A 71,513-nucleotide genomic window follows, 5' to 3' on the forward strand; every position below is an offset into this window, starting at 1 on the left:
TTTGAAAAAAAAGTTGAAAATCACTCCGAGACCATGGGCTATAGTCCATGGTCTCGGGTGATTTTCGTATTTTTTTCAAATCCTCAAAAATGATGAAAAACGGAAACGGCATGTTATAGTATGCCGCCCGAGACCATGGGCTATAGCCCATGGTCAAAAAGGATGAAAAACGAGGATTTGAAAAAAAGTTGAAAATCACTCCGAGACCATGGGCTATAGTCCATGGTCTCGGGGTGATTTTCGTCTTCTTTTTTTCAAATCCTCAAAAATGATGAAAAACGGCATGCTAGAGTATGACATCCAAGGCCATGGGCTATGGGCCTATAACCTATTTAGGTTCATCTTACGGTGGACATGTTTGCCTGAAAAGGAATCTTTGAAATGTTCCATAGTTTTAGAAATATAGTGCTTTCAAATTTGAGAAATTTACAATGGGGCTCAATGGCAGATATTGGCACGTCAAAAAAGCACTTTCACCTAGAAACTCCATTCACACTTTTTATAATTCAGCTTACTGTGGAGACACATGCTGGAACTTTTTACTTTGAAATGTTTTGTAGTTTCTGAGTTATTTAACTTAAACGCCCAATGCATTCTCAATGGCAATAGCACAAACGTTGGCATGCTACTAGTCCTACATACTTACACCTAGAAACCCCATTCAAACCTATTTAGGTTCATCTTACGGTGGACATGTTTGCCTGAAAAGGAATCTTTGAAATGTTTCATAGTTTTAGAAATATAGTGCTTTCAAATTTGAGTAATGTACAATGGGGCTCAATGGCAGATATTGGCAAGTAAAGATTTGAGTGGGGTTTGAACCCACAACCTCCAGATCATGCAGCCAGTGTGCTAAGTCACTGATCTACTTGCTACCTGCCACAATGCAGTCTGCTGTTCCCTTTGATTAACAACATTGATACAAATATAAAATACAAAAAATAAAATAACAGGAGATGTGTCTATTGTTTCTTGCGCTGTTGTTTATCTCTAGAGGTTTGAATGCTTATGAACCACAATGGAAACAAGTCTCTGGCTCTTCTATCATTATCTGTTTTGCTTTTTGTACACAGCAAGCACAGTGGCTCACTGGGTACAGAGCCTGCCTGGGAATCAGGAGGCCACAGGTTCAAGTCCTGGCTCTGACATAGTGCCCCAAAATCATGAAAAAATGACATACTATAGTATGCTGTCTGAAACCATGAACTATAGTATGTTGTTTTTTCGTGATTTTCATCTTTTTTCAAATCCTCAAAAATGATGAAAACCGGAAACGGCGTGCTATAGTATGCCGTCCGAGACCATGGGCTATAGCCCATGGTCAAAAAGGATGAAAAACGAGGATTTGAAAAAAAGATGAAAATTACTCCGAGACCATGGGCTATAGTCCATGGTCTCGGGGTGATTTTCGTCTTTTTTTCAAATCCTCAAAAATGATGAAAAACGGAAACGGCAGTATGCCGTCCGAGACTATAGCCCATGGTCTCAAAAGATGAAAAACGAGTATTTGAAAAAAAGTTGAAAATCACTCCGAGACCATGGGCTATAGTCCATGGTCTCGGGTGATTTTCGTCTTTTTTTCAAATCCTCAAAAATGATGAAAAACGGAAACGGCATGCTATAGTATGCCGCCCGTCAAAAAGGATGAAAAACGAGGATTTGAAAAAAAGTTGAAAATCACTCCGAGACCATGGGCTATAGTCCATGGTCTCGGGGTGATTTTCGTCTTCTTTTTTTCAAATCCTCAAAAATGATGAAAAACGGCATGCTAGAGTATGACATCCAAGGCCATGGGCTATGGGCCTATAACCTATTTAGGTGCATCTTACGGTGGACATTTTTGCCTGAAAAGGAATCTTTGAAATGTTCCATAGTTTTAAAAATATAGTGCTTTCAAATTTCAATGGCAGATATTGGCACGTCAAAAAAGCACTTTCACCTAGAAACTCCATTCACACTTTTTATAATTCAGCTTACTGTGGAGACACGTACTGGAACTTTTTACTTTGAAATGTTTTGTAGTTTCTGAGTAATTTAACTTAAACGCCCAATGCATTCTCAATGGCAATAGCACAAACTTTGGCATGCTACTAGTCCTACATACTTACACCTAGAAACCCCATTCAAACCTATTTAGGTTCATCTTACGGTGGACATGTTTGCCTGAAAAGGAATCTTTGAAATGTTTCATAGTTTTAGAAATATAGTGCTTTCAAATTTGAGAAATTTACAATGGGGCTCAATGGCAGTCAGTTAGTCAGTTTTACAGACTGAGAAGAGTTTGTTCCTCTAATGAGGATTTTATTGATAAATCATCTGAGATGAAAGCCAAGTTTGTCCAAAGAGGTCATTCACTTGAATGTATTGACAAAGCGTACACATTAGCTTTAAATAAGCCTCGTTCTGAGCTTTTGAAAACTACTCAGAAAAAAGAGAAGAAGTTTTCGGTTACATGTGTTACTACATATTCTCCTTATTCAAATAGGATAAAGGCAATCTTTAAACAGTATTGGCATATTTTAACCTCTGACCCTGAATTGGCTACACTATTTAAATACCCACCCCTATTTTCCTTTAAACGGGGTAGGAATCTAAAGGACCAGCTTGTACACTCTGACTTTCAATCTCCCCAGGTCTCACTCAGACAGACCCTGTTAAGTCCTCTCCCACAAGGAAACTATCCATGTGGTCATTGTGCCCAGTGTGGTAATACTCACAAGATCTACTTTTTTAATCATCCTCATACTGGCAAGAAGTTCAAGATCAACAGTATTATTACTTGTGTGTCAACCCATGTAGTGTATATGATCAAATGTCCCTGTGGTTTAGCATACATAGGCAAAACTACCAGACAGTTAAAACAGAGAATGAGTGAACATAAGAGATCAGAAGAAATGACCGTGAATACCCTGTTGCAGTGCATTTCAATGATCTTAAACATGACATCTCCACTTTTCGCTTTGTTGGTATAGAACAAGTCAAACTTCCAAGAAGAGGTGGTAACCACGATACCCTGTTAAAACAACGTGAGGCCTACTGGATCCACACTCTACAAACCTTACACCCTAAAGGGCTTAATGATGAACTCCTATTAAATGTTATGCTATAGAAGCTGTTGATCTGAACTTCTTGACCAGCCGGTATTATAGGCACTTCAGGTGCTATGTTTTTATTTCTTTTTTATTCTTTTCCACTCTTACAGAGTAGGATCTTACATTTGACATTTATTTGCTTATTTAACTATGTCTTCCTTGTATGTTATTTGGCATGACATTTATGTAAAATTCTTTTTTTCCCTGTATTATTGTTTTCTGCTATTTGCAATGGTATATGAGGAATTTTCACAGAAACACTGCACCTTAAGTCACGTGACAAGGTTTTTCACAGCTGTTAACTGTTGAGATAATTACATGCATTTTGATTGGTTGTTTAGACTGTCTGAAATGTATTTAGTGACAATGTCAGCCCATTCTTGAATTAAGCCTGAGGAAGGTCGCAAGACCGAAACGTTGCTTTAATAAAAATCTCTGAACCCAGCAAGTGGCAGTGTGCGGGTGTCCCTCCTTTCACATTGTATATGCCTCGTCATCATCGCACCTGCTCCAAACCTACCGGGTTTGTGGAAGTCATCTCTCTATAAGCTTTCAAATTTGAGAAATGTATAATGGGTGTCAATGGCAGATTTTGGCACGTCAAAAAAACATAGTTTTAGAAATTGCAGATTTTGGCACGTCAAAAAAACATAGTTTTAGAAATATACTGCTTTCAAATTTGAGACATTTATAATGGGGTCAATGGCAGATAAAAAAAAAACACTTTCACCTAGAAACTTGAATCTACTAATCGTTCTACTTATCCTCAGTTGATTTCCTTGTTCTATCAGTCTCTCTGTGGATCATCCAGTAAGTGGTGATGGCATGAGGCTTGTGCTGCAGTGCAAACATCCAAGTATCAGCAAACTATCCACTCCACCATCACTACCTTTCCAGACTGAGTGAGATTTAATATTCTTCTTTCTTCAAAGTAAAGTTTCAGAATAAGGAGCAGTGTAGGATTCAAACCCACAATGTCAGGCTCTGGATCATGTGGACAGACACTTAACACTGTGAGCTATCACACTCTCTGTTCTCTACCATGGTTTCTCCTCTATTTCATCTGACTAACATCCATGATAACACTAAAGACGTGATGGAACAGCAAACACTGTTAAGATGCTCTGTACATGATCCCAAGGCCCCATTTGAAGTGACAACCAGAAGAACAACCTAAAACAGAAGCCAAACTATGAGCAGTCTCAGAGACCTCAGTGGCTCCCAGTGTTAAGGCAATGTCTTTGTGAGCCAGAGGGTGTGAGTTCAAACCCAGCTGAGCTCTGTGCATTCACTCTGGAGCATGATTTGGAGAAGAACACTGGGAAGAGATGGAAAGCTCATACTTCTCAAAGAGTATGGCGGCTCTCTGGGTTAAGACACTCATGTCTATGTGAGCCACAGGTTGTGGGTTCAAGTCCAGTCTTTCAGCTCAACACAACTTTTAAAGTCACGTCCAGAAGAACACCCTAAAACTGTGATAGGTTACAGAGAACATGGTGGTTCCCTGTATTAACTAATAATATATAAGGTTTATCATGAATTGAACATAAAACAAAACATAAATTGAATGATGAATGATCAATTCTGATGAATTGAAAATGGAGGACCCTGATATAAACAAGTCTTTACCTGGTTATCCTCAGTAGCAGTTTTTGTATTGACCTGTACTTTCTTTTGAACTGTTTACTGTACCCAACTGTGAATAATATTTTCAATCAATCAATCAATCAATCAATCAATCAATCAATCAATCAACAGAACACAGAAGGCAGATTTTGTTTGTTTTAATGAAGTTAACACAGCCTTAGTTTTTCTGACCCCAGTTAAAGGTATCTTCAGTGATTTCACTTATTTCAAATATCACTTTTCTTTTTTGTGATAATCCTCCCTACTATAGAGTGTGCTGACCATATAAGGAGTCCCCAATTCACCCCTGGGGTCAAAAAAGCTTAGGTTTCTTTTTTGCCTAGAGGGCCCATCCTTCATCCAATCAGGATTGAGAGGGGCCTTCTTCCAATCATGATCGAGCGGAGGCGGGCATTGGTGCACGTGCTGTTGGCCTGTTGCGCAGAAAATCACACCCGTGTGAGCTGATCGCAGAGCAGGCCTGCTTATTTTGTGTATTGTATATAGTCTTTCTTATTGCTGCATTCCTTGGCCCCTCTTAACGCTGCTTGCAGCTATATATTTTTGGGTCCTGGGGAGACATAACATTTCTCTTTTGGGACACAGACTAAAAAGTTTGGGAACCACTGAGAAAACAATACAACCCTGTGTTTATGCATGAAACAGCAATTCATCAGCTGCATCACAGTCTCACAGAGGCATGGACGAGGTTTGTGAAAGTAAGTTCCAAAAGTTGATTACAAATTACAAATACTGGGTCAAAGAATTTATCACAATAAAAATCCAAAATACTTGAGAAATGTATTTGAGATACAAATACGTCTTTTGTATTTTTAAAATACATTTTATAAAAACTGATGCAATGATTAGTCAATTCATAGGCCTGCATGGCAGTATACTTAGTCAAATTATAGATAGTACTCTATTTGAGAGTATCTATACTTTGACTTTGACTAAGTATGCTGAGAAATGGGTGTTGGAGGAAGTCGAACTGCACACATTACCCTAGTATTTCTCATTCGAGTGAAATAAGGTGTGCCTTGGTTAATTGTTTGCATTGAAATGAATGAATCATGTTTAAACACATGGGTTAACAACACTTCATGTGTTAACTCACATGTACAAATAAATCTACAGAAATGGAGCTAGGCAAATATTACACAACGGTAAACATGACGTCTCTGTTTCTTTATTATTAGCGATTACATTGTGCACTGGCATGCACTATGAACTTATTTATAGCCCCTGGCCCTGCTGGGAAGTAGGCCTAAACAAAATCACACCCGTGTGAAGTGAGTAGTGCAACTCCATGTGGGGGTCCCCGGGAAGTTCCATACCCACATGAACGTGCCCAGGGTACTGGCCCGGTTCAGACGAGCCGCCCCGCGTCCGAAACAGTCGAGAAATGACAGAGTTACCGTTTGGGGGTCCTTGGCGTGTCCCCGGAACATCCAGACCCCCAGGAACGCGCCCAGTGGCCCGGCCCGGTTCCGGGGAGCCGCCCGCGTCCGGAATGGTTGAGAAATGACAGTTACCGTGTGGAGGTCCCCAGGGAGTCCCTCTACTGTACTGTACCACCCGAAATCATCAAATATAGCCTATAATAAACTATTGCACATCTTTGTGGGGTTCTCCTGATTGGATGAAATTGGTGTCCTGAACTGAAAATGTATTTTCTGTTTAATAAAAAGATGGAGAGACAGCTCAACACAGGAATTCTCAACCTTTTCTGAGCACTGAACCCTATCTCTCTGTTACAAAAGGTTGTTTTAAATCGTTTTAATTGCAGTTAAAATGGGTAGGCTACACATGGTCTATAGCATTTAAATATAGTATTTTTTTTTACAAAAACATCAAACCCCATTTAACAGCATGCTGTCTTATGAAGCACAACATCTTGCTCTAACAACATGCATGCCAATCATTGTTGGCACACACAAAGCAAACATGCTATTATGTCCATGTCAATTTGAGCCACAATAAGTCATACAGTGACTCTTTGTTCTTTCAAAGTGTTTACTTGCTCTTATTTCCAGTAAGTAGGCCAGCCCTCCTTGTCACGTGTCACGTTTCAACATCTGGATGTATAAAAACAGCTGCAATCCGCTGAGCTGACACACACACACACACACACACACACACTACTAGGCTACAACAACCCCGTACACAGAGACAGGTTCTATCAGGCTAGAAATCATGACCGTAGACGTAGTTCCCGACGGTAAGATAAACATAGTAGAACTGGAGCATTTCCTTAGAAACCCCCCGTCTGACTTTGTGGTGGAGACGCACACAGGCTGCTCTTATGTCCATAGCAATGATAACTGCTTGGTGCTCATCGATGACTTCCAGTGCTGCAGAGGAAAAGTGGTTTTCAACAACTCACTGGGACGGTAAGGACAGTAAAATACCCAGTGTTAATTTAACTTAATTTAACTAACTTTAAATTTGCATGCAGTGTAAGGTTTATTACAATATAGATCCTAATCTATATTGTACCTAATCTATATTGTACTGTTACTAACTTTCTGACCCGTCTGTCTTTTTTGTTTTCCAATATAGAACAATTAAAATGCATCATTTGTGGGACTACACACGTGTCAGAAAGAGCCTGCTATCAAAGAGGATCTACATGCTAGTGTCTGCGTGTGAACAAACCACTTCTTTAACAAACAAAAGGGCCCACAAAGCACCGAAAGGTAATTTCTTCATTTCTAACTTCGAGCAGCGCACTCAAGCAAATGTGCTGTTGTTCATTTTCTGGATCATAAAGTTTCTGTGGGTCGCTGCATACTGCAGCACACTATGTTTGGGCCGGTTACAGGCAGTAGAAGCCAGTGAAGGCTGACTCACTCAAACATTTTTGCACTGGGTGGAGGAGGAAAAAGCATGAAGGGCAGCACTCAGACTCTCTTCTCTTCAGTTTTGTCAGTGCTGAAGCAGTTTGTGTTGTCCATGGATGGGAGCGACCCCTTCATCAAGTGGGAGCTGGAGAGAGGACTCAACTGGACCATCTCTTCTGTTGCTGGGGAGAGCTACAGGGTCAAGGTAAGCAGATGCACCTACACTGTAAAATCATAGTGTTCAAATGAAACCGAATACTGTCAAAGGTCTCTGTGGCCGGTCCACCAAATGACATCATAACGTCCAAGTCCATCATACATTTACAATGTGACCTACACACACTGATGTCATAGCCTACTCATTAAAAGTGTCCAACCCAACTTATTTTTCTTTTAACCAGATTGATTTCGGGGAGGCATTGCAGACCTGGGCAGGAAGTCTCCATGTGCTAACAGACAGAGGGATTGTCAAACCAGTATGGAGAGACACAAGTTTCACCCTCAAATACTATTCCGACGCTCTTTTTGACTTCTCACACTGGTTCGGCTTTAGTAAACGGCAATTTAAGGTAAACATATCTAGCCTATATCCCAATTATTATAGCCTACTGATTCCAAATGTTTGTCTTATTATTAACAGTGGCGTGCGCCTAATCATATGTTTCTATACCCCCTGAAAGATGAGGCTGACCTGAACTCTCATCATTGACTTCAGAGCAAGATATGAAGCTATTTTCTGCTTCCATAAGATTCCACCAGGGATTGTGTATGCTTCCATAAGATTCCACCAGGGATTGTGTATGCTTCCATAAGATTCCACCAGGGATTGTGTATGCTTCCATAAGATTCCACCATTGAGGGGATCATCTTGATGAACAGAATAAGGACCTGGGGTCTGGTACCCTACAGAACAATGCATCACCTGACCTCATTTATACTTGTTTGGTGCATGGAGGAGTTACTTAAGAAGACTTTCCTATTCATATTCAGAATTTGATTCTGATATAAGAATGTTGAAAAGTACTGGGAGAACTTCCATGTCTGTATTCAAATCCTGAAATCAAATGTAAAATGTGTCATTTACAGCCAGGAGATATAAAATCTTCATTATTAATGTTACACTGAGTGATTTAGTACATCTTCACATTTACAACTGTTAACTTGTATGATGATATTGATTGACATGTATGAATGTGTGGGACAGGACACTCAATTAACAAACTTAATTTGATGTGTATATAGAATATTTTTTTGTCTTTTTATTTCTGTTTTTGTTAATATATAATTGTTGCATATCCTATGTCTCCCAGAAAGAATTGTTATGTTCTGTTGGTTTGATATGTAAAATAGCCAATAAAAATGTAATTCATACATCTTGGGAATAGATTAGATAGATAGATTTGTTTTGTTTAAGAATTGTGAAACTTATTTGTTTTTCCAAATAATTAAAAAAATGTATTAGCGTGTTCTCTCCTCCGCGTCATCAGTGCCCATACCCGGTTGACGAAAGGGCCTATCTGTGTGGAGTTTGCATGTTCTCCCCGTGTCCCCTAGGGTAGGTACCCTCACAAAAAACGCAGTAATCCTGGTCTCTAAACTACCTCCCCATGCCAGCCGGAGCGCTTGATGGAAGGGAAAGGAACTGATCGGAATAACGTGTTCCTTCCACGCTCTACGTCCGGCCGGCGAAACTCCCCTGTCAAGTGAAAAGAAGCAGCTTGGACTCCTCATGCATGTAAGGAAGCATGAGGTCAGTCCGCTGCCCCCCCACGTTGGCAGAGGAAGTGTAGCACCCAGGATTACATTAGAATCAGATAATTGGCACTGGGTGAAAAAATGGGTTGCAAAATCGTGGGATAAAAATGATAGAAAAATAAATTAGATTAATTAGAATAAATAATAAGATGAATAAATAAGCACTTATAATGGTGTTTATTGTATCAAACTAAAGTCAATGTTTTTATATAAAATGTATTGCCTTTTAGCTTAATATTTCCAATGGAGGTATCCACAGTTTCACACGTCCACCTAACTCAGATGCAGGTGTGTTGAGAAAGGAAGATCCTGCACTACTCTTTGTTACAGTAGCATCACACTTTATTGACATTAACGTTTCAATCCCTCTGGAATTTACTCTAAAGTATTTTAAACAATTCTTACTAACATGATCATCAATAGATTGCTAGATATAAGTTAGAATGCTCTGTGCACATGTGTGGGACAGGACAGTTATCATGTAGGAGTGTCTATCAGTAATTGACAATTTATTAAAAACAGGAACACATGGGCTACTTTGCTTATAGACTTAATGTAGAGCTTAAAGGAATAATGTAAATAGGCTATTAATACTATTAATGGTGGTTCTTTCAAATACCGTTACATTTCTGGGTCTGATCATAATATCTGCCAATGGCTTTAATGATAGAGCTTGATAGTTTATTGAAAGGAACATAGTAATCTCAGAGATGACATGCTTATGTAAAATCAGTGAATACAGGGCTTGCTACATCTCAAAAGGTGATCCTTTCAATAAATACAGACAAAGTTCTGATAAATGTCCTTTTAGTTTGACTATGTTGATAAGAAATCTAATTTGTTAACAGAATTGATAGTTTGGTGTAGTAAATGCTAATTAATGCACAAGCTGCTTAAATAAGGAGAAGCAATAGAGATCACCCAATTGTAGTTGACATATCATTCAGGTTCGTGGGCATTGAATAACATGTCATAATAATAGAAGAGAAGTGTAATATTGATATTCAATTTGAAAACTTTTATCTCTAAAGGATTGAACTATGATATTGAATGGTATGTCATGCTCTAAAATCAAATTTAGGGTTCACTTAAAAAATACAAGTATTTCATTCAACTATTAACGACTTATGATAGCTACATTGCGCATGTATTCATTCATTAGATATTAGTATTCTTGTGAAGAGACATAGCGATAAGTAGGCTATGTGTCACGGTGTCTCACGTGTTCCTGTTTTTCGTTTCACTATCTTATGTTTGGACAATAATGTGACAGACTGTACATATCCTGGTAAATGATTGAGAACCACTCCCACCGTAGAATAACTGTGTCCCACACCTCTGCATACAGAAGGCCGACCATTGTCTACTAATGCTAAGATCCTGGTAATCATGTAAGTGATTAAAATAAAGTTGTTTATTGAAAAGTAGCTCTACTCAGTCTAATGCAGTAATCATTGTTGTTTAGAGTGTTCAGTAACAGGACTCTCCCATCTCCTTAGTACCGTAGGCCTAAACAGAAAACTGACTTTCAGCTCGGGACACCAATTTAATCCAATCAGGAGAGAGACATCACACAAGTGATTTATCAGTTGACATTGGATGAGAACAAAAAGCATACACAATTGGAACTGAAACGTTACAAAATGTAAGCTCATGAATGGTTTCTCTGTCCTGGTAGGATAAAATTGGTGTCCCACCTGACATTGTATGTTCTATTAATAGAGTATGAACAATACATTGTGATGCTTTAGCTAACAAATAAATCATATAGTGGTCAATGGGAATTTAGTGGTTGAAAGACGTGGGGGAAAAAGACAAGTTTATTCTTGTACGACCAGGTCGCTTGCCAACATTTTTAAAAAGTCACAACGTAACACAGTCATACCGGCGATATAGGCCTATCAATAGCCATTGTATGCTTGCACAGGACTAAGGGATGAGGAGGAGAGCAGATGCTGCACTGGTGATGGTCTCCACATACTCCTTGTAGTTGTCACCATAGAAGCGTGCCAGCAGGTAGTTGAATATTCCCACCACGCACATGAGGATCAGGAAGAAGATGACACGTTTTCCGAACAGAAAGCCTGGAGTGCTGTGATACAAATGAGGGATGGGAATTAGTGAGACACGCACACGCACACGCACACGCACACACACACAAGGAAATAGCAGATTTTTGTCTGATGTTTTGGATAATTACAATTTTGGTCTGTAGCATGCATGAAATAGGGATGCCAGATTAAATCATTTAAACTTAATTGGGTTAACAGGTTAAATAATTCACCTTTGACAGGTTTGCCCCATGTAACCAATAAAGTACTTCTGCCTGACCATGAGGTAGAGGATTCCAGCGAACGCAGCAGGAGCTGTAAGAAGAAACCAGAGACAAAGTTCCCTCAGTGAAACAGGAAGTCCAATAAACCTCTCAACCTGTGGGGTCGGGGGCCCACTGGTGGGCTGTGAGGTGGTGGGCCACAGATCGATGGGCCGCCAAACGCTTAGGAAAATAATGATAGTATGAACTTGTAGAGATTTCATTGTATGTTTTCTTCACAACCTTTTCTGGATCAAGTAGGCCTTGATCCAGAAAATGTTGAGAACCACTGACTGGTCTAATTGTTTCTTAAGCCCTAACCACACCAAAGGGTCACCATGGAACTCCTTGGGTCCAAACAGTTGCAAGGAATTAACACTAAAACCGTCTTGACCCTTTGGTGTAGTTAGGGCTTTAGACTGTGAAATCCTCAGTGATCACTTAAAGCTGCAATCCCTAAACTGTATGCTCTGGGATTGGAACCCGCAGGTCTCCCACGCTATGAAAGTTGAGACCATTAGAGCAGGTGAGATATTGTGCCTAGAGCTGCATGCATTACCTCTTGTCAACCAGTAGGTGTCCTACCTGACCACAAGATCTTAATATCTCGAAGGGATACCACCTCCAACCACTGTAGTTGTGTTAGTTCTATTGTATTAACTTACAAAAAGAAAAAAGTTAAAAATAAAACTTTATTCGCAAAATATAGTTTTTTGTATTACAGCTCTTACTCCGAGAGTGTATAATGAAACATTTTACACTCGTTAAATTAACAGGATATTACTGTATTACTCATTGTAGGCCTACTGGGTGGAGTTTTTATCTGTGGTACTATTACTGAAACGTTATGTGCTTCCACAAGGCCACAACCAATATGACAGATACAATTAATTGATTTACTTGTAGTTAAAGTAATTAACATGTAATGAATTAGCAGTTAAACTGCAGTGTCAAGTTCATTACCTTGGTTGAGACACAACCCAGCGCACCACATCACTGCCAAGAAGGTGGGATAGGCATCCATACAGTTACGACTGCAGAGAAGAACAACCAATAAACTGTGATTACTGTTGAAACCATATTTCCAGAGGAAGTGGTCTTGTATTGCGATCAACGACGATAACCAGATATTAAGCAATCACAAAATGTTCTGCCTCTGTGTTAAACAACTTATGAAAGACTTGTAATGTTTGGCCAGTGCAATGTTTTAATCTTTTTGCAAATCCAAAGACAAACCGAGGCTAGTCAGCCTGTGACATCAGTTGCCTATGACATATTTATGACGTACGTTTAAATGTAATTTCCTAAAAGATGGAGATAAAGGATAAAGATGGCGATTTAAAAAGGAAAAAGTGACTCACTGCCTGCCTGAGAGGGGGCATGTAGTGTTATTTATATTGACTGACATTTTAAATATATCATCATTACAAACTGAATGTGCATTATAGGCTACAAACTGAATGTACCAGAAGCACTTCCTTTTTTACAAACTAGGAAGGACTTTGCAATACATGCACCAAGAAAAAACTGTCAAACTTTGCTCAATGTGTTCATCACTTGTACATAGTGTGAAATCAGTGGACAAAGCATGTCTACTCAAAGATGCCTTATTATACAACAAAAGCAACTTAAACCCTAGAGGCTTCGTTGCTGATCTCCAGGGGTCTATACATGGTTCCCTGTGAGCTTGTAGATCTGCTATCTTTGCCAAATGTTTGCCTATATTACATGCCCAGAATTAGAATATGGATGCTACGTTTCATGTGGTTAATTCCTATTTCACCTTGAGTTGTTGAACATTTACTAGACAGATTTGGGCAAGGTTTCAGCCCAATCAGAGCCCCAATGACCTCCATATTAAAAACAATTGTTAAATATTTAAAACATATGAACCTCCACAAGCCAAGGATAGTTGGGTGATATGCTGTAAGGGCATTACAGCAGCGGCAGCGAATATTATGAATAAAACAGAATAGCTCAAAATGTACACCGGCTACCTTCGTAAACGTTAGCGAGCTCTGAATGCAATCTCATTACAGTAACTATCTGTGTTGTAATCAGGAGCTGAACTATCCTCTACATTGACAGAACTGATATTCATGTGAATGCAAAACCAAATGTAAAGTTTACACGAGTCACATGCAAATCTGATCTACGTAGTAAAGACACAGATTTGCATCAACTGAAAGGAAGGCCATACAGCAGGTCAGGATAACATTGTGTTATTGAATATATTATGGTCTGCAATAAATATGGTTTAAAGCAGTGGTTTTCAACCCTTTTCATATAAAAGTCCATTATTAATTCGGCATTTGAGCCACCATTTGATGACATAAAGGCTCTCAGACCAAAGACCAAGAATATGTTGTCATTGGATACGTTTTTGTCCACAATTTCATTCTATATTGTTGTTACTATCATAGGATAGATAACAGGCAAACATTGATCAAAATAACAATTCTTCTACATTCTCCAATTGTGTAGTCTTCTTGTTAAGCAATGCAGATATTTAACAATAATTGAACTCTTGAGAGCATACAATCCCGTAAGGGTCCATTTGGTTTCATTTCACTCTCTCAAGAGTTAAAGATCTATAAGGGTCCATTTGGTTACAGACTCTCCATCATTTACCTGGGGACCACTTGGAACCTCCTCAAGGACCACTAGAACACATCTTAGACAATATGGTAACGTTACTTACTTGGCACATGATACTCGTTCAAAAGCAGTCGGATGGGTATTTGACGCCTTGCCTTCTCTCTCTACCTTCTGAGCAAAGAATGCTATAAGCAAATGTAAAAGTATTAATTCAACGTATGCATCACACTACAGTTTTACACAGTTCCTTGATGTAGCAGGGGATGAAATCATGAATACATTGATTTAACATAAAAAAATCATAATAAACAAACACATCTCTCTCACCATTCTGAAGGACACTGATGATGGTGACAATGACAAGCAGGTAGATGTGTTCCACTACAACTGAGTCCATGTTAGTTAGGTCTGAAGGAGATGCTTTCAGAGAGAGACAGACGGACAGAATGCGTTTCGGTCAGGCCTTAATGAGTGTGCAGCTAAATAAATGACAATCGTCCTTCCTATGCATATCCGTGAATAGTTCACGCCCCCACGCACATCTTGTGGTTTCCTCTGTGAACTGTGTACCGTAAATCAAGACCCATCACTTGCTCAATTTGTGACTTTATTATTATAAGCCTAAACATATTATATAAGCCTAAACATATGTGGCAGACTCACTTTCATTCATTGCAGATTCACTGCCACTATGCGTTACGAGACATGAATGCATGAGTGTGTTATTATTGTATAAAATGAAATCAGTCACAAGATGTATTTATATTGGCCACATGACGTCTCACGTCGTCACGTCAGTGCTCTAAACTAACATTAAAAGTCCATAGACTTGGCTGCCATATGATGTAATTTCAAAAGCAATGCATTGGAGGGGCTAGCTCCCCTCAAAAACGAATATACATAATGATACAAGTGAGTAGGCCGACTGCTCAATAGATACTAAATAGTATGATGATGGTAATATACTGTGTATGTATTTGAATAATGTAGTACTAGTTCGTTAGTACGATTATTGTTAATATGTGGTTTCATTTCGGACACAACCAATAACACAAATCGAGAATTCATGAAGCAAGCCTGCTGCTGTGAAGTCAGTTGTCAGTCCCAAACACATTTTATGTGTCCCTTTAGTTTGGGTTTCCTACCTTTTGATTTTAATTAGGCTAATATATTTTTTAAATCACACATTCCGTGCTCAGCCAATCAAATCATTACATGCACTCGTGCTGCGGGTTACAAATCACCCGTGCTGCAGGTTACAAATCACCCGTGCTGCGGGTTACAAATCACCCGTGCTGCGGGTTACAAATCACTCGTGCTGCGGGTTACAAATCACCCGTGATGCGGGTTACAAAGCACGCGTGCTGCGGGTTACAAATCACCCGTGCTGCGGGTTACAAATCACCCGTGCTGCGGGTTACAAATCACCCGTGCTGCGGGTTACAAATCACCCGTGATGCGGGTTACAAAGCACGCGTGCTGCGGGTTACAAATCACCCGTGCTGCGGGTTACAAATCACGCGTGATGCGGGTTACAAAGCACGCGTGATGCGGGTTACAAAGCACGCGTGCTGCGGGTTACAAATCACCCATGATGTGGGTTACAAAGCACGCGTGCTGCGGGTTACAAATCACCCGTGCTGCGGGTTACAAAGCATGCGTGCTGCGGGTTACAAATCACCCGTGCTGCGGGTTACAAAGCATGCGTGCTGCGGGTTACAAATCACCCGTGCTGCGGGTTACAAATCACCCGTGCTGCGTGTTACAAATCACTCGTGCTGCGGGTTACAAATCACCCGTGCTGCGGGTTACAAATCACCCGTGCTGCGGGTTACAAATCACCTGTGCTGCGGGTTACAAAGCACGCGTGATGCGGGTTACAAAGCACGCGTGATGCGGGTTACAAAGCACGCGTGATGCGGGTTACAAAGCACGCGTGATGCGGGTTACAAAGCACGCGTGATGCGGGTTACAAAGCACCCGTGCTGCGGGTTACAAATCACACGTGCTGCGGGTTACAAATCACCCGTGCTGCGGGTTACAAATCACCCATGATGCGGGTTACAAAGCATGCGTGCTGCGGGTTACAAATCACCCATGATGCAGGTTACAAAGCATGCGTGCTGCGGGTTACAAAGCACCCGTGCTGCGGGTTACAAATCACACGTGCTGCGGGTTACAAATCACCCATGATGCGGGTTACAAAGCATGCGTGCTGCAGGTTACAAATCACCCGTGCTGCGGGTTACAAATCACTCGTGCTGCGGGTTACAAATCACCCGTGCTGCGGGTTACAAATCACTCATGCTGCGGGTTACAAATCACTCATGCTGCGGGTTACAAAGCATGCGTGATGCAGGTTACAAATCACTCGTGCTGCGGGTTACAAATCACCCGTGCTGCGGGTTACAAATCACCCGTGCTGCGGGTTACAAATCACCCGTGCTGCGGGTTACAAATCACTCGTGCTGAGGGTTACAAATCACTCGTGATGCGGGTTACAAAGCACACGTGATGCGGGTTACAAAGCACACGTGCTGCGGGTTACAAAACACGTGTGCTGCGGGTTACAAAGCATGCGTGCTGCGGGTTACAAATCACCCATGGCTTTCTGTGAGGTTAGGGTTAGGTTAGGGTTTAGGATAGTGTTAGTACTGGTCTACGGTAACGGGGGTCGGATAATAGCCAGGCTATTAAAAAAAAGACAGCAGTTCAGAGTGATGATAGGCCTACTAGACAGATACATCACCAAGTTATTACTATATTAGTGTTGATTTTGTGTTTATTTCCAGCTTTTGGTGTACCGTTTCAAATTATGTCAACAACATGACGTCACAGGGATCTAAAAAGTACCGGAGGTGACGACGGCGACGACATATACACAGATTACACACAACACGTTATTTTGCCATCGATTTGAATTCCACTTCCACATGACGTCACAGGGGAATTTCCTACACAGCCACGCAGACCTGACAGTTGGCAATCTTGGAACCAATAATCAAATAAAACTAAATCTGTCTACAGTCGTGAAATTAGGCAACTGGTGACGTCATGCTTGGCGAACTACCAACTTACATGATATAAGCCATATTTCCACAAGGACCGCTATGTCTCCCATATGGTCTAGCGGTTAGGATTCCTGGTTTTCACCCAGGCGGCCCGGGTTCGACTCCCGGTATGGGAACTCAAGTTTTAGTTACATCGTCATATAACTCCCATGCTGTTTAGAAGTAATTCACGTCATTCTTGTTGCAGAGCGGTGCTTAGGTAGTCTGGTAAACCCCTCCTCTCCCTTGAAAACATTACATTCCTAGGCTACTGCTTAGGAGGCATATAGGCCTAAGGTTAAATAACGAAATATTGCAGTTACAGAAAATTAACACTAGGTGGCGTATTAACATTAGCAATCTACGGAAACGAGTCACTTCCAAGTTCTAGTTTTCACTTTTCAGCAGGGTTTAATTCATTTTTATGCGCGTATCGTTGGTATCAAACATGTTATAATTTATTTAAAAAAAAATCCAACATAACATGGAGTAGGCTAGCCTGGGCTACTGTTCTTGGCATTACCACGTTAATGGGCAAATCCTTGCCTAGGCATATATTAAACACAATATTAAGTAATGCAGATACTACTACTACTACTACTACTACTACTCAGTTCAGCTGTAGATGGCGCAGTCAAACGATTGAATGACCGTTCAGCACGCAGTACCTCGAAGCACAAAGCCCCTGGAAGTTTTTTAAAAGCACATCAGCCTGTCATGTTTCAAAGTTATATTATGCAAGTTGTTCCGTTACTTGATTTATGATTGTGTAGTCAAGCACATCAGTGAGTGAACTGAAATCCTATATGTAAATATGCAATTTGCATTAGGCTACTCGAAGTCTAAATTCGGTTGCTTTTGGGGATCATTTCGTATACATCGCATACTATTTGTGCTACTTAGTACTTACCTTACTTTTTTTTAAGCCAAAAGTTATATCCATTCATTGAACAGGCAGATTGAAGTGGCAGACTTCTGTACTTAGTCTTCGTTTGACTTAAATCAAATCATGGCTAGTTTTTTTTTTTTTTTTTTTAAGTGCAATAATTAAGTGCATTTCCGACTTCTCACCTTAATTTCAGATGAACTGCTAAACATTGTTAATTAGCTGGCCAACAACATAAAACACTGACTCAACAATTTACAGATAGTCAATTTGGTAATTATGAAACTTCTCTCCCAAGTAAAACAAAAATCGCACATTTTGAAAAGTAGAATTTGCATATAATCTAGCCTGTGTCCATTACATTCCTTACCGTCTTATTTGACTTATGATCAGTGCATGCATGTTGAGTTGTTCAAGGCCACTTGGAACATATCATGCTCAGTTTCTTAACTCTGACAAATTGGACATTGTAAATATAAATGAATCGATAAATTATACCAATGGTCTCATGGTTATTATAAGACTATTACATAATAGTTCAATAATATATACATTTATGTTCTATTGTGTCTAGTGACAAAGCACATGGTTAGTGCTCATTTTATGTGTATTTTTGCCAGTAAACTTTTACTCAAAATATGGCTGCCATCAGGAAACAGATTTCATGAAGTACGTTTGACATCCAATACAAAATTAGTTGGTGGCAAACATTTTCATTTGAACTGGTAAAAAAAAAAGCAGAATCCTGGTAGTTTTGGAAATTGGATCACTGCAGTAGCCAATGTTCCCTGTCCAAGTGTTCTTATACAATAAATCTCTCTACCAACTGATCGTAATGTAGTGCTATGATCTATCATGTAGCCTACAACACATTTCTTTAACTTAGTTTAAAGACATAAGCTCCACTCCACTCCACTCCTTTGTCAGTCCATGGAGATGTTCCATTTCAGCTTGGTTGTGAAATCCATTGAGAAAACGCAATGAATTCTTCTCTAATTGCATAGGTACCGAATATATTGATATTTCTGAATATAAATACCCACTGGGAAAAATAATTAACTTGTCTTCCAATGCACAAAATATACAACATGACATTCATCAGAATCTTTGGAAAAGTTAGTTCTATTGTGGCAACTACAGTATTTACATACATTTAAACACATGACAATATGCGTTTTAACATATTTACAATACCCGTAATGAATTTATTCTTCAGAATTTCAGACAAATTTCTATAATCAGAGGAAACAAACTATTTAACAAACAATGCCTTTTCTTGAAATAAATCCATGATTGGCATATACAAAGTGCAGATGTACATTAGTTCTCAAGATTATCCAAACAAATAAATACAGCACTTCACCTAGGGAAATTGTCCTCCCCCTCCAGTAGTTTACTAATGTAATTAATCAGTCCAACTAAACACTAGCACCAACATGATGAAGACTATTCCTTTGACATTATTTTGAGGATGTAGAGACAATTTAAAGAAAATCTAATACAGACCACTGGGGAACTCCGGTCACTTAAGTAAATATGGTTTAAGTGGTTACTTGTGTGACTGAGAAGTGTAATGTTTGTTACATAGCACTGTAGGTTTGACAAAGAAAGAAACAGCTTCTCTCTGGGCCTAAAAGCTAAAAAGTTCCAGCTCACTAAGCACTTCTGTCTCAATTTCAGCCTGCTGCTGAGTGGTTGCCCCAGAAATAAACTCTTCAAGTAGGTTTCCATCGTTTGCAGACATGAAGCCAGCCAGAGGAGGCACTTCTACTAGGCCATTGTTTTGTTTTTGAGTCGCCATGTTTACCTGGGACACTCCACCACCAGTGCTCCTCCCAGGTTCCAAGTAATCACCTCCTTCCTGTGTGCCAGCTAGCAGGAAGTCAGTGCTGTCTGGCGACAGGTTGCTAGCTGTTGTGGCTGGCGACAAGAGGTCTGCGAAGAATTCATCATAAGTCGAGCCTTCGTAGGTACTTGAACTAACGGTCTGTGGGGAGCTTAGGTCTGTACTGTATGGTCTAGGAACTGGCTCACCTCCGGCTGCCCCTTGGTTGCCCAGCATCTGGTTCAACTTTGCCAGCTTCTTCTTCTTTGCTTTTAACTTCTTTAGGAGCTTGTGCCGGAGGATGTCAGTGTCTCCGATGCTAGAAGGGGTCTTTACTAAGCTGCTATCAAGTTTCTCAGGGGATATTTTCGGGACTTCCATTGCTACTGGGGGAGGAGATGATGCCTTAGACACCATCAGCAGTGTGTTCAAGACAGGAGACTTCTGGGAGGCAGGGGGTTGAAGGGTAGATATGCCATTCAGAGGAGCCGTGAAAGCATGTGTCTGGGGGGAATGTGGGGTGTGAGGGGTACGTACAGCGGAATCAGTACTCTTTGTGCAAAACGAACCGTACATTGCGGCGGCCTTCAGTGGTAGGTCCTCCATGTCCGCTCTCCTGAGCTGGCATTTAGGGGGTCTAACCAGGGCCTGCTGCTTTCTTACCGTGTTGGGTGTGGAGTGGATGGGGACAGGTTCCCTTGGCTTTCTTTGTATGACCGGATTAGCTGCAGGTTTCTGAGATGGGAGTTTATTGTAGACAGGGTGCACAGTGGCGAGTGGGTGCCTGCTAAGCAGGTATGACCAGCGGGAATTATGGTCAAGTGAGGAAGGCAGCTCAGAACGTGGCGATAACACAGGAGAGGCTTGGTCATTTGTTTCAACAGGTGGTGTGGCTTCTGCAAGAGCGGTTGGGGTTACTTTTGCTGACCCGGCCTTTTTGGCTGTATGTCCAGGCAGGTTTCTGCCTTTACCTCTGCCCCGACCTCTCCTGCTCTTGGACGCAGGCGTAAATGCAGGATCAATGGATGAGTTATCATCCAGCTCGGGTTCAGGTTCCTCTGGGTTTGGCAGCAGCTCACTGGCAGAGCAGGAGGTGTCTGGAGAGGTGAAAGCTTCTTGAACCGTATTCCCAGCGGCACGACTGGCAGCGGCAGGTAGTTGGTCATCATCCAGAGGTTTCCCATTCACGTCTAATTTGACCTCCGACAGCGTGAGCGTGATAATGTCACTGTGAGTGAGGCCTTCAAAAGCGTCAAGCAGAGTGGTGGAACCTATGGATGCATCTGCTGCAACCGTAGTGTCCATAACGTTGTCAGCGGGTATCGTTAGAGCGCTGACGATTTCAGTGTCATAGGGCGACGCAACGATGGACTGGCCTGGTGACCGGGTCAGTTCTTCATCTGCCCCTACGTCATCATCACTCAGACTGAGGCCGATCTCCTTTCTTGACAGTGGAGGTTCCGTAGTGGTTGATGGAGAGCAAATGGAGAGTGTATCTGTGTCAGTCTCACTCTCCCAGAAGATTATGTGGATGTCTTGGGGGGGGACAGGCAGCTTTGCATGGGCAACACAGTGCGGATGCTTCAAGTCATCAAATTCAAGCCATGATCCTGTGTAGAGTAGATATGGAACAAACATTACATTGTTACACAATGTGCACAGTAAGTGAAACATTTTCAACATGCACCAGATCCAGAAGGAGCTCAACAGATCAAAAGACAAATAATTACAGCCTGGTTGTCAAGGCTAAAGTTGCCGTTTGTGTTCAGAACAGACCAGAGATTAACAATGAACTAACTAGATGTAATGCACATGCGAAGTGGTACAAAGTGTTACAGTTCACATCTTGTTTGTGTAAAACCAGGAAATGTGAACCTGTGACACTAATGGCATTGCAGTTGATATATATATGTTTTTATTAGAGCTTTTTAAAGACGACTATATGTCAGTTTAGAGACAAGCCTAACATTAATATCAACTTGTGTGCCTAAGTAAACATCTAGTCCAGTTTGCTGAAAGTTCAAGCTTTAACAGATTTTTAAAGCCCATTTTAAGTTAACTGTGATAATATTAATTATTTTTCTACCAGGTACAGGTTAACTACATTTATGCTACCAGAGTTAAATGGTATATTTCTTTTAGTATAAAAAAAACATTTAGAAAATGTATATTTTTTTATACAAACCATCAGATTGACAGATCCAGGTGACAAAATGCTTGAGCTCCTGGTCATATTGTATGACAGTGGTGACTGCATAACGTTTCTCTTGGTAGTTGAAGGAGTAGATTCCAACGTTGTTGTCAGGCAGCCCCTCCACAAAGTGCAGTGCAAATACTGGAGGCACACTGGGGGGGAGAGAGAGAGAGAGAGATAAAGACACACACGTAAGATTCATCCATTTATATAGAATTATAATGATTTTTTTTTTTTTTCGTTCTGAAAAATCCCTGGACAGCACATTAACTTGTATGTAACCCTTGCCTGCAAATTAACTTGTATGTAAAGAGATATATAGGCTTGGACAGGAACACGGTATGATGGTATACCAGGGCATTTATATACTGTATATCCCGAAGGGAAGATTTTCAATACCGTTTAAAATACGGACGGTCCTGTTTCTATTAAGCTGATACGGAGATACTGTATCGAGGTGATGTATGCAAGTATGAACTTAAACAGAAGAACATTTGTAGGTAGAAAACAAATCATTGGCTGCTCATTTTATTGGCTGCTCATTTCTACTCTATAGGTCTTCCTAGCTAATCAATTTAATATGACTTGATGCCACGCACATCATCTCCGCCCAGCCTACTGATGTGTTGGTGTCCGCCACAGCAACACGTGCCATTGGGCCCTCCAGTATGCCGAATCTATGGCACTGCCACCCAAGTGTGGAATCCCCCGACACCTTCCCTAAACAAAATGCTAATCACTGGCGTCCTTTAAAACGGGCCTGCAAATCCACCTTTCAGTAGGCCAAAGGGAGAGGAAATGATCGCTCCTCCCTTAGCCAAGTGACTCCTCCCCACCTCTTTATAACCCCCTTTTTTCCACAACCTATACATGTCTTTTTTTGTGTGATGATTTGAAATTTTTTGTTATTCTTCATGTCATGATTATGAAGTTACCCCAGGACCTGAATGGAAACAAGACCGCAAGGACTTTTCCCGGTGATATCCTTTTAGACTAAGTGTTTGACTGATTAATAAAGTATTCAATCTATCACTATGGAAGAAGGGAGCTTATTTCCCCATCTATTCATTATTTTAAATATTTAGCAATTCCATTAAGGCTAACTAAATAATAGACAGCATTGCAGGCTAGACAATCTCCTACATGCTACAATGACCACCAGCTCAGCATTTAAGTTTAATTCATTTGTATTAATTTAAACTGTTTCTACGTCCACACAGAATGCGAAAATAACGAGGCAATAAAGCGAATTATGTTTCGAAACATGGTTGATATTTCAGCATGAATAAAATCATCAACCTGTATGAATGACCAAATTAAATGTGAAATATTCTATATGCATTTTCTTTATTTACTTAGTTTATAAGAACAGAACTCCCCCCAAAACACACACACACGAAATATTGTACAACTCACCCCTCCAGCCTCATAACCCTCTTCTGACCCCTCTTTGAGCACGTATTGCACGGGGCCAGATGAGCAGCGTTCAGTGGGTGCCAATCAGGGACAACATTTGTGAAAGTTGGAAGAGGCATTGTGACCCTGAAAAGGAGAATATATTGTTGCTGTCTGGCAGGCACATCTTATCTCCATATTTTAACTTTGTTTTTTCGTAAATTAACGCCCTAGTTGATACTACAGCATCACAGGAAAGTATCAAAAGTAGCATATCTACAAGCCAGAAACACGATTTGAGCATGTCGATCTGCTATATTTTCTTTTTCTTTCTTTTTTTTATCCTGAAAAGTAACAGTTTGCGGTTTCAACCCGACACACCTCCTACAATTTGATCTAGAGTGCAAGCACAAGCACCTTCTAAAGAATGTAGGAGCTATGTTCCAGCATATAAATTACTTTAAACAGTTACTAAATGTATTGTCATTACTTTCAAGCAATGTAACAATGCACAACTCCAAGCAATAAACATTTGCGACAGCATCCTCAAACAAGCAAAAAAAGTGTTTATTTTCTATACTAACAAATTAACGCATATTATGCCCTAAATACTAAATACCAGTAAGACGCCCTGAGGGCGAGAAGCGACCTGACCCTTCGCATCCGCCTGGGTGACGGCAGACTGTTGGGCGAGCATTGGCGCTTTGGCATGGGGGGCGTCAGATCAACATATGGAATGAATTCTGTAGTCTGTACTGGCCATTTATGGAGCGTGTCTTGAGTGTACAGGGTTTGATGAGGTCAGATCAACATGGAATGTCAGAACAGGTCAGCTCCATATATGGAGATCTAAGGGTGGCAGTGGGGGCAGTGTCTTGAGTGTACAGGGTTTGATGAGGGCACAGGTAGGGCCTTACTTTTCAGGCCTGTTGAGTTTATCATTAAAAAAAGACCCCAAGACGTCCCCCACACGTCCTGGGCCCTCTACGGGTGAAATGATAAAGACGTCTTGAGCACTAAGCTGTTAAGACCAATAGTTGGATGTCATCTGCAACCCATATCACTCATGCATATCTCAAATTCCTCAAACGTGTCAGTGTTGCATTGGCATTGCTATATTATCTTTTTCATGGTGCTGTCCAAATGGAGGGGTGGCATTTACCTGTCCCTCTCCATTCCATTCAGTCGCACTGCCGGCTATACTGTTACAATCTGACACAAACTATACTGCGTATAGTAAGTTAACAATAGTTATAGCAACTATGATCTAGTTTTCTTGTGGCATACTAAAGTAAAGTCAAAACTGCAACAAGCTGGTTCTAGCTGTTCTGGCTACTCGATTAACGAGTAAAATGGACCTGGAACAACACTAGCTTCACAATCTTAGGCACTTAGCACTCTTTTGTTCAAATGTAATATTGTCGACTGTCAAACTTCCAATTTTGTTCAACAGTTTGTCTCACCTGTCTGCCAGACACAGACACCTGTCTGCCAGACACAGACAGTGCTAGTGAAGGCAACAACTCTTGCACTGTGCTTCTTTTTCCCTCTCTAACATAAGTGGGTGGTGGGTTGCACTTGCAGACTACTCTACGAACCGTGCACAAAATCTGCCGTTAGCTAAGAGGACTAAAACGACCCATAAGTGGGTGGTGGGTTGCACTTGCAGACTACTCTACGAACCGTGCACACAATCTGCCGTTAGCTAAGAGGACTAAAACGACCCATAAGTGGGTGGTGGGTTGCACTTGCAGACTACTCTACGAACCGTGCACAAAATCTGCCGTTAGCTAAGAGGACTAAAACGACCCATAAGTGGGTGGTGGGTTGCACTTGCAGACTACTCTACGAACCGTGCACACAATCTGCCGTTAGCTAAGAGGACTAAAACGACCCATAAGTGGGTCGTGGGTTGCACTTGCAGACTACTCTACGAACCGTGCACACAATCTGCCGTTAGCTAAGAGGACTAAAACGACCCATAAGTGGGTGGTGGGTTGCACTTGCAGACTACTCTACGAACCGTGCACACAATCTGCCGTTAGCTAAGAGGACTAAAACGACCCATAAGTGGGTGGTGGGTTGCACTTGCAGACTACTCTACGAACCGTGCACACAATCTGCAGTTAGCTAAGAGGACTAAAACGACCCATAAGTGGGTCGTGGGTTGCACTTGCAGACTACTCTACGAACCGTGCACACAATCTGCCGTTAGCTAAGAGGACTAAAACGACCCATAAGTGGGTGGTGGGTTGCACTTGCAGACTACTCTACGAACCGTGCACACAATCTGCCATTAGCTAAGAGGACTAAAACGACCCATTTCTGAGTTCCTAATAGTATGGTGCACAAGGGAATGAGGCTAGCATAGCGACCGATTGTGCACCATATGTTCTTTGAGATTTGTGTGTGATTAATAGTGAGCTTGTGCTGTGTGCTTTTGTGTCAAGCTGTATTTAGTGTACCGTTATTCTGAAAGTATGTTTTGAAATTGAAAGACTCGCTGAAATAAGTATAAATTGTCTTTAAGAGACTACAAATATGACCAGATGTTCTATCTATAAATTCCACACACCTGGATGTCTATAAGTTCATCCTTTGTAAATCTCGCAAACTGCTCATCCAATTGACTTCACACTTGAAGGGTGTACTGCTGAGGACACACACAAGGAAGTACAATGTTGTATGTGAAGTCTATCCCAGCAAGCACGGTCAGGACTTGGACGAATTAGTGACGTCTTGATTGTGGCCAGATCGAGTCAAACCAAGACTAGTCAGATCTGGCCCAGAATATCACCTGATTTCAACCAACATACATTCTGCCCACTGAAACGGAGGTCCCTGGATGAATCAGAGAGAGTCCGATCGAGGCCAGATCCACTTAAGTCATATCATAACTAGTCAGATCTGTCCCAGAATAAGCTATATTATTTCAACTGGTGAAGCCGTCCTGGAAATGACGTAAAGATCATCCCCATATGGGCTGTGATCTGGCCTAGTCCTGAACGTCACCGGAGTCACCGGAGGATGTCATCATAACGTAATTTGGCTTGCTGGGATTGGATGAGCTATTCTCCAGAGGTGCCTGCTCCGATCCACTAGTGGATGATAATAGAATACCATGTTGTATAAACATTAACAACTAAGACCTACTGCACAATTATTTGTTCTTTAGCCACTTAAAGATGGAGTGCCGTGATTTTTTTACCACCCTAAGACATGATCAGCAGATCTTATTGTCATAAGGAGGTATAATTTTTTCAAAAAAGAAAGTGTACAGTATTTGTTAAAATGTTGTTTTTATGTGGGCACCAGTTCATTAAGTATGCCTGGTTTGCCTGGTGGGTGGTGATGGCTGGTGATCCACAGCTGTTGTATGATAAAGGGGGAGGGGCTGATAATATGATGTCACCATATTACCGTTTATTTCATTGGCCCGTTTGACTGTCAAGGGTTCAGCCTCCAGGAAGAAACAAAGTTAATACACCATTGCACATAAAAACGACTCCAGGGTGTCTAATGAAGTACGGTCACCTCATAGACACATGAAAAAATACAACATTTTTGGCAGGTCCATTAAGCCTAACCCTATATACATTTTGTTATAGGATGAATAGCAAGAATAGTCAATCTACAAAATCGCTGACATGCCTATAAATAATGCCAATGCCTAATGACTTGCCCAAAATAGTGACACCAGGTTGAAAGTGATAACGACAGCAAAGCTTGTGACGCCTCAAAACAGAATGAAGCATGCAAATAGGAGTGGTTTAATTTTGTTGTTACTTACTTTTGCGTTGTGGAAATTTTACAATCACTGCATTCAAACTCCCAGCGAAAGGCCACCTGGAAAAGAGGCTCTGCCCAAGAGTCGGCTGTGAGAAGGAGGGGAAGGGCAAACACCGGCATGTCCTGATTACCTGAGAAATACATTGTTATGGAGTTAAAGCATGATTGGATAAAGCAATAACATTCACGCTCAACATGCTCAGCATAACCTTTACCACTTACTTGGTATATAGGGTTTAAGTCTTAAACTCAACCCCGTCATGGTCAACCTACGCACCATGGGTGACCGGGCCTTCTGCGCAGTTGGCCCCGAACTGTGGAACGCCCTACCTGCCCACCTCAGAGCGCCACAGTCTATTGACTCGTTTAAGAGAGGGCTAAAGACCTACCTCTTTCAAAAGGATTTCCCCTGAATCCATTTAACCTTTGACTTATATGCCCTCATGTTCTAAATTGTTTTATTTCCCTTAATGTTTTTAATTGTGTGACGTTTTAATCGTGTGATGTTTCTTGATTATATGCTTTGCCTATTGTAGCACTTTGAGATTCCATGGAATGTGACGTTGTGTATCGACAATCTCAGATCGATTGCAGATGCCTCTGCCAATGTAAAGGCAATCTTTATGCCGTTTAAAAGTATCCAGAGCTTTCCATTCCATGCAGCATGTTTATTTTAAAGGTTCTGAAAAATGCCGAAAATAGGGGATGCCATGTTTAAAGTGGTTAATAAGGCAGTCTGGTTTCATCAGGATTAAACCCATCTCTGACAGTTTGACTGCCTCATTGAGAAAGCCCTGCCTCCAATGGATGGATGGAAGAGGCCAACTGAAGCCAATAGACATGTCCACCTTAGCTAGGTGGTAGCATAAAGACATGTCCACCTTAGCTAGGTGGTAGCATAAAGACATGTCCACCTTAGCTAGGTGGTAGCATAAAGACATGTCCACCTTAGCTAGGTGGTAGCATAAAGACATGTCCACCTTAGCTAGGTGGTAGCATAAAGACATGTCCACCTTAGCTAGGTGGTAGCATAAAGACATGTCCACCTTAGCTAGGTGGTAGCATAAAGACATGTCCACCTTAGCTAGGTGGTAGCATAAAGACATGTCCACCTTAGCTAGGTGGTAGCATAAAGACATGTCCACCTTAGCTAGGTGGTAGCATAAAGACATGTCCACCTTAGCTAGGTGGTAGCATAAAGACATGTCCACCTTAGCTAGGTGGTAGCATAAAGACATGTCCACCTTAGCTAGGTGGTAGCATAAAGACATGTCCACCTTAGCTAGGTGGTAGCATAAAGACATGTCCACCTTAGCTAGGTGGTAGCATAAAGACATGTCCACCTTAGCTAGGTGGTAGCATAAAGACATGTCCACCTTAGCTAGGTGGTAGCATAAAGACATGTCCACCTTAGCTAGGTGGTAGCATAAAGCATAGAAGGATTTTGAAATGCACACCTATACAGAAATCAGCAGGAACCCTTACCACTGCAGAGTGGTAATTGAAGACCAATTTTACATCAAAACGAGTCAGCAATCCGTTAACAGTCATAGCAATGCCAATGCAACTTTGCCAACTTCCAATGATTATTTGGAGGGGGTTAAGGCTACACAGATACTGTATGTCTAGACTTATTTAAACTAGATCATTTTAATGTATGTAGTGTATGGAGAGATATGATGTCAGAGGGATTAGAGTTACTGTGTGGGGGTCCCTCTACTGTACTGTAACTATACTGTACTATTACACCCAAAATCATCATATATACACAGTTGTGTGTGTGTGTGTGTGTGTGTGTGTGTGTGTGTGTGAGAGAGAGAGAGAGAGAGAGAGTGTTAGGCTGCGCAACAGTGACACTTGGTTGTGAAAACCAACCAAGCGCAATTTCCGTGCTCGGACACAGCCAGGGACGGACACAGCCAACCAGCCAGCCAGCCACCCACTCACAGACACTCAAAGCTGGGTAAGGAAGTGGTTGCACCATTTCAAAATATGTCCAATTATAAACTTTTTATAATTATTATTTCCACTATATGTGAATCTAACAAATTTCCAAGTATTGTCTGTAGTTTGTTGCAAAACTATTCATTCAGTTAGGATTGTTTTATTCAAGATTTAGGCCATTTTGTTTACCTGCTGCCTCCCTTCTTATCGTTTATCTATTTCTTGTCTATTTCTTCGGGGTGGCGGTGGATCAGGGGTAGAGTGCCTGGATGGTAACCGCAAGGTTGCCAGTTCGAACCCGGGCTCCCCCAGAGTTACGGTCAAAGTGTCCTTGTGCAAGACACCGAACCCCTAATTGCTCCCGATGTGCTAGTTGGTGCCTTGCATGGTTTCCGCTGCCATCGGTGTATGAATGTGTGTGTGAATGGGTGAATGTAATGCACAATCTCTGTAAAGCGCCTTGGATAAAGGCGCTATATAAATGCACCATTTACCATTTTTTTATTTATTTTGTCTGTCTTCTCAGAATCTGCATCTCCGTCACTTGATTCCAGTTCTGCTTCACTTCAATCCACTTATCTCCCTCTATTTCTGTAAATCTTCAATCAGCTGCCCTTCATGAACCTTCTCCATCTCTCTCAAAAGTCTCCTTCCTTCCTTCTCTCCTCATCTCTTCCTCCGCCGTCTGTAATTGGTTTATTGTATTTCAGACTAATACTTTTGAAATGCCTTAATGTGGGTCAAACTGATTTAATATTTTTCAAGGCTTCTTAGAACTCCGGTGTGAATTAGTGAATTAGCTTACCCAGTTGACAGTGTAGCTTGGGCTGCAGCAGTTTGAATACGGACATCCTGAGACTTCGCAAGTCTTTGTTAACCTTTTGAAGTATCCCTTTTGGCACCTTCAGAACACCATCTAAAAACACAGAAATGAGTTAATGTGAGAATCTTACAGCACTTCACACGTGACCTGGACTAAAAAGATCTAGTTTTTCATAAAAGGTTTGTATGCATAGTGAAATACTGAAGTAAAACTATTAATAAATACTTCTGCACACACGCTTAGAAACAGGTAGTGTAAACAAACCACACCAATGATGCCCCATGGAACCAAACGGTTGCGAGTAGTTGCATGCAACCATTTCCCTAGGCAACGATACTCAACTCACGATACGATACGTATCACGATATGAGGTTTACGATTTTTTTACAGCTCACATTTCATATCACACACACACTAGCCTCCCTAAAATAAAAAATAAAAAATAGATACATATCGTCGGGATATAATCGATATATATCGATATATCGTTACATGCCTAATTATACCCAATGGCAGTTGCAAGGAGTTGCATTGGTGTGACATGTCCTTAAAACTGTTTTGTTACAAGGAGTTTTAACCAGTTGCATTGGTGTGGTTTGGGCTTAAGAGAACAGAGAAGGGGATCCAGCACAGACAACATTCTGATCTGCCAAGAAAGAACCTTCTTCAGGTCTTCCTCAGATATCGAAATGAATGGAAGTGTATTAGCCTTATAATTGTAATGATTGTAAAGTTGTAAACTTGACATTATGCAGGATCTTCTTCTCCATTACAAGACTTATGGAAATACATGAACGCTCTGTTCATGTCTCTAGTCTACATTATTACATAATGTGCTAAATTAGAATTTCTGATTTTCTCTGATATCCAAATGGTCTTAGAATCTACAAAATAACAACATTTAATTTGAGACAGAGGTCCTGCTCCGACCTCCAGGGGGTGTGCGTGCACTGTTTCACACAGATCTGTCCAATGGTGCTGGCGATTAGCCGCTTGCACATGCACACACAAAAACAGTCTCTGCCACGCCTTCGGCCTGGCGGAGACAACTACCTAAATGTAATAAAACACTGTTTTTTCCCTAACAAGTATCAAAGCCATGATCTACCCTTTTAGTACTTTTCCATGGCATCATAGAACGGTTCCGAGAATGGTTTGCCCAATAACCATTCCAGTTGCATTTCCATTTGCACAGTTTTGTAGTAATTGTGTGGCATGATTTTAAACATAAAAAAAAAATCCAGTGTTGCAGATGGGTTTCCATAAATGTTTTACCACACTGTGAGGTTATGATAATCTCTACACAAACCTTGTAATAGACTGACAATGTTTAAATTATTTTAAACATGCCCATTACTGGATTTTCAGCAAGGTTTCCAAACCATGTGGCCAAAGGATACTTGCATCATGTAAGATCATTGCTTGGTTTAAGGCCTTGCAATAGGAAAGCACAAATGATCTGTGAGTCAACAAAAAAGGCTGCTCCAAATGCATGTCTGAATATTTGCCTAACCCTTACCCTGTCACAGACAGTTGAGGAGAGACGACACAAACAATATCATTCTAAATCCACCACTCTTCATAGGAGTCTACAGTTGTCATTGCATAGTGTGATTTTTATGCTTATTCAAGTAAAAAAGCTCAAGCTCTCACAACCAGACAAATGGTTTTGTGCTAAATACAGACGTGGATCAGAACTCAGCAAAGCATCTCCATTCCAAAGTGGAACTACAGTAGGGATCTGGTCAGGGCATATTTAAATTTAAAGAGTCAGGACAATTCCTGATCGCACTCAAGGAAGCTTTGAGAAGGAAAGGACATGGTCACGTGACAGTGCCAGTCACACTTGACACTTTCATGGACGCTTTCATGGGAGCCAAACTACAGTCGATGAGAGCTCAGTGACCAGCTCATGAACAAACACTATTTCTGAATGACTGAGACCTTTTGTAAAGTAATCGCTTCTGGAAAACAACAGAAGACATAACACATTGACTGCTGTGTTGCTTTTCGATGTGTACACTGTAACTTTTATAGAGGTATGGTATCTAAAGAGCACGAAGTACCTTTCTGAACCGTTTCCTGTCTGGCAGCCAAATCTCACGATACCTCCGAGCCAGAAACAATGGTCTGCTGCTCAGATAAAATTATATACTGTGCACATCAATAAGCAAGTGATTAGAAAACAAAATGTGATACGTCTTTGTTTATATTACTGAACCGATTATATGACAAAGGTCTCAATTGTTCCGAAATAATGTTTGTTATGAGGTGGTCCTGCCGGCTGCATTCACTGCCATGTATTCATTGAACTGAGTGAGTTTGGCACCCATGAAAGCGTCCATGAAAGTGTCATGGACAGCCCAGTCACGTGACCATTTCCTTTCCTTCTGTAAGCTTCCTTGATCCCACTGTGCTCAGTCTTTTGACACTTGTTTACCGTTTAGCAGTGGCTAAAATGTTGACATGGACCTCATTCTCTTATCTTTTTAGACCAAACTCTAATCAAGTAAGTGCCAAATGACCGGAACCTAGGGATACTTGGTCGGGGAGATGCAGAATTTGATTTTGAACTACAGTACAGGCAGTACCAGTTTGATCCTGTGGTTTGGTTGTCCTACCAAACCACAGGATCAAAGATTCCCAATAGAAGAGCAGTGAGACCAAATACAACCACTGTTGTGGTCAACTTGCGGTCAACTTCATGAAAGTTTACTTTACGATCATTGTTTTGTTTTGCATTGAACATATAAATACACACATTTGTCTGTTTTAGCCGGGCTTTGTAAAGAAAGCTAATCAAATCTAAATGATTAATGTACGACCAGCCTGGCCATATTTAATAATTTTATAATTGATTTACTTGACACTTGATGAAGACTGAATGTAATTTCAAATAGTGGAAATAGCCGATCTACAAGCACATAATGAGTCGCTATGCGAGGTGTTGGGAGCTTGTAGATCTGCTACTCTTTCCGAAAATGTCCAGTATGAACAAGAATGGAAACAATTCCAATTATTATGCCAAATTAATTATTGAGATTATCTCAAATAATTGTGATCAGGCGATTATGTAATAACTGACAGAACTACCTGCAGTTATGCATTAGTTATATCGTATTCTGCTATTCTCCACCATACAGTTTGTTCAGAATAACACTTTATTCTCAAAAAGGTTACATAGTGTAGCTTTAACTTGTGTAGCCCTCCTAATGTCATTAATATGCCGTGTCGTCCCATGACTAAAACTACAATGACGTCACTGTCGTTTTTTCTAAGGGACGTCCTACTCCTAATTCCCGGTCCACGCCGGCAGTGGCAACAACATTCACAGAACGGTCATGGAAAAGAGATATTTGATCACCAACAATTCAGACTGCCACTACACTACTACCATTTCACTAAGAGGCCTAGACATTCCGCAGCCAACATCATGTCTATTCTAAATAGAATCAGTGTTGGGCCATTAGCCATAACATAACCAAACTGCCGATAGGTATGGTGAGCCATGAGCAAGAAAACTAGGCATTGGAGTGATTGGACATGAGACTTTGTATTATTTATGAAGTGAATCACGTTTTCAGTGAATTTGATGACATAATTCCTACCGATTGTGGATTTAGCAAACCTTATGGTTGAAAAAAAAAAGTAAGAATCGTATGTGCAGAGGCATTCTTTTTAAGATAAATAGAAAGCTTGCTTGACCCGACTTGGTTTGACATGACAATAATCAAAACATTGTCAGTCTATTAAAATATTTCCATAACCTCAGTGCGAAGTGCTGTCCATCAAGAACACTTTGTAATTGGACCAAATGTAGAGAAATTTGTGCTGAAAATATATTCCTGCATTGATTTCACTACTGTATCTATATTATAAATAAAGGCTGGAGGGCAGGCAGACAAACAATCATGAAGCTAAAACTAAAACTCCTGCGAGTTCAATTAACATCATCAGGGTATCTTTGTCTTCACAACATTATAGTAATTCATATATTTTTTACTCTACATTTTCTACAGACAATAGATTTGCATGAAACATTACAAACAAGGTCTGTGGTTATTACAAGTTACTCAACGTTCCCACATACGGTAGAATTGGTCCACTACAAAACACGGATCAATACATAATTCCTTCTCCACAAATTGCAACCTCTTCTTAAATGGATAGCCAGTTCAGTGATTAGAGGCTGTGCATTTAAGATATTGAGTGGGGGCTCCTCACTGAGAGCCAGTGGGAGGTGACCCATTATAGGGGCAGCAGCGACAAGACTACACAGAATGTGTGGATAACTGGACAAATATGAGAATCTGCATTATTAACGACTAAAATGGGGGCGGGGGTAGGGGTACAATATTTCCAAGACAAATATTGCACTTTCACTACACAACATTTCTAGGAAGGGAGAAAGTACATTATGAACAATTAACCACTTAAGCTCCTTTTCAAATAGTGAAAACTGAAAATAGCCGACCTACAAGCTCACAATGCGTTGCATCATGATGGGTTGTGAGCTTGTATTTTCATTATTGATATTTGTTTCAGTAAAATCTTTGATTATTTTTATGTTTTTTTTTGGGGGGGGGGGGGGGGGGGTGTCTACATTTGAATACAGCATTGCATTGAAAACAATTTTTGTATTCTTTTTTTAAAGCAAATACTTTAACTGAAGTATAAATTTGACTGAGCAACTTCCACTTGTAGAGGAGTCATATTTGAGTATCTATACTTTGACTCTAGTACGGGGGTTGAGTACATAATTGTCTTGTCCAGCATTACAACACAATACTCACCTGTATAAGTCTGTTGGTGGGCTTGGATCATTGCACAAGCCTGATCATGTGTTTCCATCAGCTGCCCGATAGGTGACTGCTGAGGCTGCTCTTTAGGCTTGTACTTCCTCAGTGTCTTACTGTTTACCAGAGCAACCAGCAGGGTGTCCAGCCAACACAGGTTGTCCACATTTTTCCAGAAAAGCTGGGGTGGGACAGGTACAAGCTCCAGTGGACATACAGTGCGTGTCTGTGGGTTGCCTTGGGACAAATCGTCTGGGTAAGCCTTCATGTCCACGTCACCCTTCAGTGTAGACATTTCATCACTCTCCATAGCCCTTACGTCCTGTTCCGTCTTAACAGGCAGCTTCTTGTACTGTGGCGATGAACACATCATCGTTTCCACCTCTGTTGACAAAGCACACAGGCTGGGGTCTGGATCGCCGGACATGCATGCTGCCCTAGGTGGGCTCATTATGTCACTCAAATCTCCATCCTCCACCCCTGGGGCATCCAGTGGCTTTAGGGGAGACGTGAGGCGCATGCCCTTCTCTGTGGTTAAGGAGTTGACTGATGAACAGCAGTGCTGAGGCCCATCTGTTGCTAGCATATCCACCAGCACAGCAGAACTAGAATCCAAGCGTGTCGGCACTTGGTCTTGGATATCAATTCTCTCACCTTCCTTGGTGAGACCCATGGTCTTCAGTGGGGTAAGATCGCCATCAACTTCTTCAACCTCTGTCTTGGACGCAGGGTGCTGGCCATTTCGAAGTGGAAGCTCTGAGCAGTCAGCTTTGCTGACATGTAGGTCAGCAATACTTTGCGGCACAGGACCATCATCTGCTCTTGATCGCGGACGTTTCAGCCCATTAGTTTCCGATGCTTCTGTTTGTTTTCTTTTGAGCACAGACTGGGGCTCTGCGGGTACCAGGCTGGCCAAGATATCCTCTAAAGGCCGGCTGACGAGAGGGAAGAGGCACTGCAATACACAGAGAGGAAACACTTACGTTACAAAAGGATAAAAGTGAATGAAAATTAAGCAATATTGCATGAGAGGGTGTGCTTTACCATAATTATTGGCACACCAGTGATGCGGTCAGACAGGAACAAGGCTTTAGCCAAGTTCCACAAGCATCACTGAAGTGCCAATAATCTAGGTAAAGCACCCCCTCGAGTGTAATATTGCAATTATACAACAGCTAGTTACCCTTAAAAAAAATGTCAACTCAATTTAATTTTAACTAAGCTATTCATATATTTTAATGCCAGATTTAGCCACTATGACCGCAAATGTCCACTGCAAAGTGCTAGGCTAGACACTCAGCCGGTTGTGTTCTGCGGTTGTGTCTCATCAGCGCAAATGATTTTTACGTTTTGATTAGGTGTGCCATAATAATGCTTGTTTGACGCACGGGTAGATGGCTATTTCAATCAATCAGATTGCTTCTTCAAAACTAACTGTTGTATAACTAGCATTTCAACTCACCTGTGGATTTGTACAGAGGGTGATCTTGTCTTGTAAGTTGATGTGGTATGAGCGCAAAGGATAGTTCAAGCCTTTGACAGCACACCAAGGACATTGCTCTAATGAAGCAGCCCTTTCCTGAACCTTTGCAAACATAACAAAACAAAACACAATTTAAATGAAACAGCCATATTATTATTATACGTTTTATAGAGCCTGATCACTTAGTTCTGAAGTAACACATTTTGAATCCCAAGGACCTAGAGGTGTGTTGGGCATTCATAGTAGACATTCTATTGTATTACTACAAACTTTGTTAATTAGTTAATTGGTACAAATTTAAAACATTTTACTGCATAATCAAATGTCTTCATTGGTTCGACTTTTAACTGCAGGTAATAAAAAGATAGACACAATGAGTAACAGTTTGAGTGTTCATAATCATAAATGATAAAACCTTTGCCGAATGCCTCATACAACTCCTAGAGCCACCCCAAGAGGAATGAACTGCTGCTTCCATCCTCTTCTTTTTCTGTTACAACTGCCATTTTTTTTCCACACATTAAAGTGTTCAAACAGGTATTCAGACATTTAAGTGAACAAACTATGTAAAATATAATCATAAATATTAAATGGCTTTTTACAGACAGCATATTATGTGATAAGAGTACTAGAGAAAAAGCTTAATTAAGTGGCATAAACCTAATGTCTTTTGAAGACATTTTGTTTGTTTAAATGATAGATTTGTTGTTGTGTTGTTGATCACCTACACATTGATGCAATTGTAGAACCCTGTTAAAGGTATAATGGATTGCATTTTTATAGCGCTACGTGCTTACTCAAAGCGCTTTACAATGGTCCATTCATTCATACATTGGGAGGTGAAGCGGAGACACGTCAACGCCAGCGTCCTCAATTCCCACATTCACACACCAATGGTGGCGGCCACTGGAGGCAAGGTGGGGTTCAGTGTCTTGCCCAAGGACACTTCGACATGTGGACAGGAGGAGCCGGGATTCGAACCACCAACCCACGGATCATTGGACGACCTGCTCTACCTCCTGAGCCACAGCCGCCCAAAGCTATATGTAGTGGTACACACATACACATTTTGGACAATGGCATTTTATGCAGAGGCGTTTTAGCAAAACGTATCACCATGCAGTGGATATTACCAGAGTCCAGAATATCAGTGAAAAACAATTATTATGCATTAACTGTCCACGTGACAGCTCTAGTAGTACACCTTTTTCTTCCAGTCAAGTACAGTATCAACACATGCTGCTCAATGCATGTTCAGCATCACTGCAATCACGGTAAGGTCCAACCTACTATTAAACCTTTCGCCTTTCTAAACCAAAGATTTCCATTGTTGCTCAATTTGGGCTCATACTGTTAATTCAACAGTATTCTTTTTTTTGTCTTCTCCAGGCCTAAACAAGCTTTGCACAGAGGAGAGCAAGGAGAGGAAGATGAGCAATGAGTTCAACTGACTTTTCCCAAATACCCTGCCAGTGGTTGGGCCAAAGCAGCCCCCAAACCAGTGTCTTCATCAGTCATTGGCAAAACGTGGCTTATCTTCTGGTCTGAGACAGTCCGATGGCATTCACTAAACATTACCATGTCACTGCAACCTGTCTCATGTCCAAAACAGCTGAGGAGAGAATAAAACACCAGGAATGTGTTACTCACTGCATTCAAATATATACACACAACAGAAAAATTGCAGACCTCTTTTAGACAAAATAATTACTACTAGTCAAAGGTCTCCCTTAACCACTTAAACCCTACTTCAGTCCACAGTCCTGTTTTCTCTCTACACTAAATCGCTCCAGCTGAAAATAGAAATCCACAAATTGCGATGCAACTTACAGCGATACAGCTTTAGATATGCCATTTTAGCCAAATGTTGGGACACATGGGTTCATGTTGTTAAAGGAAGGCAAATAGTTAAATTAGCCAACCTATACGCTCACAATGTGATGGGGTGCATAGTGAGCTTATATTTCTGTGTGTGCGTGCGTGCGTGCGTGCGTGCGTGCGTGCATAATGACATACAGTACCCAAAATAGGAATGCCATGTTTAAAGTGGTTATACAATCTTAGTACTGACTGAGTGTAATATGCACAAAGCCCCATCCCCGTCAGGTGGGGTCCTATAAACCAAGGTATAATAAGCCAGTGGTTCCCAAAGTTGGGTCCTAATTTTTCCAAAAACTTTCTATATAGATTTAGACGGCTCCCTGGCACAAAACATTTTCAAATCCATGACGTGAAAAAAAGTTTGAGAACTACTGCTGTAAGCTAACGATCATCAATGCTTCCCAATTACACTTCTGGTTGATATGGACGAAATCAAATAGCACAATATTTTTGTTGAGTGGTGCAACCACTCCTATAGACAGCTATGTGTGTGGCTGGGTCTGTCCCCGTGTCCGAGCACGAAAATAGCGTTTGTTCACCACCAAGTGTTACAGTATGTACAGCACAAGTACATTACAGCGCCACCACTCACTTCAGATGGGTCTGATTGTTTTAACCTGAAAAAATACTACATATCACAACATAATGAATCTGATATCCATCATAATCCCTGAATCCCAGAGACAATATCTAGTCTCACGATATCAAAATATTGCCCGGCCGTACTAATAACTTTGTAGTGATTGTCATACGGTCAAAACGACAAGTCCAGGACCAGGGGGGTTTAATACCTTACTTGGTGTAAGTAACCAAGTACATGTACTAACTAAAGTACTGTATTTCCGATTTTCAATCATTTTACTCCACAACATCTCAGAGGCAAATATTGTACTTTTACTCCACTACAATTATTTGACAGCTTTAGTTACGTAATGCTATACTTCATCATCATTATTACAAATAAAATATACATTAAACACTTCAGCCTTATATACACATTTCGTTTCGGCCACTTGAAAATAGCCGATGAGTTTTACCTTAAAGCTTATACCAATAAGGTTCTAAGTGAGACACCAATACATAACATGCCATGTAACAGTGCAATAAAGTGGTATTACTTGAATAATGTCCCTTCCTTATAACGTTGCCCAGTGTTCAGGATTGAAGGAAGTTTAATTTGTCTCTCCCTCCTACTATAAGTAAGTGTGTGCACTTAAATAATGGTGAGACATTATAGCTCTGGTCCATAACCCTAATGCTAATTCTACCCATGCAGGGCAGAACTAGCATTAGGGCTATGGACCAGAGCTAGTGTGACATGACGTGCTCCACGTGGTGCTACCAATACACAAAAAATAAAGACAAGATATATTAAACAAGTAAAGTAAAATAAAACTTAAGCAGCAATAACAATACAATTATTAACAAGTGCATCAGGTGGATAAAGTAGGCCAACTGTAAAACATTGTATAACATTTCAACAGACGAGACTGTTCTGTTCTTTGACTATATAGAAGTGTCCATTTGTACGTCTCTAAATGTTTTGATGAATTGAACAAGGTGGACCCTCTTGTAAACAAGTGTCATGCTTAATTGGGTCGTCCACTCACAGTTAACAGTCTTTGTATTGAGTTTGTGCTTGAAATGTACTGTAATTCTGCAAACTGTTAATACATATTTCAATCAATCAAACAACAACCAACCACCATTACCACCTAACAACAATAAACGGTATCATACACAGACAGCAGGTAGGGTATGAGCTGCACTGTGCATTTATTGCAAGATGCAAAACAGTTTAACAGGGAAGGAACTTTTAAAAGTTAACTTCAAGCCAATGTTTAACGATATATCAACCATCAACTAGTTCAGTCTGAACTTCAGACGTTAGCCGGTTAAGTTAGCTAGCTGGCCACTGACATTAGCAAGCATTCAGTCAGACACAGACAAGCACAGTACATGTAGTTCAGAGTCAGACCCAGAGTGTTTACTAAAAACAATGCAAATAATACATACCAACATCATGTTAATATGAACGCCTTCGTTTGTAGAGGTGCACAGGTTCAATAACACTCAATTTATCCAGACGAGCGTGTTTCCATGTGCGCCTTTTTACTCTGTCGTGATTGAAACGCTCCGTTTCCGCTTACCGGCACGTATGCGTCACTCTTTTTCTTCCCCTCTTTTCGCCGAACATAAGTTCCGCTCCGCAGCGGTTGTTTCGCTCGTGACTGTAAATAATTGTCTGCTAGGAGAACTACAACTAATGTCTACTACAGTCATGTTCAAAAACTAATGTTAATGCTTAAAAACGTTGTCGAGTTTGACGGAAAATCACATTTAATCGTCAGTTGTCTAACTATTAGTAGCCCAAAGATAAGATTGTATAATGAGGAATTATGCAATCAATGAAAATTAACACAAAGGGGGAAATCTCCACATTTTACATTTTGTTGTTAATGGATGGACGGTACTGTAATCACTTAACGCAACATTACAAATCTGCTGCTCCTATTCTAATACCACCTGAATGGGTTTTGCGTAGAGGAACTGTGTGTGCTAGAGGTTAAGTTTACGTCTAGAACTAGAAGAATGTTAACCTCGCGTCACCATGCTTTCAGTAGAGAACCAACCAGCCTCTCCCCCACTCTGAAATACAATTCTGCCTCCCCCTCCCCTCCGTCCTGCTTCAATCTCTTGTGTAATGTGTATCCAGTATCCCATCCCATTTCCTTATGCCTCCTCCTTTACCCCCCCATAAGCCCCTCCTGTATCTGCTGCTCTCCTGTCCTCTGTTTCCCTCTTGATGATGATGATGACAAAATGAATTTGCATATCTTTCCTAGGGAACACTCATTAGAATGCATAAACTCGTAGCCTTCAAGTCTCCTGAGCAGGGTAGCATTCTGTCATTTGCTTCTTCTTGATGCAAAATGGGGCAGGGACAGTATACACACAGCATGTGGCTTGCGTACGGGTTGTGATTGGCATTTGAAATCAGTTTATCTGTCCCATTCTTAATCCAGGCATATAGGAATAAATTATGCGTCAGCCATTTCCTTTGTTTCTAAATCAGTTGTCACGCACGAGCATAATAAGAATAGGCCTATATTTATTTGGATAACATTTAGCCTAATTTACTTGATATCTCCAAAATAAATACGTTTAAATTCCATACAGCATGTAGTATTTAAGTTTCACCATGAAATAGGCTAGAAAGAACACACGAGCGTGCACGTAGCCACGCACGCTCATGTCATTAAACATAATAGCCTACATTTTTAGAGCATAGGCTATCATTTTGCTTCCATATAAAATTATCTGTGATTATTTGTCATTGAGTTGGAGTGTAAACTTCATATGTTGAGGTCAAGATGTATGCTAACTGGTTACAGATTTGAATTACATTTATTATTTATGACTTTATTGCAGCGTATTCAGATGATAATGAGTTGTCTTCCCTACCTTCTTGAGTAAACCATGTGCTGAAATAATCATCGCTAAATTATTATTATTTTTTAATATAAACACGGACAAGGGCATAACTTTAATGACATGAATAGACCTGCTGCGCCGCCTATATCCATTACGTGTATATGCTACGTGTTTTACAATAATAGCCTCCATAGCTTACAAAATCACAGAACATTTGAATAAACACATGATAATGACAATACACTAGGCTAATTAATGGAATTTCTGGCAGACACAGACATTGAACAGTATGTATTGCATTGTGACGACAAGAGATAGATTCCGATGTGTTTTGGTTTAAGCAAGAGAGGACACAAAACATCAATCGATCAACCATGAAGCCTGAGTTGGCAATCAAATGTTAAAACAAACAAACAAGCAAACAAACAATATACAATATAGGCTATAGCAATGGACTGGATCATTTTTCATCATCATCATTGTTATTATTATTTATTAGTATTAGTATTATTTCAGAGAAGTTTGAGTTCACATCAAGTCGGCTCATGTCGTCGGTTGGAAGGTTTAGATGGGCACCGCATAGAGTAGACTGTAAAAGGGATGGGCACTCCCTAATTATCAATGATGAATCGATGATGGCACATTAGTTACAGTTGTTAGTTACAGTTGTGTAAATATTCTCAATAAGACAGTGCTTAAAGAAAATAAGACTAATCTATAGTCAATAACGTTTATACTTGTACTTAATCCTCTAAACTGGTATGTTAGGCATATTCTCATTATAGCATGCATGGCAATCCTTAAGAGAAAGGCACATTTGATGGATACAAACACACAAACACACGCTCGTTCATGGGCCATGTAATGTAAACCCAAGGCCAAACTTGTTTAAAAATGAATGCAAGCTGTCTCTACATATTACAATATTGTGGGGGTCAAAATCATTGCCAAATTATGTAAACACTCACATTGGACAAATCCCCATGCTCACATCAGATTTAGCATTCACGCTCCTGATTAGAATTTCAAAAACACGATCTTCTTCTTTTATGTAATCAAAGTACTAATTTGCAGGCATAGTTAACAATGGCTGAGGTGAATGGACAATAGTGTTGGCTGGTGGTGGGAAACGCCCACCAACACAGTCCCATCACAGTTGTACAAGTGTTTTTCTCACCAGGCGCTCCACTGTATATTGTCTCATTCATGTACTCCTTGCCTACTGTAGTACACTGGGGCTCTCCATAGTGAATTCAATACTATGGCAAAACACACTACTACTACTACCAGCGTGCTGCTCGGAGCGAGATGTTTTTGTATCCACGCGCCCCAGAAAAGTTACATGACGTTTCACAAAGGCGAGCCAATGGCGCCTCGTGTTCTATTAGAACAATGAAAACCTTCCGTCCAATCGCACGGGCCCTACTCCAGGCGCCGGCCAATGGGACGCGAGCCCCACCGGGAGTAATGTTAGAGAGTGTCGGGCTGAAGACACTGCGTACCGCTGCTGTTTGTTCTCTCACACAGCCATTGCAGAGCAAGCATTGAGAGATACATACAGACATACACCTAGTGGTAAGTATCCCATACCAGACAATTCAAAGTGTCGGGAAGGATGAAAATGGCGTTAACATTGATGAAAAATCGTAGTCACGCGTTAATATAATTCAAACGTAACTGCTTTTGTAGTTTAGAATTTTTCTGTTTTAACGGAACGTAAAAAAAATAAAGACATTAATTTCGCTAACGCTAAGCAGATACATGACTCCGACGGGGAGTGTGGACCGAGGAGCTTTGTGAAAGGAGGAAATTGGAAACTATTCATCGGCTCGAGCCAAAACGTCGATTTTTGTAAATAAAAATAATTTGTAATATTGTTGTCATGTGCTTTGGCCAGTATCGTGGCGATTCGCACGGTAGTAATCATGTAAAAAATAAGGAATGTCGAACGGACAACTGGGCAGCGCTCAACACGGTTTAGCTAACTTACAATGCTAGCCATTGGCATTGCAGTGTAATGAGTGTATATTGCGAGGCTGAACGCCTGTAAATGGTGAACACTGTAAAAGCATATGGGAATTTAGATAAGAAATACGAAACGTGGAAAAAGACACAACATCCTCGAATATATATATAGGATGAGTTATTTGACCAAATGACTAAGTGAAAAAGATGAAAAAAATTCACCGAGAATCTGCGCTTTACTGTAATGGCTGACTGTATTCGCATAGGAAACAAGGCAGTCGAGGCGAACGGGAGAGGCGCAGTTGTGGTCCAACTTTTTCTAACCGGGTTTTCTAACGAAACCGACACGAAACTATGAAATGTAATAACAGCGAAAAAAAGCCCAGTCTTTCGTCGTTGTAGTGGCGGCATCGCGTTATTTTTCCGATAATTTTAAAGTGTCCAAATCGCTGTTTGTAAAGAGGTTGGTGCGCCGCGGTCGCTCTGCCCTCTATTGCAGTGCAATGGCTGTGCGCTGCCGACACAAAGACAAGGAGCCATATTCTCCATGTTAGTGGATGAAGACAAGCGGCCATTCCGCGCTCATAGGAACCAACTCACTACAACATAGCCCACTGTATTACTATACAACACGGTCAGTGCAATGGGATTCTACCGGGGAAATTTGTTGCCAGCTTCGCGGGCGTCGTGGACGTGTTTGTCGAGTTAAAAACCGAACACGAAGGCTGAGGGAGACATTTGAGGGGGACTTTCTTTCACGAAGAAGCCTTTCTCCCAAAATGGAAGAAGAAATATTGCCGTCGTGTTTGACCTCCTTTTCCTCAACGAGAAGCCTATGCGCCATTACTAGTTCAGACTCCACACATTACTTGCGAGTTACATAGCGGTTAACATGGACAGAGAGAAATATTGTGAAATGTTCCGAATTTTGATCAGATTTTGAAAAAAAATATTGAATTTGTACTCGACTGAAAGGAAAGACGACTCGTCATACATGATGATCACGTAATAACAAATTAAGAGGTTTATATTGGTTTTTTTCTCTTTTCTTTATTTTTTTTCCTTTATTTTTTAATAAACACATTTGTGACGTTTCCTGGTGTGATTCTTTTTCAAACGTTTACTGAAGCGAAAGTTATGAGCATTCACAATGCTGTTGCTTTATATAACACTTTGGGGTTTTAAAACATAATTGCGTATAGAAGTCATTTGTGCTCTACTCTTGAACTTCATAAACTTTTATAGTTTAGCGCAGTGAACGTGACTTTAAGTGCACACTTTATGTTTTAGTTACGAGGAAACAATTATAATATAAGTAGGCTATTAGGGATTTTTCTAGTGAGAGTGTCGTCATGTCTGAAACAATGATGTTTAGGTTTGACAGCCAGTGAATCACTGAGGTTTTGTTTCCACGTTATGATGAGAGAAACGGGAAACAACAATGACAAGATGGTCGTTTTCATAACATTTTCCACCAGACCCTCCAAATCCGGATGTGTTTATTTAACGGTATATGTTTACTGGGTAGTTTGACAGCGGGGAGAGGAGATCAAATTGTAGGCCGGCATAGTCCATTAATAGTGGATACATGATCTACTTTGGTGCACATCTGAACATGAGCTGAGCTGTATGCTTTATGAATGTTAGGGTAACAATGAGAAAATCTACTACAGGGAATGCTTACATGTGCTTCCACAATCCACAATAATTAAAAAAGGGATTGAACCTGAAAGGATCCTCTTGTTTAAAATTAATAATAGTAGGGCCTATACGAGGAGTACAGGCACAAAAGTAGGCTACATAACTCAAATAGTGTAGTAAAGTGTATATAAATGAGAAATCCAGTTCTATCTACATATTATTCAACCCTAAAGAAGACTTAAGAATAATGAGAGTAGGCATGATGATTGCAACGTAATTATATTACTTGATTGGCATCTTATTAAAATGGCCATATTTGTTTTTAAGGTACAAGATGGGTAAGATGGGAAAAGATCCAACCAAGCCAAGGGGGAAGATGTCCTCCTATGCCTACTTTGTTCAGACCTGTCGGGAGGAACACAAGAAAAAGCACCCAGAAGCCTCAGTCAACTTTGCAGAGTTTTCCAAGAAGTGCTCAGAGAGATGGAAGGTGGTTGTATGTACAAAGGAAGTTTTTTTTACACATTTTATACACATAACCATATAGTAGATCATTATCACACCTGATATATCTAGTGTAGGATACATCTAGACTCAGAGTAACTATGGGTACTTTAATCGCCATGTGATATATGCCTTTTATAGACACTGTCTCCCAAGGAGAAGGGCAAGTTTGAGGACATGGCCAAACTGGACAAGGCGCGATATGAGAGGGAGATGAAGTCCTATATTCCACCCAAGGGAGAGAAGAAGAAGCGATTCAAGGACCCCAATGCCCCCAAGAGACCCCCGTGAGTCCAGCTGTCAACATTTCCTTTTGACTGAGCCTCATCTACAATGCAAGGAGCTGTTTTAAACACTTAAACCCTAAATACTTCTTCTATACTTACTTTACTATACTCCTTTTTTCCCCCTCTATACACCATATCGCTTTGCCTAAAATTGTGTGCAATAATGGGCAATAATTGGAAGCTTTTGGATCTACTGTTGATCTATTTTCACCAAATGTTTGCATATTGCGGCATGCCCAGAATGGGGACGCATAGAAAAGCCATATAAGTTAAGTGACACCTGCTGCCACAGCCCGCTCACTATTCTTGCCGTTTTCTTCAGATCTGCCTTCTTCATCTTCTGCGCGGAGAATCGCCCCAAGGTCAAGGGTGAAATCCCTGGTGCGACCATTGGAGATGTTGCCAAGAAGATGGGAGAGCTGTGGAATGGCACCTCATCAGAGGATAAGGTGCCCTTTGAGAAGAAGGCAGCTAAACTGAAGGAGAAGTATGAGAAGGTAAATAAATGGTCTTACATTACATGATCTTACAGTGTACTCTGCATTCAGTATATTGATGGCTGTAAAACATACACATGGTTTAAGTTGTTTAGTTTAGTAGACACTTGATTTTGGAAAGTAGGATAGTGTGCTGTGTTCATAGAGTAACTTGTATTTAATTCCCTGTACCACATAGGAAGTTGCAATTTACCGCGCCAAGGGAAAACCAGGCGCTGTACCAGTGGCGAAACCCCCACCCAAGGTGGAGAAGAAGATGGATGATGATGATGACGACGATGAGGATGATGACGAAGATGAGGATGACGACGAGGATGATGACGAGTAAATTCAGTTACATATTGTGCTCAGTTCCTTGTTTATAAAGCATTTAATCCACTTGTACACACTTCACTTAATGGATAAAAAAAACTAGTTAGTATGTTGGGGAAAAAAACAAAATGAAAAGGCTGTGTATATCAGTTATTTTTTAAGCTGTACAGTTGTTTTTTTCTCCGTTTTTGTATAGTTAACACTACAAAAGTAACGTGTCTGTATCTTTCTGCCAGTCTTATATTTTCCAGTGGTAGTTCCTAGACCACTATCCCACCTGGTACAGTTGAAGGGGTTATAGAATGGCCCAGGGACAGGTGGGCTCAGTATTTACCCTAGCTAGAGGTGCACAGCACAAAAAAAAAACTTTTGAGTTCAGTCTGAGTGTGTCTTTTCCCTGTGTTCTTTTTTTCATGGCATATATCAAAATTGACGTATTCAAGTTAATTTTCTTTTGAGTACCACTGTAATTTCAAAAAAAGAAAAAAAAATACCTTGTTTATTGTTGGAATTTAAATTGCTTATGATGTCAATAAACATTTTGTAATAAATCTCTTTTTTGATTTTGTTTTATAGGCAGGACTAAATAATAGTTTTGGTTTTCAAAGGTTTCACGATATGCTTTTGAAAGCTTTTGAAAGAATGACATTCATGGAGTGCGAATTGCAGCAACAATGAACTGTCACTTGATATGTGTGTGTGTGTGTGTGTGTGTGTGTGTGTGTGTGGCGGGGGGGGGGGGGGGTCACTAGGCGCTAAGGCGCCTAAAAGGTAGAAATAATAATAAAATTGAAGATATCTTTGCAATGACGTAGTATATTTGGCCAGTAGGCTAGTGTTCCAAAACATGTTGGGTGTAGGCACATGGTTCTCGCAAAGAATGTTGGGTTTTTCTTATTTGTTTATGTCTGCAAAAAGCTGTCTGAGTGGGAGATGTCATTACCGGTACCTACTGTTATGCACACCATGTCCCGTGAAGCTGTTCAGGGTGAACACAGCCCAAATTGTAATTCGCCGTACGGTGGTGTGGTTTGCGCAAGACTGACGCACGCTCACAGCCATGGATGTATTGTTCTGAGCTTGTAGATCAGCTATTTTCGGCAAGTGAAGTGACACCGTCCATAATATCATGGAGTAGGCCTAGAAATGGGAGTGAGCCCGGGGTAGGCGGGGCTGTGTAATGTTCATCAAAACAGTCCATCAAAAGAGCGTCAAGCGAGGGATGGGCACTTGGGCAGACACGATAACGAGCAGCTTACATTAATAGGCTATCGTAGTTATTTCTTTTGCATTTTATTTACATTTCTGATTTCTGGAGTGTGCTCTTTCTGTAAAATTGTGAAATAGCGCCTAATCATCTGGGGCTGGTCCCGAAACCATGAAGCGTGACACTCAGGAAGTCAGGATTGAGAAGATTGCAGTTTATTTGATACTTTTTTTATTGGGTTTAATGACACAATAGCTGCAAAAAAGTTGTGTCGACCGTAGGTCTAACGGTAGGTTATATTTTGGGCATTGCGTAAGACGTTAACGTAATAAGCTAGCCTAATTACCACAGGATAAAGACATCAGCAATCCCATTTCATAGCCTCGTACAAATCATACCCGTAGAGAAAATCGGAGCCCGCCCGGTCAAGTCAATGCGCCGCGCTCTTCAACTTTTTCTAAAGGAACTGACACCTGCAGACACCGACGGAAGAATAAAGTCAGTCATCTACCATATGCATTAGAGTAGCTATAGTAGACAGTGAAATAGCTTTTTAATCGTAGGTTAGGTTATTCTCAATTAGGCTATATGCACAAAGGAGCATTATTGCTTCCACGAAGACGTAGCCTTACAGTATCTCTACAACAGTATTTGTCTAATGTTGTCAGGCACATTAGCCCATGTAATCACGAAATCGGTGGTCACTTTCATCATTTTGGATTTCTGTCCCAAGCGTTCTTCTGAGGGAGAGAGGAGTCATACTATATAGCTCTGGTCCATAGCGTTCCCTCTAACGCCATGGACCAGCTGGGACAGTGCATGGGACATACGGTATAGTCTACTCTACAAGTCATGTTATGTTACAATTTATGTTGTAATTTATTTAATTTTGATAGCTTTGCCTTTAAACACTTTGTAGATGCTTGTCTCACGTTTAAGATTTTAAACGGACTTGCAAGTTGCACCTCCACCACTGTACCAATTTATAGATCGAAGGGACAGTGGTGCCAGAATAACAAGAGGGGACTGCGAAGTGCCAACCAGATGTAGCGTGTTTGGTAAAACAGTCTTCTCTGTTAGAGCTTCCCATCATTGGAACAGTCTCCCTACAGAAGTGAGAGAGACCTCCAACTATTTGAGAGGTGGCTTAAAGCAAACCACGAGTAATTAATTATTAGCTCCTTTTGTCACGGTGTCATTTAACACTTTTTACTGTAAATGCTCTGTCCTCTGTGTTTACTTATTGTGTATTGTATGTTTTTTGTATGGATACTTTTAAGAGCCTTATGGATAACTCATTTACATGGATTTGAAAAATGACATGTTGATTAATGAAATAAAAAAATATATATATAAATTCATTTTGAAGACTCAACAATACCTTCACTCTCCTCATGTGTAGGCTATTGATGTTGTTAATATATGCCATGTTTAAAATGCACCTAAGCGGTATACAAATCAAGATTAAGAGGTTCAAGGACCCCAAGACCTACTGGATATATGTGCCAGGCCCATGACTTTCAGCATTTGCATTTGACTTGAACAATAAGGGGGTGAGTTTTGAGTTATGTTCTTTAGGCTGATGATGAGTAAATGAGCAGCAAATGACCACGGTGCCATTGTTGCTGCTATTTCCCACCCTTTCTTCAGATATACCTGGCCCGGCTGGATTTGTGAGATGTGAGAGCCCTGTCCTAACCAGATGTTGCTAGAAAACTGAGAGATGAGAAGAAGACTGCTGAACCTAAAGAGAAATACGAGATGGTAGGTACATTAATATTAAAATGTTGTTTTATTATTGCTCCCATTTAACATTAACAAGAGGAATCTCAGTGCACGAGAGAAAAAAACAACATGCTGTCCTTCGTTTTGCACTCTGTGTTATCAACATTGTAAATAAGACTGGACATCTCAGCACAGGCAAAACACTTTACTTTTCTACAAGCTCACAATGCATTGCATCTCTACATTGCAACCCTAACTACATTCGATCCATTAAGCTTTTTAATATTTTGAAAAACATGTTTAAATACTTCAAATAAACGATCTACAAGCTCACAACTTGTCGATGTAGATCGGCTATAGTTGAACAAAACTAGGCAAAAATAGGTCCCAACTAGAAAAAGTGCCCCTCGGGGCACAGGTCTCCACCAGGGCAGGTCAGGTTGTGGCCTACTGGTGCCACTATAATAGGCCAATGTGAAAAGGGTGGGATATATTCCTCAGCCTAGTAGGAAAGTCTGTGAAAGATTTCGGAGTGCAAAACATACTCTCTCCCCAGCCTTCGGCCTGGTGGAGACAATAAAACTACCGGTATGTCGCTATAGCATATAGTGCAAAACCAAGGATATATATTTTTTCTTCTTCTTTTTTCTCATCCACTGAGATTCATCTTGTTAATGTTAAAGCTGCACTATGTAACTTTCCTCTTCTACGATTTGAACCGGGTTTCTTGTGCAATCGCTGACAGTTTTACCATTGCGCTATAAGAGCCCATCTTGACCATCAGGCCAAAGTTCATGTCAGATCCTGCGGTGACACATGACCTTTCACACAAAGTAAATATCTCAATAGAAGAGCAGGGAGACAAGATACAACCACGTATATACATTATATTGTATTAACATACACTACAGATTATATTTTTAAAAAGTGCCGCTTTAACTGATCAATAGTACTGATGCTCTGCATCATTTTTGTCTCCACCAGGCCGAAGGCATGGGGAGAGTAGCCTATGTTTTGTTGTCTCCACCAGGGCTTAGGCATGGGGAGAGTATGTTTTGTTTTCTCCACCAGGGTGAAGGAATGGGGAGAGTATGTTTAGTTGTCTCCAGACTCCACCAGGCCGAAGGCATGGAGAGAGTATGTTGTGCACTCTGTCCGTACGTCCGTGTACAGCTAATCTCCAGCACCGTTGGCCCAGCTGATGCCAAACTCTGCACACACACTCCTTGGATGCCAATGACTAACCTCTGCCCCAAATTCTTAACGGCCTGTTATAGCGCCACCATGAGGCAGATCTTTGCTAAACACATTTCATTACATTACTCATACACATTTCATCCATACATCACGCAAATCGGTATACACTATCTCTATAGTCAACACGGATCTATCCCATATTGCTAAATAATGTTTATATTACAACTAAACATTTTGTCCAAACACTCCTATCCTCCTGGTGGAGACCTGTGCCCCAAGGGGCACTTTTTGTAGTTGATCATCTATTCCTTCCACTATGCAGTGAAAAAATAAATAATCGTACAGTAAAGTGCGACACGGTCATATGGTCAACAAGTTGTAAAATAGGGGTTTCATTTAGCAAAAAACATAAAAAGATGAAACATGGAGCTGCGCGGTTTTGGTCTTATTCAGTTCAGATGATGATATGACTCATTTGTATGTGTTTATGCATGTCTGCTTTTGGCGTATAATGCAAACAAGACGTGCGTTCAGTCTTCTTGCCTCTAGTAGAGGCACATTAAGTTGTAATCTCATATGTCTTCTCCACGTCAATGCACATCACTGACTTCCTGTTTTATTTAGATACAGCTTCCTCTCTCTCTCTCTCTGTCTGTCTCTCGTTTCTCTCTCTCTCTCTCCTTCTCTCTCTCTCTCTCTCTCTCTCCTCTCTCTGTTCCATTCAGGATGAAAAGAGTCCATTTATATAAGAAGGATTATAAAACCCAGTGACATAAGGATATATTGTGTATATAAATACACTCAACTACTGTATACAGTGCTGTAAATCAGTGGTTCTCATGTCAAGGACCCTTAAATTCACATGTATTTGGCTGCACACCCTCATTTGAAAATATGTTATGCCAGGGTGCCTCATAAGAGTCTTGTCAGCATTCATAACATTGTTCAAAAGCTGCATCTACAAGCTCACAGCGTGGCACATCGTCACAGCGTGGCACATCGTCGGGATGCGTTGTTAGCTTGTAGATGGGCAATTGGATACCCTAAGTATAACATAGGGTTAAAGTGATTCCTCATTTTGCTCGGGACCCTCTGCCAGATTCTGGAACCCCCTCAAAGACCCATGGGGCCACTTTGAGAATCACTGCACTATAAATCACAGAGCTCAAACCAAATACATTTCCATGATTCTTCTTTGACAGTCATACAATGTCTCTTCTTGAGGTATAAATCAGGAGAACACTGGCGGCTTGTGTGTGTGTGTGTGTGTGTGTGTGTGTGTGTGTGTGTGTGTGTGTGTGTGTGTGTGTGTGTGTGTGTGTGTGTGTGTGTGTGTGTGTGTGTGCACGTGCGACGTGCGTGCGTGCACGTGCATGCGTGTTTGTGCGTCACGTTGCCTCTGTCTGCAGACGACTGTACTACTATCTGCTTAGCCTTGGACTGCTGAAAAGTCCTTTTGATATCAAACTGTCTGGGGAAAAAGCAGGCGCTGGGCTACTGCTGACCTCTGCACTGCTTTGATAGAAAAGAAGCCAGTCAGTCACTGGAGCTTTAATTGGACACTGCTGTTCCCCATGACTTATTTTCACTCCTGATTATGTCATTGTGCTTAAGAGTGCAAAATTGTATTTTCGATTTAGAGGGATGGCTAGTGTCATCCAGGACAACAATGTTTGCATCTGGATAGAAAAGATTGTCTACTAAATTAATGTTGTTATGCGCTGAGTGCAGTGCACATTAACAGCTAAAATGATGGGTACATTTTCTGTTCACAGATCTACTCTGGGAAGAAATCTACACTGGGAGGAAACTCTGGGGGAGGCCTGCAGCTGTCCTGACGTGCAAATCGTCCGTCCGACCTGAGTATAAGGCCAGGGGCGAAAGACTAATCGAACCATCAACCATTTAGTAGCCGATTCCCTCCGAAGTTTCCCTCGGCAAAGCCCTGCTTTCTCATTTGGCAAGTAGAAGATGCTATATGTCACAGAGGAAGGGAATCATGGCTATGGCCGCAGGCAAAGGGAAATAGACTGTTTGCTGTGTAGTGGCTGCTCATCTGTTGATAACTAACTGTATAGACTGTAAAGGGAAATAGACTGTTTGCTGTGTAGTGGCTGCCATCATCTGTTGATAACTAACTGTATAGACTAGACTGTTTGCTGTGTAGTGGCTGCCATCATCTGTTGATAACTAACTGTATAGACTGTTTGCTGTGTAGTGGCTGCCATCATCTGTTGAAAACTAACTGTATAGACTGTTTGCTGTGTAGTGGCTGCCATCATCTGTTGATAACTAACTGTATAGACTGTTTGCTGTGTAGTGGCTGCCATCATCTGTTGATAACTAACTGTATAGACTAGACTGTTTGCTGTGTAGTGGCTGCCATCATCTGTTGATAACTAACTGTATAGACTGTTTGCTGTGTAGTGGCTGCCATCATCTGTTGATAACTAACTGTATAGACTAGACTGTTTGCTGTGTAGTGGCTGCCATCATCTGTTGATAACTAACTGTATAGACTTGTATAGAACAGACAGTGCAAGAGAGCAGACAAATACAGCAAGCTTAGTCGCACAGCAACTCTCAAAGCCTTGTTAATCCTGGCCACCTGGACTGGTAGGTCTACTCTGTTTCTGGTGTCAGAGTGACATCTAGTGGTGTCATTGCTGCAACTGCATGAGCAAACGGTCATCACACAGAAGGGTCTTTCTTGAACTAGGGCCCACAGATAAGTGATAATGATTCATTGGAGCCCAGAGCTATATGGGGCCCATCATCATCCCCGTCGCATCTACAGTATACAAAGACATTAGAAGTGTTTGTATATCTAGTGTTTAGTATCAAGACTTTTAGGCTTTTAATACAGAAATACTGTACATAACCATCTCGTTTTAGTTATTATTTATTTTAGACTAGGCTACTAGATGTTTTGCACCTGGATGTTTCTCACCACTTTAATGACTGAGAAATATATGGTACCATTTCCTTATTTTGTTCTTTGTTTAAAGACCCTCTAAAATAAATTAATTGTTTAGTTATTAACACATTATTCTGTATTGTGTGTGAAAGTTTTTGCTGTTCAGAATGAACTTCCAAAATGCATGAGATCAACAGACACACGCACTATGCATGCATGCACACGCACACACATTCAAATTGTAATTATGGTTTTGTTCTGAAACTCCACTGTCCAGTTTGTTTGACTAACCTCTTCTACCACTTGGTGGTGCTGTTTTCAAATAGATACTTTGTTTGTGGGACATTACCCATGAATGCAGACCAGCCCCCAATGAAACAACCTGGATTTGAAGTGAACCAGGGACTCCCATGTGGAACCGCGTCCCTTGGGCTTGAGGCACGTGTATTCTACACTTGCAATATGCACTGATTTCACCCTATTAGAGAGTGACAAGTGGCTGTTATAAGATATCCATCTACCTGATGCCTAAGCTACGCTCCGACACACAACACGGTTGCCTGTCGAAAATAGCCGATCTACAATCTCACAATATAATGCATGGAGAGAGTTTAGATCATCTATTGTCGGTGTCCAACACGAGGTATATGGCGAGGTATATAAAACCAGGCATTAGTCAGAGATACCCATGCCATGTTTAGCTTATGACAAACATGTTTGAGCCTGAATGATCCACCCATACACCTCCACAGAGAGATTAAATGTAGCAAAACATGAGACTGATACTTATTATGTGTAATGATTTAGTCCAAGGGAAAACACCCGTAGCTCCTCTGGAGTGATGAGTGTCAGCCATGTGAAATCACTGTCTCAGTGGCCATTGTGGTTAGTGTCCTACCCTGAGACTGGGAGGCCGAGGCCGCATTGAATCCCTGGCCGACTCGCACAAAGACTATGAAAAGGAGACCCAATGCCTACCTTCTTTCTTGGCACTCAGCATCAAGGGTTGGATACTAGTGTCATGTCGAGGGGGTATTCTTGAATATTAAGCTGCCTCACACTAAGGAAACAGTAGATAGGCCCCTGAACTATGGCCACATGGCTCGAGAAGCCTTGGTTCCCAAGGCTACTAACATATATGAAATCACAGATATTTCAGTGACAAATTCAGGAGAAATATGTCCTGTTGTGTACTATATTGTACGTATTTATATGTGGTCATAACATTATACAGCCTCTGGGAACAGCAGTCATAGTCTTATCTTATCCTCAAATATCAAACATCTGATAATGACACAAGTCATGAGACAAGATAACTGTCATTGTACCAGAGCCTGAGGCCATCTTTAAAACAGTAATCCATCTGTACTCACAGATGGCTCTATTGTCCAGAGCAGCCAAGGGAGGATGGTTTAATGTCATACACGCCCGCACATGCATGCATGCACGCACGCACACACGCACACACAGAGAATGAGCTGTCCCGGGACTTGAGTGGTACAGTAAAGAAAAAAAGAACAGTCCACCGTTTTTCTCAAACACTCTGTGTGTGTGTGTGTGTGTGTGTGTGTGTGTGTGTGTGTGTGTGTGCGTGTGTGTGTGTGTGTGTGTGTGCGTGTGTGTGTGTGTGCGTGCGTGCGTGTGCGCATGAGCAGCATAAAAAGAATAGTTGTATTCATGAATAACCCAGCCCACACTACGTCCATTGTGTGTACAGAGTAAGACTGGGCAGGCAGGGAAAGGGAAGAGAGAGAGAGAGATGAAGCATAGAGGATGAAGGGAAAAGTGAAACACCAACTAGAATTTCAATCAAGGCTAAAGGCTGCGTCGACACTTTCTGTTGGACACATCATTCGAATGTAGTGCATTTAGTATGCACATGCACTGTAGAAAATAGTGTTGTTTTTTAATAGAATAGGCTAGCTCTGCTAAGGACAAGGTGACTGAGCATTAACCACAAACAGTATACAGTACACTGTACTTCATCAGATGACAATGACAAATAAATACAATAGATCATAGCCGCTCACAAGCAAGCTCTCAATGTATCACAATGTATTTTAGCATCATTGTATTATAATAGTACTGCTACCACTACTTTTTGCTGTTAATATAATACAGTATTCAATCAACATTTCCAAGGTGCTGTAAGTGTTGGCTAAAACATGTTTATGTTGTTAAAAATGTTAAAAGCTCTATATTCTGATAGTAATCATTGGCATAGTAGTTGTTCAGTAACCAGAGTTTTCCTGTCTCTCCAGCTTTTTCATAAACTTAAAATACTATTTCAGGTTGGTCACCGATTTCATCCAATCAGGAGAGAGAGATTTTGTGTGCTCATTGTTTTCATCGCTTCCAATTTATGGCTTATGGCTGTATCCTGGATGAGTTCTCTCTCCCGATTGGATGAAATTGGTATCCTGACCTGAAAATGAATTTTCTGTTTACCTAAGAGCTGGAGACGGGAGGCCCCTGTTACTGAACCAACACTCTCGATGACACTCTCAATGATTAATATGGGATTATGAGATAATTACTCCTTTAAACAAAAAATATATCTTACAATTCCAAAAAGACTGTGTGTGCCAGACAAATGAGACTTAATTCCAATGGTTTACATCTAATAACGGAGATATAAAGCTTGACGCTATAGTTACCTCACAATCAATCGTGACAAAGGCAACGCACTTCAATAATTTTTATTTAAGTTTAGAGATGTAATCCATTTGAAGTTCTTTAGAGGGAAAAGGGGAGGCATTAGTGCTATTTACAATTGGCTTGAAAACTTTTATTTCTGTACAGATTTGAAACCCTGATCAATATAAACAATATTCTTAAGACCTAGTGCTGTTACAAAGTGATTCTTTAAAGCAAAAAATAAAATACAAATTACATTAAATTATAAACAGCTGAAAATAACAAGACCAAAAACAGCACAGAAGAGAAACTAAAAAAAATACCGTCTGTCAATGATTAGGGGCGTTTTTGCTGCTGTTAAGTACAAGACATTGTCAGCGAATGAGAGTAAGAATTGGCTAGAGGCTAACCATATACACATTTGTAGACTAAACATCGATATACTGTATCTCAACAAGATCTAGAGTCATCATGTTCTATATATAAGATTCATATTAAATATATTCTACATTATGTTACCTTAGTCTGGAACATTATTCCCCCATTGGAAAAATATAAAATAAAATAATATTTTTTTTATGTACTGTATATATTTTGTATTCAATGAAGGAGCACATGCTTCGGTTGTGCAAAGAAAATAAAACTCAGAGACAGGGGGGGGGGGGGGGGGGGGGGAGATTTGTAAGAGTAAAAGTAAGTGAATTTAAAACTAAAAATAATAAGGAACATTTCATTCCAAGTTCATTTCCCTGCTTGGATTGCAAATGTCAGCAAGATCCATCAACAACACTGTGAGAAGAGTTAAAATGAGAAGATAATAATAATAATAATAATAATAATAATAGTAATGGAGAGATGTGTGTGTTCCCTTTCTTCCTACTGGGGAAGACAGGGATAGATGGATGGACAACAGTGTGAGGGTAGAAGGCCCACTTATACTCTGTGGATAAAGATAAGGACAGAGCTAATGCGTCCTTACTGTCGTGTTCATTTCATGTTGCGTGTTGTCTGAAAGCTTACGTAGGCGCAATATACGTATCCGCAAGGTGCAATACCCCAGGGGACAGTGGGCATCCCAACACCACAGGGGACAGTGGGCATCCCAATACCACAGGGGACAGTGGGCATCCCAATACCACAGGGGACAGTGGGCATCCCATGCCAGGGGACAGTGGGCATCCCAATACCCCAGGGGACAGTGGGCATCCCAATACCCCAGGGGACAGTGGGCATCCCAATACCCCAGGGGACAGTGGGCATCCCAATACCCCAGGGGACAGTGGGCATCCCAATACCCCAGGGGACAGTGGGCATCCCAATACCCCAGGGGACAGTGGGCATCCCAATACCCCAGGGGACAGTGGGCATCCCAATACCCCAGGGGACAGTGGGCATCCCAATACCACAGGGGACAGTGGGCATCCCAATACCCCAGGGGACAGTGGGCATCCCATGCCAGGGGACAGTGGGCATCCCAATACCACAGGGGACAGTGGGCATCCCAATACCACAGGGGACAGTGGGCATCCCATGCCAGGGGACAGTGGGCATCCCAATACCACAGGGGACAGTGGGCATCCCATGCCAGGGGACAGTGGGCGGGCATCCCATGTCAGACGGACACATAAAACACTACACAGCGAAGACATAATAAGGTAGAAGGGATATCTGTGTGACACCAATTACACTTTCCACCCCCGCTTTTTTGCCTCTTTCTCAGACGATACATCCACATCACCTCCTGTACCAGTCCCCATGTTTGTGTCAATATGGACGTACATGGATGTATAAGGGCATGTAGCATTATGGAGGAACTGTGTAGGAGTAGGTCGTTGCCCTATCCTTCCCTCTTCTGCGTGAAATGGTTGAACCTCCATCTAGACACTAAAGTATGGAGCAAAAGAATGTGAGGAATACTGCTTGCGTTCTGAACGCATACATAGATGGGATCCATTCTGAACAGGAGTATAAATGAGCCAACAGGGGGATGGATTAAAGGGGACGAAGGTTGGAAGCTGGGTCAGGCATGAAAGAAGACCGACGAGAGCTTTCCCCAACTCAACACTGGTCGGTCAGTGATCTGCGTGGACTGTCATTGAAGCAACGTCACAGACCAGTCAAAACAATGACAGCAACACTGGTTATGTGTTTGTCTCACGTGTTTGTCAAGTCTGTTTTACACGTATGTCTTATGACCGTGTTGTGTGCTGAAAATAGCACGTCTACCAGCTCACAACACGTCTCGATGCGACGCGGTGAGAGATTGTAGATCTGCTATTTTCATTGTGCGGCACCGCCAACAGTCTCAACACTGCCGACAGCATTATGCATGGCCAAGTAGAATCTGCTTGTTCCGCTTCAAGCTAAAATCTATCTTTACTCTCGTGTGCACGTTAAGGGCACATGCAGAGGAGGGCAGTAGAAAAGGACACGTGTGTAAGTGTGTACAAGCCTATGTATGTGTCTTTGTCCGAGTTGTCTGATCAGGCACATTATCGCATTATCAGTTACACCAAGCACATACGGCGGACAGCTTCTGAATATTTGTTTGTGTGTATGGATGGATGTCCGTGTGCTTGTGTAGGTGTGTTTTGGAGGAACTGTGCGTTGGTCAAACAAAAATCCTGATGGTCAATATGAGAGAACAAGACCAATGCACGCGAAAAGACCCTGACAGGACTGTTACTACAACAGACCGGCTGGGGTTTGCTAAAAGAAAGAAAGGAAAAAAAAAAATGGATTGCGAATACAGTATGTGTGTTTGTATGTCTGTGGGTGTGGTTTTTAGAAGGCTTAAAAACGTGTACACTTGAAACATAACACAACATGCGAAAACTCTACTGATCCAGTTCTTCCATTCCTGTTCTGATAATCAATGGAGTAGTTACAACAAAGAAATCAATTCCATCATCAATGATGAATGCCCCATTCCTAAATCTGTGTCCCGGTGTCAGCCTGAGCCTGCCTTGTATGTGCTGTGCTGTGTGTGTGTGTGTGTGTGTGTGTGTGTGTGTGTGTGTGTGTGTGTGTGTGTGTGTGTGTGTGTGTGTGTGTGTGTGTGTGTGTGTGTCTGTGTGTATCTGTGTGTGTCCGTGTACGTCAGCATTGTGGGACAGGCTGCAGAGCAGGGGCGAGCTTGCTAGGTGTCCAGGACTGCGAGGAAGAGGAGGAGGAAGGTGGTGTTGATGGCGGAGGTGTGTATTTACAGAATGACACAGCAGTTGCTCTCCCCGGTCTTTTCTCGATTCCTCTGACCTGCGAACACACACACACACACACACACACACACACACACACACACACACACACACACACACACACACACACACACACACACACACACACACACACACACACACACACACACACACACACACACACACACACAGTCAGATCAATAGACCAGTGAATAAACATAAGGTATATACTATATTATATATACTAGACCTTACCGTTCTGAATATATGAACACCAAGTTATGTACAGTGTGGGTAATGCGATGTAATAGATCACATTACTGATTGGGAGGGAATTGTCCTATAGCGCACATAGGCTATGTAGATTTATCCTCCGAAAAGCATGTTTTTGCAATAAACGTCTTAAAATTCCGCATTTGCGGAGACCCCTATGGATGAAGATGGAATTGCTTTGGGCTCTCCGTTCATTAAACCACCCTCGACATGTGAATGAAATTTGGGGTGGATTGGACATTCCGTTGGTGATTTGTGTCATTGTTTTGTAAAACAGGCCCCTCCCAATGCCGATTACAGCCAAACGATACGGACTATGATAATTCTGCCTGTGGTGTTTTAATCGGATAGGTCCAGAGATCATGTGTACAGTCTGATATGTCCAGAGATCATGTGTACAGTCTGATAGGTCCAGAGATCATGTGTACAGTCTGATAGGTCCAGAGATCATGTGTACAGTCTGATAGGTCCAGAGATCATGTGTACAGTCTGATAGGTCCAGAGATCATGTGTACAGTCTGATAGGTCCAGAGATCATGTGTACAGTCTGATAGGTCCAGAGATCATGTGTACAGTCTGATAGGTCCAGAGATCATGTGTACAGTCTGATAGGTCCAGAGATCATGTGTACAGTCTGATAGGTCCAGAGATCATGTGTACAGTCTTTTTGTGAGATTTGCACAAAAGCTGTAGGTGGAAGAGCAAAAAGTGTGTTTTGAAGAAAAGTCTAAATGGCCGTGGGCGTGGCATATATGGGGAGATGCGTCATGACCTTAGAGTATATATGAATAGAGACGGCACCCGAGTTCTCCTCCCATCCACTTGCATTAAGTTGCTCAAAAGCGCATGAGGCGATTTCACTGTGCATTCTGGGTAGGAACAGAGTGCATTCTGGGATGGATTGGGCCCAGACACATGAACGCGCTGCCGCTGACTATCATTGCAGGCATTCAGCGTTCACGTGTCATCGTGAACGTGCACAATGATAGTCAACGGACCAGCGCGTTCATGTGTTTGGGCCCACACTGCAATATCAAATTCGGCCACTATGTCCATTTCGCCTCAGGGTTTCATCTGGGTGCCGTCTCCATTCATATATACTCTAAGGTCATGACCCAAGGAATCCAGGGAAAGTGAAAATTTGATTTTCCGACCTACGGTTCAAGAGTTATAAAGCGACATGTAAAGTGTGCTGTTATAGCGCCACCATGAGGCAGACTGATGGCAGAATTATTTATTACATTATTTTTTATAATTGTTATGAACCGTTTTAACGTTGTGTTTGCCTATAATGACACGTCCAAAGTCGGGATGACAGGTTGAAAGTGATAAAAGCTGCGGTAATGTGACATTCACATTTGTTCAAAATAAGACAGTTTAGTCATAACTCGAGAATGCAGAATACAGAATTTGTCTTTTCTGAAGAGAGTTGAAGTGAGCAGTATTTATTTTTGGTCACATTTTAGATATTTTTATTTATGCACATGAAGGGGGACGGCATACATTAACATTTACCATGAATATTGAAGAATACTGTACTTTGATCAACAATTAAATAGTAAAATACTATACTGTAAGCCCCCCAATCCCAATGCTGCTACTGTACACATTATTCAATTCAATTCAATTCAATTTTATTTATTTAAGTGTCAAATCACAACAAGTTGTCTCAAGACACTTTACAACCAACAAAGATCCACCCAGAGCAAGCAATATTGCGACAATGGTAACGAAAAACTCCCCCCCCCCCTGGCCTGCTGTAAGCAATTGACATACAATTACCCAGCATGGTGACCTTACATAACATTATGAATTCTAGACACCATGCTATGTCCCGCGGATACATTTGGAGAAACTGGTTATTTGCAGCAAAATGACTGTTGAGGAAACAAAAGCCATGTGTGGAGAGAGAAATCATGGCGGAGAATAGAGTGCTCAGAGTTGTTTGGCGTGTGAAAGGCCTGCTGAAAAGAGAGAGGAGAGGGGGGGGGGGGGGGCTATAGCGGCGGTGGAAAGCCGGTTACCTTGGGAATTTGGCTCAGGCAAGGTCTCTCTGGCGACTAAGTGCATCACTGTGGTCTTCCCCAAGGGCAGTTTGAGAGCTGGCAGAGAGAGAGAGAGAGAGAGAGAGAGAGAGAGAGAGAGAGAGAGACATGTGATAAAGATGTGAGCCACATCCATGATTATAAAAGTCATACATCCTCGTCTATCATCATCTGACGCACTCACAATAATGCCAGTGACGCATGTGTGCGTGTTTATGCGCGTTTGTGTGTCTGGCGCAGTATGCTGCCATTGTTGGACTTTGTGTCTCAAAAGGATCCTAACAGCGTGATGTACACAGCCTTTTATGGCATGGGCTGAAGACATCTAGAACATGGTTCGTCTGCACAGTCCGTTTGTCTGTCTATAGTATATAGCAGCGATGGTGTTACATAAGACAAACACACTTGGAATGGGAAATAGAGGGGGGGGAAATGGAATTGGAAGGGTTTTCTAATAACTTTGTAAAGCTACTACTGTCATTTGTGCGAAACACTCTTGAAGTATTGCATTGTGGGTTTGAGCTGACAGGTCCTTTTTGGTGTCAATCAAGTGAACTTAATTCAAGATGCCAAAAGAAGTTATATATTTTTAGGGGAATGTCATGTGATCTTCCTTTGTAGCCTTTGTAATCTATCTACTTTTGGGCACCCCTGGTATACAGTGGCTTGCAAAAATATACTCACAATGCACTGTGGTCGGATGCCTTGTGAGCTTGTAAATCCACTATAAATCCACTATTGTAGGACTTTTCAGCAGGACTTTGTATCTCAAAAAGATCCTAACAATGTACAATGTACAACTTTTTATGGCATGGGCTGAAGACATCTAGAATATGGTTATAGATCTAGAACATGGTTCTAGATGTCTGCATATCTAGCAGATCTATATAGACAATCTGTTTGTCTATAGTATAGACAAACAGTCTATATCTACTCCTTAGGGAACAGACAGACAGACTGTATAGACTCTATACAGTCTGTCTGTCTGTTCCCTAAGGAGTAGACCAATCACAGCTCATGCTGCTACTTGCGTGACAACACAAAACAGATGGCCCAATAGATGGCTATAAATGACGGAGCTGGGAATGCTCAGTGAAGTGAAAAGTGAAACTCATGGGCATGCAAGCAAAAATAAAATTTTGAACCACATTTTGTACTTTGTTAAGTATTTTATACTAAGGACAATGTAGAGAAGCAGCCAGCCTGCGTAGTGTGGCTTCCAGACTGAACAACGCATTGTGAGTTTAACCCATAATACGGGAAAGTGTCCGTGTCATTTTAGATTTTAGCGTTGGCTATTCAAAACAAATAGCAGATGTACAAGCTCACAGCACGTCACTTTGTGCCATGCTGCAAGCTTGTACATCTGCTATTTTTGAAGTCAGTGTCAGATTGTTCAAACATGTTAACCCAATGATAAGGGAATCAGTTGGTAGTGGCAGTAATGCATCTACTCAGTGTAACAGGGTTGGTGACTAGCCAGCGACATCCTATTCTTACATCATACACCCAAACCCAGCATGACGGAAGAACAAAAATGGCCGACGTGTGAATACATTCTATTGTCCGTCAACTGAAAGTTTTTAAAAAAAACCTTTGTGTTAATTAATTTATGCATTTGTAGAAAGTGTAACCAAATGGATGCTTACGGGTGCATTTGGTTCCATTTGTGCTCTCTCTGAGTTAAATTAACACTGAGGTGTGTAGAAGTGTAGAAGTGAGGCCCAGGCAGCTGCTTCAAAAGAAATGGTAAACGCTTGCATTTCTATGGCGCCTTTCTCCAAAGTGCTTCACAATGTGCATCACACGTCGTTCACCCATTCGCACACCGATGGTCGGAGGACACCACGCAAGGCAACGCCCTGCTCTCACTGGGAGCAGTTAGGGCTGCAGTGCTTTGGGCTCACTGGGAGCAGTTAGGGCTGCAGTGCTTTGCTCTCACTGGGAGCAGTTAGGGCTGCAGTGCTTTGGTCTCACTGGGAGCAGTTAGGGCTGCAGTGCTTTGGTCTCACTGGGAGCAGTTAGGGCTGCAGTGCTTTGGTCTCACTGGGAGCAGTTAGGGCTGCAGTGCTTTGCTCTCACTGGGAGCAGTTAGGGCTGCAGTGCTTTGCTCTCACTGGGAGCAGTTAGGGCTGCAGTGCTTTGCGCACACTTTGACACACAGCCAGGAGGAGCCGGGGATCCAACCGGGAACCATCGGATTCCAAGACGCCTAGAGTTGTTCCGATACCGATACTCCCTAAAATGCTGGTATCGGCTTCGACGGGTATGCCAGTCTGTGCCAATGCAATAACCACGTCATTTTTCACCTGATACTGTTTCATTTACAGTCATGTTTTGAATGCTTCAGTTGATGTTGCACTACTGTTTTATACTCTTACTGTACTTATTATATTACTAACTTTTAGATCAATTTGTTCATGTTTTTTGTTTCTTTCAAAAAATTGATTGTTGAAATCGATTGTTTGATTAATCAAAAAAAGTAATCAATATAACAATCACTGAAGACAACAATGGGCACATACCATTTTGGAAAAAACTTGGGCCCCTTCTCTACTTCCTTCACAGGTGTTACCGATGATACTGATGAAGGCTCTGTTCCATTCTGGTCAAACAGAGTCAGGGTGCTGCTATCGTGCATGTTGGCTCACTGGAAACACTTCTGCTACACCTGTGAGTCTCAAAGTGTTCTTGAGTAGGTTCCAAATGGCCCGTACGGGTGTGTAACACTGAGAGTGTACAAATGGACCCGTAAGGGGTCTTTGAAATTAAAAAGTTTGAGAACCACTGTACAGTAAATGGAACAGAGCCTTAATTAATATCATCGGTAACACCTGTGAAGGAAGTATGGACGTGGTCCGGGACCGGAAGTAGAAAGAGTTATTCTGTGTGCATAGTGCCTATTGCTAGTCGCAGCCCGATAGTCTCCTGAGGTTCCGTGGCCTGCAGCCTGACGTCTGCCTAAAAGCCCTGCTCTTCCCCCTTTCCTTTCCTGAGCAGCCTCCTTCCTCTGTGTTTCTGGATTTCCTCTCTGCTCTCTGTCTCTCTTGTCAAAGCAGGCTTGTCTACAGCACTAAGGTGCCTCTGTTCTGTTCGAGGGACCAGGAAGAGACGGGGAACTTTCCAGAAATGCACTGCTGTGTGTGTGTGTGTGTGTGTGTGTGTGTGTGTGTGTGTGTGTGTGTGTGTGTGTGTGTGTGTGTGTGTGTGTGTGTGTGTGTGTGTGTGTGTGTGTGTGTGTGTGTGTGTGTGTGTGTGTGTGTGATTTCTCACCTCCTAGCGTTACATTGCCATGTAGAAAACGGCCCTGGTAGATGAGTCTCAGGATGTTCGGACTGCTGACTTGTTCCTCCTCCCAGTCTGAGAGAGAGGGGAGGGGGAGGGAGAGGATGAGTACATATACTGTACACATTACCACTCACTCACTGATTCTTTTCCTTATGATCATGAAACAACACCTGCATCATTTTAACACAAAAACTGCTTGTGACGGAACGTTCCGCGGCTCCGCCATATAGAATCCAACCAGCATCCGCTTCTGACGGAACATTCCGTCATATAAGCTTTATTATTGATATCAAACCGGATCGCTGATTTATTTATTTATTTTGCTTGGCGTTTCCTTCTTCAGCGATCCTAGATCGGTTTCGCGCATGCGTAGTGCCGTTCACTTCTTGTATACAGGCTGACTAAAAAGCTGAATAACTAAATCTACGGAGCTCTCCATGGTTTTGACAAAACGGAGGTCTTTTCTGATTATCGGGTGATTCCGATTGGAATATTGGCGTTCTTTCTAGAGCAAGGATGGCCTCATTTTAGCTCGCTAGAATTAACGCTAATATCTTAGCATCTAAAATGGACGCCCAAACCCAGAGCCAAATTAGCCATTGGGCCAGTGGGGCCGTGGCCCAGGGGCCCTTGGCTCTCAGGGGCCCTTCAGGGAAATTGAACCGCGAGGTACTGGGTTTGAGGCCCTAAAAAGGGCGCCTGGGGACCTTCATTAGCTGTTGATTTTGCTAAATTTAGGTTAAAAAGATAACAAAAACACCAACATTTTGTGCACACGCGCGCTATAGGGGCCCCAAAAAGATTACCGGACCAGGGGCCCTCGTGGGGGTTAATCCGTCCCTGCCCAAACCGGACGTGCATCACACTAAAACCAAGTAGATCCGGGTCGGCAGTTAAGCGTTGGCACTTGCGTCCACCAGGTGGCAGTGATACGGTTAATATAGTTTCATTCATTCATTCATTCATTTTTTTAACTTATCGTTCACGTATAAATCTCACACTGCAGTGTCTCTCCCTCTCTCTCTCTCTCTCTCTCTTTCAGGTGTAAAACTCTCACATCCAAAACGGACTCATATCAATAAGAACATTTGTAAAAGTAGCAGCTTGTCGCTCTGTTACTTTGGATGCTTTTGTGTGTCGCTGTAGTATCACCAAGTAGGGCGTTAATTTACGAAAAAACACAAAAAGATAAAACATGATGGGAGATATGCATGCGAGGTTCCTGGCCGACACCAACGATAAGATAGATTTAATCCATTTAGACCTGAGGATGCATCTGTGTCACCTTATAGCTTTTAACCACTTAACCATTCATTTAAACTTTAGCTGTTGAAAAATAGCAGAACTACAAGCTCATAGAAGAACCCACAGAAGAAGTTACTTCTTCTTCTGTGGGTCCCTGGAACAACATATTTTCAGGTGGGGGTCGGCGGTCAAATACATAAATCATTCTGGGGGTCCTTGACATGAAATAGTTTGAGAACCACGGATATAGAAACATAGGTTTTTCAGAAAACTGTTTGGAAATGGCCTCAGGTCCTAATGGGTTAAAAGAGACAGATTGTGACAGAGAGAGAAGGGGAGGATCAATAGCTCCTCCATCCTGTGTTCTGACTGCCCTCTCGCCACATCCTCCTCGTTCGCTTGTCTCATCTCACTTCCTGTGTGACATTGACGCTGGTGATGTAGATCGGCTACTTTCAAAAGGCCAAAATGTCTATAGGGCTGTAGCGGTTAATGTATGTTTTGTAATAATAATCCAAATCTACAAAGTAGCTAGTAACTAAAGTTTCAAATACATTTATTGGAGTAAAAGTACAATGTTTGGATCTGCGATGTAGTGGATTAGAAGTATTGGAAATTGGAAATTCTCAAGTAAAGTACAAATACCACAAAATTGTACTTAAGAGTACTTAATTGAGTTACTTTCCACCACTGTCCATCTGCCATCCTCTCCTTCCCATCATCATCATTATCCTCATTATCACCATAAATCATTATAATCACCAAATTCCATTCAGCCAGTAGGTTTTAACACATCTGGGACCAAAATGTTGGATGGATGGACAGACGTTGGATTTCTGTCAAAGTAATTAAGTAAGTCAGAGAGACTTATAGTTGGTATCAGCCAGGGTGCGGGAGTCTATCCCCAATTCAATGCACTAGACCAGGGGCTTTCAACTGATTATGAACCAGGGACCACCACCCTGACTAAGAATCAACCTGGGGACCACTGTTGTGTTGGGTATGGGCGTGGTGTGGGGGGGAAAGCCGGAAATTAAATATTGACAGTTAAGGGATTTGTTTAATTTGTTAATTTGAGGTGAATTAAATCAAGCCCTTAACAGTAATTTAACTGACATATGCTAGTCATCCGGAGCTATTCCTTTCCCATGGTTGCCCTTACTCTGTTCTCTTAACCTTCCATATTAAACTCATAGATAGCAGACACATGTGATTGGATGATTATATGAGAACATTTCCTAATAGACTCAACCAGTCAATCCACTACACTTTCCCTTGAAATTCGAACACAGTTCTTGACATCCGACTTCTCAGTAACTGACAAAATGATGTCATCATACATCACCAAGTCATTTAGTGAACTAGTTTGTTTCCCAACTAGTGATCGATAAAAACTAATAACTAATATCCATACTAAATGCATGGTCAGCGACCACATGCAATACCTTCACGGACCACCAGTGGTCCACGGACCACCAGTTGAAAACCTCTGCGCTAGACCCCTGGGAGATGGAATGCTGAGGTGGAGCGCAACACCTATACCACCAGCTCCTAGTACTAGACCCCTGGGAGATGGAATGCTGAGGTGGAGCGCAACACCTATACCACCAGCTCCTAGTACTAGACCCCTGGGAGATGGAATGCTGAGGTGGAGCGCAACACCTATACCACCAGCTCCTAGTACTAGACCCCTGGGAGATGGAATGCTGAGGTGGAGCGCAACACCTATACCACCAGCTCCTAGTACTAGACCCCTGGGAGATGGAATGCTGAGGTGGAGCGCAACACCTATACCACCAGCTCCTAGTACTAGACCCCTGGGAGATGGAATGCTGAGGTGGAGCGCAACACCTATACCACCAGCTCCTAGTACTAGACCCCTGGGAGATGGAATGCTGAGGTGGAGCGCAACACCTATACCACCAGCTCCCAGTACTTCGCGCACAACATCAAGCCATGCTACTCATACGCTGAGTTGGTGGGACTGAGCTACCCAGACACAAAATACTGTATTTCTGTCAAAATACTTTCTTAATGTCCACAATCACAACACCAATAAACTGTAGATTTAGTCGACAAAAACCCCATGATATTTAGTCGACTAAAACTAGACTAACATTAAAACATTTCAGATGACTAAAATATGACTAAAACTAAATGAAATTCTATCCAAAAGACTAGGACTGAAACTAAATCAAAATCTGCACGGAAGGAGAAAGAACGGGCAAGAAAGGTCACATGGAAAGAGACAGAGGAGAGCCTAAGACAAAGGAGTAGGGTTTAAAAGCAGAGGGAGGGGGGGGGATCTGGCCACCAGATGTGGACTCTCTCCAGACTCAGTACAAGGTGTTAGTGTTTCACTACAGGCTTCGACTGCAGTGCTGAAGAACCCAACTCTAGGCAAAACACAGGGCTTACACTGTGCGTCAATATGACTCTGAAGAGTCACTAATGGACGAATTAACACAGAGGATTCCGCAGTGCACTTCCCAAAACCGACCACGCACATCGGAAATGGGAATTGAATTGACCCCGAGCCCCCAATGCAAAGCGCAGAGGGCAAACGCTATAATCTCATTGAGGCTGCAACGCTTCCTCGCTGGTTGCGCCAATCGAGTTTATCCTGACTTCTTCCGAGCGTATAAGCTGCCTGAGCCTAATTCAATGTTCTGTCATACTCCAACTACTACTCGTCCGCCACTGAAAATGTCTTCCAACAGCCGATTGAGTATGAGATAAATTACGTTTTAATTTCCTCGTACAAGCTGGCACGGGGTCAGCTGCACAGGAGTGTGAGGAGGAGGAGGACTAGCGTAGTAGAGCATAGTATATACAGTACATACTGTAGTGCACTGTTTCCCAAACATTGTTATGGGTCCCCTTAAGTTTGTTTCCTACAATTGGTTTTTAATTGCGACGGTAGGTCGCAGATTACTATGAAAACGTCACGCCACCATATATATGGCTGTAAGTCCGTCACACCGCGTGACACGCTCCATAATATGGCTGTCTCCATATATGAACATCACAACACTGACCTCATCAAACCCTGGATAGCCATACATGGAGAAGACTGGATCATCACCTAGATCTGCATATATGGAGCCAGCCAGCAACTCTACATCTACCTCATGACCTGACAAAGATGTGACCGATACATCGAAACGTTGTCAACTTTTTACTTGCACCCTGTAAATAAATCAAGGGCTTAAAGTGTCTGAGTTGCTCCAGTGCCTTCCTTCCTCCTGCTACCTGTCTGTCCTGCCTCTGAGATGCACCAGACTAGGCTGCCACAGGCTTGAGGCGCGGTTGGAACTCCCTTTTGCTCAAACCTTAAACCCTTAGATCTCCATATATGGAGCTGACCTGTTCTGACATTCCATATGTTGATCCTTCCCCACCTGTCCTTCCTCTTTGATGTCTCTCTTTTGACTGATACCTGTCCATTCAAACTCTAGACGGGCCCGCCCCAAAGTTATTCGTGCAGCCGCGCCCGACAGCCGGCGAAAACTAGAGTTCTCAACAGGCCCGGAAATGAAGGCCCGGCCCTACTTGGGCCGGTGGGCCCTCATCAAACCCTATACACTCAAGACACTGCCCCCTTAGATCTCCATATGTGGAGCTGACCTGTTCTGACATTTCATATGTTGATCTGACCTCATCAAACCCTGTACAATCAAGACACGTACAATCAAGACATGTGGAGCTGACATTCCATATATTGATCTGACCTCATCAGACCCTGTACACTCTAGACACGCTCCAAATATGGCCAGACCTCATCAAACCCTGTACACTCAAGACACTGCCCCCGCTGCCACCTTTAGATCTCCATATATGGAGCTGACCTGTTCTGACATTTCATATGTTGATCTGACCTCATCAAACCCTGTACAATCAAGACACGCTCCATCTATGGCCAGTACAGAATTCATTCTATATGTTGATCTGACCCCCCATGCCAAAGCGCCAGTGCTCGCCCAGCAGTCTGCCGTCACCCAGGTGGATGCGTGCACGCGCCCTCGCCCTCAGGGCGTCTTACTGTTTTTTTTGGGGGTTTTTTAAATCTAAAAACATTCCCCAAAAAGCAAAACCTTTTTGTGCTATTTTCACTAGTTTGGGTCAAACATATAACCTCTCTTTTGGGTCACAGGCTAAAAGGTTTGAGAACCACTGCTGTAGAGTGACCCCACAATCGTGTATGTTTTTGTAACGATCACAACCACACAGCCATACAGTAGTTAAATAAAGGCTCTATAGTTAATTTCCTGTACAAGCAAATGAACCACTTAAACCGTATGTACTTCGTTAACCGGGGCCCCCCAGGGCTCTATACTAGGTATGCTAGTATTTCCCTCTACATCAAATCTGTTCGCCAAAAATAGCCCGTCTACAAGCACACAACACGTCGAATTGCAACACAATGTGTAATGTTCTCCCCATAATAGGGAGGCTAGGGTTCTGGTGGTTTTGGTTGCTTGAGATAGTAGTGGGCAGAATATTGTTTTGTCACATTTATGGGTGTAATTGGAATTGGCATAAAACATAAATATTGTTGACTTTGTGACCACTGAAACATGCTTTTCCTGTGTAGGACAGAGTGTACTTGACATTCATATATCATTGACGACACCAGTTTTTCCCCAAACAATGGGTCGGGAGTCTCGGGACGCGGTTTTGCGTCACAGACACGTTTTTATTGGGTTGCGAATGAATATCCCTTTTAGTTTTACGTTTCCTACAAAACATTTTAAAGAACAAAAAGCTTGTTCAGATCTTAACAAGTGAAAATAGCATATCTCTTAATCGGGTTTAAATAAAATGAAATAATCTCTCCGTTGGAAACG

At 41.7% G+C, this 71,513-nt stretch overlaps 5 protein-coding genes and 1 long non-coding RNA gene across 8 annotated transcripts in view; 3 read left to right on the plus strand and 3 right to left on the minus strand.

Moving 5' to 3' along the window:
- Nucleotides 1-6,872: 6,872 nt before the first annotated feature.
- Nucleotides 6,873-8,836, plus strand: medag (mesenteric estrogen dependent adipogenesis). 2 transcript variants are annotated; one of them, XM_079507815.1, is made up of 6 exons: nucleotides 6,873-7,111; nucleotides 7,281-7,417; nucleotides 7,642-7,766; nucleotides 7,963-8,130; nucleotides 8,242-8,298; nucleotides 8,363-8,836. In XM_079507815.1, the coding sequence occupies exons 1-5, from the start codon at nucleotides 6,915-6,917 to the stop codon at nucleotides 8,254-8,256; spliced, it is 642 nt and encodes a 213-aa protein (XP_079363941.1). In that variant the 5' UTR covers nucleotides 6,873-6,914; the 3' UTR covers nucleotides 8,257-8,298; nucleotides 8,363-8,836. The 2 variants fall into 2 exon arrangements, with proteins under 2 accessions (XP_079363941.1, XP_079363940.1); XM_079507814.1 differs by having other exon boundaries at nucleotides 8,242-8,836.
- A 775-nt stretch (nucleotides 8,837-9,611) lies between these two features.
- Nucleotides 9,612-10,136, plus strand: LOC306927816. Its single transcript, XR_013790595.1, has 2 exons — nucleotides 9,612-9,805; nucleotides 10,059-10,136. It is a non-coding gene; the product is annotated as an uncharacterized lncRNA (long non-coding RNA).
- A 141-nt stretch (nucleotides 10,137-10,277) lies between these two features.
- On the minus strand, nucleotides 10,278-17,148 carry alox5ap (arachidonate 5-lipoxygenase-activating protein). Its single transcript, XM_079507668.1, has 6 exons — nucleotides 17,033-17,148; nucleotides 14,556-14,648; nucleotides 14,332-14,413; nucleotides 12,594-12,664; nucleotides 11,601-11,682; nucleotides 10,278-11,408 (listed from the first exon to the last, which is right to left on the minus strand). Exons 2-6 carry the CDS (start codon nucleotides 14,623-14,625, stop codon nucleotides 11,246-11,248), a joined length of 468 nt encoding a protein of 155 aa, XP_079363794.1. The 5' UTR covers nucleotides 14,626-14,648; nucleotides 17,033-17,148; the 3' UTR covers nucleotides 10,278-11,245.
- A 2,114-nt stretch (nucleotides 17,149-19,262) lies between these two features.
- On the minus strand, nucleotides 19,263-40,881 carry uspl1 (ubiquitin specific peptidase like 1). Its single transcript, XM_079508204.1, has 9 exons — nucleotides 40,311-40,881; nucleotides 37,866-38,025; nucleotides 36,393-36,515; nucleotides 34,928-35,885; nucleotides 30,117-30,227; nucleotides 27,369-27,498; nucleotides 23,600-23,725; nucleotides 22,175-22,335; nucleotides 19,263-21,599 (listed from the first exon to the last, which is right to left on the minus strand). Exons 2-9 carry the CDS (start codon nucleotides 37,992-37,994, stop codon nucleotides 19,795-19,797), a joined length of 3,543 nt encoding a protein of 1,180 aa, XP_079364330.1. The 5' UTR covers nucleotides 37,995-38,025; nucleotides 40,311-40,881; the 3' UTR covers nucleotides 19,263-19,794.
- Nucleotides 40,882-43,213: 2,332 nt separating this feature from the next.
- Nucleotides 43,214-47,486, plus strand: hmgb1a (high mobility group box 1a). 2 transcript variants are annotated; one of them, XM_079507728.1, is made up of 5 exons: nucleotides 43,214-43,304; nucleotides 45,663-45,831; nucleotides 45,981-46,126; nucleotides 46,449-46,623; nucleotides 46,802-47,486. In XM_079507728.1, exons 2-5 carry the CDS (start codon nucleotides 45,670-45,672, stop codon nucleotides 46,949-46,951), a joined length of 633 nt encoding a protein of 210 aa, XP_079363854.1. In that variant the 5' UTR covers nucleotides 43,214-43,304; nucleotides 45,663-45,669; the 3' UTR covers nucleotides 46,952-47,486. The 2 variants fall into 2 exon arrangements, with proteins under 2 accessions (XP_079363854.1, XP_079363855.1); XM_079507729.1 differs by having other exon boundaries at nucleotides 45,663-45,825.
- A 9,179-nt stretch (nucleotides 47,487-56,665) lies between these two features.
- The window catches only part of ubl3a (ubiquitin-like 3a), a 52,352-nt gene continuing 37,504 nt past the window's right edge, over nucleotides 56,666-71,513 (minus strand). Inside the window, exons 4-6 of the mRNA XM_079508394.1 lie at nucleotides 65,407-65,493; nucleotides 62,113-62,190; nucleotides 56,666-59,873 (exon numbers count right to left, since the gene is read on the minus strand). Coding sequence (XP_079364520.1) covers nucleotides 59,821-59,873; nucleotides 62,113-62,190; nucleotides 65,407-65,493 — 218 coding nt within the window. The 3' untranslated portion in view covers nucleotides 56,666-59,820. The remainder of the gene's footprint in view (nucleotides 59,874-62,112; nucleotides 62,191-65,406; nucleotides 65,494-71,513) is intronic.

Source organism: Electrona antarctica (genome assembly GCF_951216825.1).
Source record: "Electrona antarctica genome assembly, chromosome: 8".
Classification (NCBI taxonomy): Eukaryota; Metazoa; Chordata; class Actinopteri; order Myctophiformes; family Myctophidae; genus Electrona; species Electrona antarctica.

Bases quoted from the DNA above. Each gene is read 5' to 3' on its own strand.
- medag (XM_079507814.1), top strand. From the start codon at position 6,915: ATGACCGTAGACGTAGTTCCCGACGGTAAGATAAACATAGTAGAACTG. The intron at 7,112-7,280 runs GTAAGGACAGTA...TTTCCAATATAG, and splicing joins TTCAACAACTCACTGGGACG to AACAATTAAAATGCATCATT. The intron at 7,767-7,962 runs GTAAGCAGATGC...TCTTTTAACCAG, and splicing joins GGGAGAGCTACAGGGTCAAG to ATTGATTTCGGGGAGGCATT.
- hmgb1a (XM_079507728.1), top strand. From the start codon at position 45,670: ATGGGTAAGATGGGAAAAGATCCAACCAAGCCAAGGGGGAAGATGTCC. The intron at 45,832-45,980 runs GTATGTACAAAG...TGCCTTTTATAG, and splicing joins CAGAGAGATGGAAGGTGGTT to ACACTGTCTCCCAAGGAGAA. The intron at 46,127-46,448 runs GTGAGTCCAGCT...CGTTTTCTTCAG, and splicing joins AATGCCCCCAAGAGACCCCC to ATCTGCCTTCTTCATCTTCT.
- alox5ap (XM_079507668.1), bottom strand. From the start codon at position 14,625: ATGGACTCAGTTGTAGTGGAACACATCTACCTGCTTGTCATTGTCACC. The intron at 14,414-14,555 runs GTGAGAGAGATG...ATTTGCTTATAG, and splicing joins CATCAGTGTCCTTCAGAATG to CATTCTTTGCTCAGAAGGTA. The intron at 12,665-14,331 runs GTAAGTAACGTT...TCTTCTCTGCAG, and splicing joins GAACGAGTATCATGTGCCAA to TCGTAACTGTATGGATGCCT.
- uspl1 (XM_079508204.1), bottom strand. From the start codon at position 37,994: ATGGTAATGTTTAGTGAATGCCATCGGACTGTCTCAGACCAGAAGATA. The intron at 27,499-30,116 runs GTAAGCTAATTC...TGTATTTCTCAG, and splicing joins CAAGCTACACTGTCAACTGG to GTAATCAGGACATGCCGGTG. The intron at 23,726-27,368 runs GTAAGTAACAAC...TCTCCTTTTCAG, and splicing joins AAAATTTCCACAACGCAAAA to GGTCACAATGCCTCTTCCAA.